The sequence below is a fragment of the Chanodichthys erythropterus genome, chromosome 3 (genome assembly GCF_024489055.1).
Source record: "Chanodichthys erythropterus isolate Z2021 chromosome 3, ASM2448905v1, whole genome shotgun sequence".
Lineage (NCBI taxonomy): Eukaryota > Metazoa > Chordata > Actinopteri > Cypriniformes > Xenocyprididae > Chanodichthys > Chanodichthys erythropterus.
In genome coordinates, this window is record NC_090223.1 from 66496391 (window position 1) to 66557338 (window position 60948).

At 39.8% G+C, this 60948-nt stretch overlaps 1 protein-coding gene and 1 pseudogene across 4 annotated transcripts; both read right to left on the reverse strand.

Moving 5' to 3' along the window:
* Positions 1–12884: 12884 nt before the first annotated feature.
* LOC137006116 (NACHT, LRR and PYD domains-containing protein 3-like) lies at positions 12885–56050 on the reverse strand. Of its 4 annotated transcripts, none has more exons than XR_010892474.1 (12): positions 55959–56050; positions 33793–33890; positions 33589–33717; positions 32907–32945; positions 30383–32162; positions 30047–30220; positions 28869–29042; positions 28614–28784; positions 20338–20499; positions 16603–16649; positions 16057–16186; positions 15806–15941 (listed from the first exon to the last, which is right to left on the reverse strand). XR_010892474.1 is itself a non-coding variant. In XM_067366589.1 (11 exons), exons 2-11 carry the CDS (start codon positions 33821–33823, stop codon positions 15364–15366), a joined length of 3285 nt encoding a protein of 1094 aa, XP_067222690.1. In that variant the 5' UTR covers positions 33824–33890; positions 55959–56050; the 3' UTR covers positions 12885–15363. The 4 variants fall into 4 exon arrangements, 2 of the variants coding, with proteins under 2 accessions (XP_067222690.1, XP_067222700.1); XR_010892475.1 differs by having other exon boundaries at positions 15822–15941; positions 16051–16186; XM_067366589.1 differs by lacking the exon at positions 16057–16186 and having other exon boundaries at positions 12885–15941.
* A 1232-nt stretch (positions 56051–57282) lies between these two features.
* LOC137005372 (toll-like receptor 13) lies at positions 57283–59750 on the reverse strand (annotated as a pseudogene).
* Between the last annotated feature and the right edge of the window lie 1198 nt (positions 59751–60948).

The following is a 60948-nucleotide window of genomic DNA, read 5'->3' on the forward strand; positions in this document are numbered from 1 at the left end:
CACTGCAGCAGCAGTATCAAATTAGGTGGAGCACTGCAGCAGCAGTATAAAATTGGGCGGAGCACTGCAGCAGCAGTATCAAATTAGGTGGAGCACTGCAGCAGCAGTATCAAATAAAGCAAGATTTGGCAGGCATAGGTTGGATTTAGTTTCATGGGTCAGCTATCTTAAAGAGAAGCAAGAGTTAGATGGGCTTGTTTGAAGAGGCTGAGGTCGGAGCGAATGTAAGACTGAAAGGCGTCTGAGGACCACCGACCCAGTAGTTTGATTTGATGATCTGGCATGCCTTTTTGGGCTGCGGTGGTGGCTGCTCCAATGCGGAAGGAGTGAAATGAATACAAGTGAGCTTGGATACCAGAGTGGGTGAGGATGTGTTTAAGCTTTTTATGGAACCAATGCCTAGTGACTGGAAGGTTGTTTTCATCAATGAAAAGCGGGTCGAGTGGAGAGGAGATCTGCATTTTAAAAAGCGCTATAGAAATAAAGGTGACTTGACTACTATAAATCTATATTAATATTATGGGATCTCATTCAATGCTTTACTTTTTAGAGTAAGTTTGTTTCTGTATTTTCAAAATATATTTTTATATTAACATTATTAACACTATTTTAATAACAGTATATTTATTGAACACAAATGAATTATTCTGTTTTTTAAAATAAACAGAAAATAGTACAAACTTTGCTAAAGTGATTCTTTTGAACAAGTATTTACTTTCACATTACTAAAAACATTATTTTAGCTAAAGTATCTGTATGATCACTGTGTGCCTTTTACCCCATGTGTGTCCTCACCACCTCATACATTTGTAAGATTTTTAAACAAAATTAACCACTTTTATGATTTATTTTCACACAAAATCTGCTGCTCCATCAATGTCCAATACAAACATATATATTTTTCCTGTAATCATCTACTTTGAGAGTAGTGAAAAACACATTTTTTCTTAAGGCGTGCCTTTAGCTCAGGGGTCTCAAACTCAAATTGGCGGGGGCCGTTTCTGTGATTGACACCTCATAGGAGGGCCATATTAACATTCAAGCACAAGAAAGTGCAACATTTCAGAAAATTTACTTTCCTTTGCATTATTTCTCATTTACTTCAAATTTCATTAGGCCTACTAAAATATTTTTATACCTATAATATAAATATCTTATTTACCATACTAAATGTAAACAGCAGTGTCTCTCTCATTGTTACAGAGTGTAATATAATTATATAATACTATTACTAATATAATACTAATATACAAATATAATACTATTTCACGAGTTCGTGTGCCCATATAATCTTAGCGTAAGTGGTAAACAAGTTTGGCTTGCTGTCTGCTATAGAGGGGCTCGGAAAGAATATCCTACTCGAGCTCCGATTGCCCCCCTATAACAGGCAAAATTAGTACAAAAGGAGGAGAAGGGGAGGAGGAGGGATGCAAAAAGAACTAACAACAGGAAGAGGTAAGATGCTGGTTTTATACCTTGGTATTAATTGGAAGATTAGATGGGCGTACTCCTCCCGAAATTACGTTTATTAACTTCACTTCACGAGTTCGTGTGCCCATATAATCTTAGCGTAAGTGGTAAACAGGTTTGGCTTGCTGTCTGCTATAGAGGGGCTCGGAAAGAATATCCTACTCGAGCTCCGATTGCCCCCCAAAAACATGAGTGCAGAATTTAGACAGCGAGCAAGAATTATAAGATTTGAACAGATCATAATTATTGAAGGAATCGGCATGTGAAATTATTTCAATAATCCAGAAGACCCCCCAAAATTGGAGAAGAGGAGGAAAGGAAGACGGCACTGCAGAGGTAGTATTGAGGTAGGCAGGTCACTGTTGCAGCAGTTTTAAGTTAGGTGAGGCACTGTGGCGGCAACATGGGATCAAGTGGAGCACTGCAGCAGCCGCATCATGTGAAGCACTGCAGCAGCAGTATCAAATTGGGCGGAGCACTGCAGCGGCAGTATCAAATTGGGTAGAGCAATGCAGCGGCAGTATCGTGTGAAGCACTGCAGCGGCAGTATCAAATTGGGCGGAGCACTGCAGCAGCAGTATCAAATTGGGCGGAGCACTGCAGCAGCAGTATCAAATTGGGCGGAGCACTGCAGCAGCAGTATCAAATTGGGTAGAGCAATGCAGCGGCAGTATCGTGTGAAGCACTGCAGCGGCAGTATCAAATTGGGCGGAGCACTGCAGCAGCAGTATCAAATTGGGTAGAGCAATGCAGCGGCAGTATCGTGTGAAGCACTGCAGCGGCAGTATCAAATTGGGCGGAGCACTGCAGCAGCAGTATCAAATTGGGCGGAGCACTGCAGCAGCAGTATCAAATTGGGTAGAGCAATGCAGCGGCAGTATCAAATTGGGCGGAGCACTGCAGCAGCAGTATCAAATTGGGCGGAGCACTGCAGCAGCAGTATCAAATTGGGCGGAGCACTGCAGCAGCAGTATCAAATTGGGTAGAGCAATGCAGCGGCAGTATCGTGTGAAGCACTGCAGCGGCAGTATCAAATTGGGCGGAGCACTGCAGCAGCAGTATCAAATTGGGTAGAGCAATGCAGCGGCAGTATCGTGTGAAGCACTGCAGCGGCAGTATCAAATTGGGCGGAGCACTGCAGCGGCAGTATCAAATTGGGCGGAGCACTGCAGCAGCAGTATCAAATTGGGCGGAGCACTGCAGCAGCAGTATCAAATTGGGCGGAGCACTGCAGCAGCAGTATCAAATTGGGTAGAGCACTGCAGCAGCAGTATCAAATTAGCTGGAGCACTGCATCAAATTTGGGCGGAGCACTGCAGCGGCAGTATCATGTGAAGCACTGCAGCGGCAGTATCAAATTGGGCGGAGCACTTCAGCAGCAGTATCAAATTAGGTGGAGCACTGCAGCGGCAGTATCAAATTGGGCGGAGCACTGCAGCAGCAGTATCAAATTAGGTGGAGCACTGCAGCAGCAGTATAAAATTGGGCGGAGCACTGCAGCAGCAGTATCAAATTAGGTGGAGCACTGCAGCAGCAGTATCAAATAAAGCAAGATTTGGCAGGCATAGGTTGGATTTAGTTTCATGGGTCAGCTATCTTAAAGAGAAGCAAGAGTTAGATGGGCTTGTTTGAAGAGGCTGAGGTCGGAGCGAATGTAAGACTGAAAGGCGTCTGAGGACCACCGACCCAGTAGTTTGATTTGATGATCTGGCATGCCTTTTTGGGCTGCGGTGGTGGCTGCTCCAATGCGGAAGGAGTGAAATGAATACAAGTGAGCTTGGATACCAGAGTGGGTGAGGATGTGTTTAAGCTTTTTATGGAACCAATGCCTAGTGACTGGAAGGTTGTTTTCATCAATGAAAAGCGGGTCGAGTGGAGAGGAGATCTGAACCTTCCTGTGTGCAAGGAAGTAGGAAAGAGACTGATATGGCTGGATGGGTGTCGGAAGATTGAAGATATGGATGAAATGGCCGTTTTTTAATTGATCAGTTTTGCTACATTTGAGGAGGAAATGGATGGTGTCTGTGTCTAAAACTTGGAGATCAGAGAAGGTTGGGTGAATGGCTGGATTGAATTTAGAATTGGTCGTAAATTCAGAAACTCTGAGGAATCCAAAAAAGGCCAGGGTAAACATAGCATCCAGAGTTCTTGCTGTATCGGGGGGCATATGACCAGAACGGAGGAAGGTCAGGCATTTAGCTAAAAGATCAATGGTTAGAGGTTGCCTAGAATCGGGATGAGTGGGGTTGGTTTTTTGAATTCCTTTGATAAGGAGTGTGATCTGAGGGTTTGTTATAGCAGGGCATGGATGGCCATAGATTAGTTTAAAGAAAAATTGGATGCCGCTAAGATAAACTTTGATGGTACTGGGTTGGATGGACTTAATCTGGTTGAGATATGAAATGAATGAAGACACTGAAAGGAGGGAAAAATTGGGAAAAGGCTGGTTGTAGGAGGAATGGAATTGTTTGAAAGCTCAGCAAGCTGTCCAGTAGAATTGTAATGTTCTGGGTGAGATGGCGTGGAATATTAAATCCAGAGATGAGGTGTGGAGATGTTTGAGTGGGTGAGTTAAAGGAATATCAAGTCTAAATAGGGAGGAACTGGGGTTGAGTCTGGGTCCGCCTCCGGGGCTAATGCTCTGAATTTCTGAAACAGAAAACGAGAGAGTGCGTCAGCAATTTGGTTTTGGTGGCCTGGAATATGAACGGCTTTGAAGATGAACTGTTTACAGGCAGATAACCAGGTGAGGCGTCTCAAGAGGGGCATGATTTCAGGGGAATTTGAACGGCCTTTATTAATGCAGTGAACAGTGGCCAGATTATCACAGTGGAATTCTATGCTTTTAGAAGACCATTCGTGACCCCATAAAAAAGCAGCTACGACTATCAGATATAACTCAAAAAGAGCTGAGGATGTGGCACGTTGATTTGACATGGAGAGCTCAGGAGGCCAGGTTGAAGCGAACCAATGACTCTTGTAAAAACCTCCAAAGCCTACTGAGGGAGCGGCGTCTGTAAACAGAGGGCGATCAATAGAATGAGATTGAATGTCCTCGTAAAAGAAAGTAAGGCCATTCCATTGTTTTAGAAACACGATCCATAGATTCAGATCGGCGAGGCAAGATGTGGTTAGAGATATGGTATTATCCAATTCCTGAATGGAAGATGCAAGAGACAGCAAGTGGGAGATGAAAGGGCATCCTTGAGGCACTATACGCATGGCATAGTTTAAGTGGCCTAGCAGGGATAGCAAATCTCGTTTGCTGCACTGAGGTGCTTCCAGCAGATTGGAGGAGATGGCAATTATCCTTTCTATTTTGTCTTTGGGAAGGGAAGCTTGGAATTTAACAGAGTCAAGGTTAATTCCAAGGAATTCTAGGGATGTGGTAGGGCCTGATGTTTTCTCTGGGGACAGTGGAACTCCCAATTTAGAAAAAACTTCCTGAACGGTGGAAAGGTGAGCAGCTGGAGGAAAGAAGCTTGGGGAAATGGTGAGAAAGTCATCCAGAAGATGCACCAGGTAAGGGACTGCATGGTTGTTTTGCAGGATCCAGCAAAGTGCTTCTGACAGCATGTCAAAAAGTTTTGGACTACTTTTGCAGCCAAAAGTACTGCAAACGCACTGCAAAATAGAATTTGTAATGTTCAAGTCCCTGTTCGGGCGCCACTCTGTAACGGTGGCGGCCCATCCAAAATTAATCTTTTACATTTTTTTTGGTTTTAACCAAATAAAGTTCGGGCGCCAGGTATAAAATACCAGTTACATGAAAATAAAAAAAACTTTACAAACAAGTATGCAGTTCAAGTGAATATATATATTTTTAGTCAAACAATAAAGAGATTGCAATGCAATTATACCACAGATATCACATTCAACCAAAATAATAACAGCAAGAAAAAAAAACAATTCCATATATTCACGTCCTGGGTAGTAGTAACGGCAGTTTCACAGTTTCAGGTGTCCAGTTTTCTCCACATTATAACTCCAAAATGAGTCACACAAAAAATAAAAAAAAACTAAGAAAACTAAGCGAAGCAAATAATGGATTAAATAAACGACAGTTCCCAAGGTCAGAAAAACACAATATGCCAACAGGCGATAACGAAAGTAAAGATGTGAATGCGTGACTTTGTATATTATGTGTGTGTGCGTATTGTTGTGGTGAGTGTGTGTGTGCGGGTTCTTTGTGGTGAGGCCTTCGAGAGAGTCTGGAGAGTTTTCAGAGGACGTGCATGGAGATGGAATACCTGGACTCGCTGGTATGGATTTTCCTGCCTTCTGCAGGACAACGGCACAGGTCTGCAGCTACTGTTAGGAGTAAGGCTTTGCTTTGTTTATTCGACTCGTTCGCCACGGCAGATGCGAGTCGCGTCGTCTCAGAAGAGCTGGTACGAATTATTCTGCACTCTTCTGCAGGGAAACGGCACGATCTTGCTCCGTAGCCAGTATTAGCAATAAACCTCTCGGTCTCACTCCAGTTTAGCCATGGCTGATGCTGCGATGCGTGTCACGGAAGAGCTGGAGCTGCTTCACCAGGTAAGTGGTAAGTGCATTCTGTTTCCTCTCTCGAATACTTCACACCCTGTTTACAAATTGATGTCCTTTTTATAAGTTTTCACTTAATTTTTTTTTTCCAAATATGGGCACGGATGCTGGAAGGCTCGTGGACTTCCGCACCGTCACAAATGTCTCTCCTCTTTACAGAGCCTAAATCCTGACCCAACCACTGCTGAGGGATTGATATCATTATTGACACACACGTCGCCATATTTGATTTGTCTTCTGTAGACATGAACTGATCACAGATCTGATTAGAGAGGTAATGTAACCGTCTGTGACACAACCCTTAAAATCTGCAAACTGTGAGAAATAACATGGAAATTTACGGTGACCGGGAGCAACCTGGAATTAAGAATGATAAAATAACTGCGGAATTAAGAAATTATTGTTTGAATGCTGTCTATATAGTCAACATCGCGCGCAATGTAATAAGCTATAAATAGCCTATTGCGCGTGATGTTGCCACTATAGCATTCAAATGAAGTTTGTTATTATCAATTTGATAACAAACTTCATTTAATGATAATGAACATTTATCCATCCCATCTCACAGCCTTTTAATCTGATCGTGTCTTAATAATAATAATAATAATAATAATAATAATTATTATGCCTATTAAACCTGAATAAAATGATGAACAAAATTAAGTTTTTGTCTAGGCTATATCAGTGAATGGATTAGCTTTTTTTTTTTTTTAGCTTAAATATTCTTTTAACAACCAATTAATAATAATTAATTATTCGAACTTCATTCAAATGCTGTCACGGGCACGAGGAGCTACAAATGATAACAGGCGCTCATTTATCCTATATTCACGGCTACAATACAGTCATAAAGTCACATTTTATTGGCATGATCTGGCATTTAAAGTATTTACAAAATATAGCTAACAACATAATATAGGCCTACAGAAAGGATACACGAAAAGGGGAAAATAAAGAAAATAGGGCTACATAACAATAAATAAAAAACATTTAACCGATAATGATAGCCTAATAATAATAATAAATGATGTAAAAATATGAAATAAAAAAATAACAATAAGTGAATGGATTTAAAAGACTGTTGGATGTGATAAAAATATACACGGCATATTCTAATATTTATTGATAAACTTCATTCGAATGCAGCTGTAGGCATCGCACACAACACAATTGGCAACATGTTACTAGAATCACTTCTTAATTCCGTGCTTTTTCTTAATTAAAAATAAATATTATTATAATCTTATCCATTTCTGATAGTTCCAGGTTGCTATGGTAGCGCAGATTGTTTACACATGTAACTCATGGTGGCCATGAGAAATAGATATTGTTCCCTCAACATGACTTTACATCGCGTGGCCACGAGATCGTTTTGTTGAGGTCACAACATCCTTATGTCGTGTCCACGAGATCCACGACTTATCACGTTCCCACGAGTTTATATGTCGTGGCCACGACAATAAGTGAACCGAACATGTCCCCTCCCGGTCACCGTAGAAATTAAAGAGAATAATATTTTTAATCTCAGACCTCCTTGTTAGTCTTTTTCAAAGAGACACCGAGTATGACACATTTATTGATCAGTCAATCATTGATTAGCCTATATTATAATTCTACTGTTTATTATGAACACTAATGTGAAAACACGGAAGCCACAGTTTAGTTCTAATTAAATATGTTTTAAATACTGATATCTTAACTTCTTAAAACACATTGTTATGAGATATTCGTTCAGCTCTGGTATCAGTAGAATCAACAGTATGTAAATGTGTGATTTTAACAGTAAATATGTGCTTCAGTCGACTCATGTTAGTGCTGTTAGAAGTGACCAGAGTTTGACGAGTCCATCTCTTCTCTCCTTCAGTTCACCAGGATCAACCGGTTTAGCCTGTTTTACTTTTCCCCTCTTACAATTGCCATGTGATTTCTCAAAATGTAAAGATTTAAAAAGTTGTCATGTTTTTAAAAATCTTTCCAATTTTTCCAACATTAAAGGCAATAATGGCTGGAAAGATATATATGCATTCTGAGCTCTTTCTTTGTGAAATTATGTTTATATTGTGCATCAAAAGTGTACTTTCACTTTAATTGCGTGAGAAGTGAAGCAAAAATAGACTCGGCGCCGAAAACCCTCACTTTGCTGCTCATGTGACGCACCTGCTCCCGGTGTGAATGCATCCATTGGCTAACATGCATGCTGAAAAAACACGCTGCTCATGCTTGCAGTATGAAACTGGCGTAATACCAAAGCCACTGGAAGGCAAGCCTGCAACCTTTAGCCAAAAAAGTGTAACAGCTAACGCTAACGCTCCGCCCCCCGTGGTACACAGGGAATGAGACCAGAGGCTGTTTTTTTGAATGGAAGTCAATGGATGAGAGGCTTCACTATACTGATTAAACAGCTTTTGTGGGGAAATAGCTAATCATTTAGTTAATGGACAGCCTGTTTGCTAATCTTCATCATGTTTTACACTAAACAATACTTTCGTTGGGAACTATATGTAGATTTTAGCTTGATAAAAATGTATTTTTTTAAGAGAAGGCAGAATACACAATACACGACAGGCTGAGAGGTGAGCATGTGATTAAGTTAGTCGTTACACTTTCTCCAATGGTAAGAGATACAGACCCTCTCATCTCCCCATTATATACAATCTTTGGTAATACTTGGAGCATGTGCATAAACCTTGCGCACTGTATACATACTTTAGTAGAGCTTATAGACTCGGTAGCTACTGTGGCACGAACACAAGCATGTAGTGTTCAGATTTATCCATTCTGGGACCCGGTTTAAAAAAAATAGTGTCTCCAGGCTCCCAAAACACTGGATCTGTCTGGACGAAATACCGATACAATACAAAATCTTTACGGATACATCTATACGCATCTCTGTGTGGATGGGCTCTCAGAGAGAAAGCTGTTTTCTCACACAGCGCACCGCTGCTGCTCGTCAGAGACACAGAGAGGCGTGTGTCTGTGCAGGAAAACTGAAGTGTGTTCAGAAAAATCAATTCTTCAGTTTCACTTTTATTTTTTAAATATATTTCATTTTAACATTAACCTGTTACCTTGCTTGTGTTTCTTCTCCAACTGATCAGCCAGATGGTTTTGGTTAATCTTCCTCAGGATGTCCACCGTGATCTTCACAACTCTTTCTGGTCCAAAACACCTCATGATCAGGTCCACTGTGTCAAGAGCGTCTGCCTTCTCCAGATCAGTCTTTTTAATACAGTAATGTTTCTCTTAGTGCCATTTAAACCTCTTCAGTTTATCTTTTTCTAGATCATCCAGAGCATCCAGAAGATTTTCACATAAAACAGACTCCATCTTTCTTCACTGATTCACGTCTGCAGGACAAGAAGACACAGAAAGTCATCTGATTTGTGTTAGACAGCTATAATTACTTGAAAAGATCAAATAATTGCCTTATTTGACGTTTGTCACTTACTGATGCTGAAGGTCTGGAATCATTTCATTTAAATCTCCATAGGTCAGTATTTTATGAAGCAGTTTTTACAGGTAAGTAGAGGTTAGCAGAGTCCTTGAGGTGAGCATAACAGGTAGGTACGTGTTAACGAGACCGGGCAGTGCCTGAATGCTCTGAAGTGTCTTATATGCTGAGGTGGTGATGAGTGCTAATGAGTGTCAGGTGTGGCTTGTTAATACACAGGAGAGGGAGTGCGTTGTGATTGGGAGAGTGTAGAGCCTGGCGTGTCTGTGACAAATATTGGCATATATTTGGAAATAACCCTTAAAAAGTAAAAATAAATAAATGGATAGAGGTCACATGGAGACATCATCACAGTTGTTTTGTTCCTTTTAAAATCACTATAATAACTGAAAACCCCCAAATGGCCCAGGGGGGTATTCCAGAAAGCAAGGTTATCTTAACGTCACATATACCCTGAATTCTCGGTTGATTAACCCAAACCTTGCTTACTCGAGGTATGCTGGTTCCAAAAACTCGTCCAGGAGTAAGTTCAGCCAACCCAGAGTGTGTTCCCGGTTAACACACAAGACATTCTCAATTCTCAATCGATGATTCACCATGGAAACAGACCCTAAGAAAACAGCGGTTGCAACCTAGTCTCATAGGAAAGACGTACCTGTTGGAACATTTTAGCGAGTCGTCAAAATACGTGCCAATACGTACATATCACTGCAGTTTCCAACAGAAATGAACTTTTAATCGTTTTTATACACGGTTATGATCACGGGGTCAGATTATGCATTAATAAAGACTCGTTTTCACGTCTCCTTGCACAATATTATGTTATGACTTCAAAACGCTTTTTTACCAAAGTGCACGATTTGTAAACGAATATATTTTGGACTTTGCATCGCTTAACCAGCTCCATATGTTTCGCTTTTTTGATGTAACAGAGCTTGCTCGGTAACTCACCTGATCGACTCACTTAAATAGCACATGTGAAGGATGTATTGTTGGAACGCAAGTAAAGTACAAAGCCTATAATTTACATAATAAATAATAGTTTAGCATTCAAATACTTCACGAATATGGAAACATTTGGATTTGTGCCGAAATGGAGAGGTAGGCGACATGTTCTTTTATTTTTCGTTATAGTTCTGTTCTGAATAGGCTACCGTTTATAGGATTTGTTGTCTATAGCTATATGTTCTGTTTAAACCGTCTAACCGATAGTATTAATTGGTCCAACTTCTTGGTTAACAGTTAAAGGCTCTCTAAGCGATCCTGGGTGGAGTAACTTCCTGTGGACGTTCAAAGTGTTGTCAAACAAAACAGAGGCTAGCTAGACCCTCCCTCCTCCTCCTCCTCCTGGCCCTCCCCTCCGTGCTTCCTGAAACAGTCATGAACGTGCATTTAAAATGTAAGTAGCTTGCGTATTGACGCTGCTTTTCGGTTATTGGCTGGAGCATGTTTATTATGTTAAGTGGTCCAGGCTGCACCCGTTTGTTTTTATTGCCGTTTTCGGAGCTTGTGGCGACTACAGAGACCGCGTTTTTTTACAGTGTGTTCAGGGGACAGGCAGCTAGCGGATAGTGAGGAGATGTTTGCTGTATGTGACAAAAAATGTTTTGGCCTTAAAAACGCGTGACTTCGCTTAGAGCACCTTTAACTAGTCAATTACGAGCATTCCTAAATAAAACTTTCTAATGCGAATGCCGTGCTTTTTCTCTCACGATTCTCTTTCTCTATGAGAGTGTTCTTCTGGCTGTAGCATGTTGTCTCGCTTCTCATGAAGTATTTGCCAGTGTTGTTTTTGTTTTCCGCACGCTGTTTCGAGCAGCAGAGCAGCCTGCCTCAGCTTGTAAAAAAGTAGCTTTTTACTGTGGTAGTGCTAATAAATGTTTAAACTAACATTGTGATATGTTTATATTAGTGTTTTATATCTATGGCTTTTATTGAACAAGTGTTGATTTGAGAGTCTAAACTGATCAAACGTGCTCAACTCACTGTCGGCTGCTGCGGTCGTCATTATAAGAAACAAACTTCAATTTAATAAACAAAGAAGTCCTCCAAACATTTTTCTAAATTAACTTAATAAAGAAATGAAAAGGATTACAACTACTTTGCAAATAAAAACAAAACTGAACATTTTAATGGCTGCAACAAAGGCTGCGTTATGGAGAGGATTTATAAAAAAAAAAAAAAAAAAAAAAACGAGCTCCAGTCGGGCTCGGGCCAAAAATTCTGACAAGCTGACGGACACGGGCTGGGCTAGGGCCTGAGCGTCTCGGACCAGGGCCGGGCTAGGGCCAAGATTTGTGGCCCGTGCAGGGCTCTAATACAGTATTGACACAAATACTTCAGCTACAGTCATATTTGCATTATATCTCAGTTAATACCTGTTCAAATAACTTCAGAAAAGTCTGCACATTTTCACACATGTTTTAGTGAATAAAATAACTGATTTATGATCCATAATAATTAAACAGTAGTTACAGTAAATATATTTAATGAAGTGAGATGATGAATGTCATATTTGATGATGATCATATACAGAATGATCATATTTCACACGCAGCAGATGATTCATACAGCATTCAGACATTTCACACATTCATCATCAATTCATATCTGACTTATGATTGGAGCAAAAACACTAGAGGAACATCACATGACTGATGACAGTCACATGTTCTTCATCAATTTAATGTGTCATGATATTTCAGTATTAATGTAATGAAGAGACTCTATAACATTGACTCTATAACATTGATTCATCTTCAGCTCAAAGCATTATGGGTATAGTCTCTGTTCTGATTCATCAACAGCTCAAAGCATTATGGGTAGAGTCTCTGTTCTGATTCATCATCAGCTCAAAGCATTATGGGTAGAGTCTCTCTGTTCTGATTCATCATCAGCAAAAAGCATTATGGGTATAGTCTCTGTTCTGATTCATCAACAGCTCAAAGCATTATGGGTAGAGTCTCTGTTCTGATTCATCATCAGCTCAAAGCATTATGGGTAGAGTCTCTCTGTTCTGATTCATCAACAGCTCAAAGCATTATGGGTAGAGTCTCTGTTCTGATTCATCATCAGCTCAAAGCATTATGGGTAGAGTCTCTCTGTTCTGATTCATCATCAGCTCAAAGCATTATGGGTAGAGTCTCTGTTCTGATTCATCATCAGCTCAAAGCATTATGGGTAGAGTCTCTCTGTTCTGATTCATCTTCAGCTCAAAGCATTATGGGTAGAGTCTCTGTTCTGATTCATCATCAGCTCAAAGCATTATGGGTAGAGTCTCACTGTCACTGATTCATCATCAGCTCAAAGCATTATGGGTAGAGTCTGTTCTGATTCATCAACAGCTCAAAGCATTATGGGTAGAGTCATCTTAGAGTCTCTGTTCTGATTCATCATCAGCTCAAAGCATTATGGGTAGAGTCTCTGTTCTGATTCATCATCAGCTCAAAGCATTATGGGTAGAGTCTCTGTTCTGATTCATCATCAGCTCAAAGCATTATGGGTAGAGTCTCTCTGTTCTGATTCATCTTCAGCTCAAAGCATTATGGGTAGAGTCTCTGTTCTGATTCATCATCAGCTCAAAGCATTATGGGTAGAGTCTCTCTGTTCTGATTCATCATCAGCTCAAAGCATTATGGGTAGAGTCTCTCTGTTCTGATTCATCTTCAGCTCAAAGCATTATGGGTAGAGTCTCTGTTCTGATTCATCATCAGCTCAAAGCATTATGGGTAGAGTCTCTCTTCTGATTCATCATCAGCTCAAAGCATTATGGGTAGAGTCTCTCTGTTCTGATTCATCATCAGCTCAAAGCATTATGGGTAGAGTCTCTGTTCTGATTCATCATCAGCTCAAAGCATTATGGGTAGAGTCTCTGTTCTGATTCATCATCAGCTCAAAGCATTATGGGTAGAGTCTCTGTTCTGATTCATCATCAGCTCAAATCATTATGGGTAGAGTCTCTCTTCTGATTCATCATCAGCTCAAAGCATTATGGGTAGAGTCTCTCTGTTCTGATTCATCAACAGCTCAAAGCATTATGGGTAGAGTCTCTGTTCTGATTCATCATCAGCTCAAAGCATTATGGGTAGAGTCTCTCTGTTCTGATTCATCTTCAGCTCAAAGCATTATGGGTAGAGTCTCTGTTCTGATTCATCATCAGCTCAAAGCATTATGGGTAGAGTCTCTCTGTTCTGATTCATCATCAGCTCAAAGCATTATGGGTAGAGTCTCTCTGTTCTGATTCATCTTCAGCTCAAAGCATTATGGGTAGAGTCTCTGTTCTGATTCATCATCAGCTCAAAGCATTATGGGTAGAGTCTCTCTTCTGATTCATCATCAGCTCAAAGCATTATGGGTAGAGTCTCTCTGTTCTGATTCATCATCAGCTCAAAGCATTATGGGTAGAGTCTCTGTTCTGATTCATCATCAGCTCAAAGCATTATGGGTAGAGTCTCTGTTCTGATTCATCTTCAGCTCAAATCATTATGGGTAGAGTCTCTGTTCTGATTCATCATCAGCTCAAAGCATTATGGGTAGAGTCTCTCTGTTCTGATTCATCAACAGCTCAAAGCATTATGGGTAGAGTCTCTCTTCTGATTCATCATCAGCTCAAAGCATTATGGGTAGAGTCTCTCTGTTCTGATTCATCATCAGCTCAAAGCATTATGGGTAGAGTCTCTGTTCTGATTCATCATCAGCTCAAAGCATTATGGGTAGAGTCTCTGTTCTGATTCATCATCAGCTCAAAGCATTATGGGTAGAGTCTCTGTTCTGATTCATCATCAGCTCAAAGCATTATGGGTAGAGTCTCTGTTCTGATTCATCTTCAGCTCAAATCATTATGGGTAGAGTCTCTGTTCTGATTCATCATCAGCTCAAAGCATTATGGGTAGAGTCTCTCTGTTCTGATTCATCATCAGCTCAAAGCATTATGGGTAGAGTCTCTGTTCTGATTCATCATCAGCTCAAATCATTATGGGTAGAGTCTCTCTGTTCTGATTCATCTTCAGCTCAAAGCATTATGGGTAGAGTCTCTCTTCTGATTCATCATCAGCTCAAATCATTATGGGTAGAGTCTCTGTTCTGATTCATCATCAGCTCAAAGCATTATGGGTAGAGTCTCTGTTCTGATTCATCATCAGCTCAAAGCATTATGGGTAGAGTCTCTCTGTTCTGATTCATCAACAGCTCAAAGCATTATGGGTAGAGTCTCTCTTCTGATTCATCATCAGCTCAAAGCATTTTGGGTAGAGTCTCTCTGTTCTGATTCATCATCAGCTCAAAGCATTATGGGTAGAGTCTCTGTTCTGATTCATCATCAGCTCAAAGCATTATGGGTAGAGTCTCTGTTCTGATTCATCATCAGCTCAAAGCATTATGGGTAGAGTCTCTGTTCTGATTCATCATCAGCTCAAAGCATTATGGGTAGAGTCTCTGTTCTGATTCATCATCAGCTCAAAGCATTATGGGTAGAGTCTCTGTTCTGATTCATCATCAGCTCAAAGCATTATGGGTAGAGTCTCTCTGTTCTGATTCATCAACAGCTCAAAGCATTATGGGTAGAGTCTCTCTTCTGATTCATCATCAGCTCAAAGCATTATGGGTAGAGTCTCTCTGTTCTGATTCATCATCAGCTCAAAGCATTATGGGTAGAGTCTCTGTTCTGATTCATCTTCAGCTCAAAGCATTATGGGTAGAGTCTCTCTGTTCTGATTCATCATCAGCTCAAAGCATTATGGGTAGAGTCTCTGTTCTGATTCATCATCAGCTCAAAGCATTATGGGTAGAGTCTCTCTGTTCTGATTCATCATCAGCTCAAAGCATTATGGGTAGAGTCTCTGTTCTGATTCATCATCAGCTCAAATCATTATGGGTAGAGTCTCTGTTCTGATTCATCAACACAGTTTCACTGATGATGAATCAGTAATCCTAAACCCAGGATAGAGCGGTTGAGTGAATGTGGTCTGGACTGTGTGGATGAGGATCATTGTGTCTCCAGAGACGCTGTAGAAGGACAGAGTTCCTGCACTGTGATCCACATACACTCCTGTTCTATAGTAATTCACATTCACTGTTCTACTGATGATGATGGGCTCTACAGGGAGTTCAGTCCGTATCTTATTGTGTATGAATGAGTAACCAAAGACAGTAGAGCAGTTTAAACTCCAGGACTGATCATTCCATCCAAACATCAACTCATGACCATCTCCCTTCCTGCTGATGCTCTTATATGACACTGATATATTCACACCATCTGTTATTAACATACTCCCACTCCACTCAATCTCCCAGTAACAGCGTCGATCACTCACACTCTCTCTACACAACACCTGAGGATTCAACAGACCATCAAATCTGTCTGGATGATCAGGATACGGCTGTGGTGTGTCAGTGACAGTAATCACTGTGTTCCTCTCAGACAGACGGAAGCATTTTTTCACTGTGTTCAGATCCAGAGTGAGCCGATGGGAATCTGATGGAGATAAAACACATCACAATCAGGAATCATCTTTTAATCTACACTGTAAACATGATTTCTGCTGCTTGTTAAATGAACTTCATTAAAATGAGTTAAAGCACACAATTACTGCACATTCTGTCCTGATTTAATGGAGTAAATCCACTTAAACACGTCAAACTGAAGTTGACTTCATCATTATTGGTGTTGAACGAACTGAAACTGGGCAGTTCCCAGCATGCTTTGCTCTGGTCTGGAGACTTTAAAAATAAAAATTATAATGTTACTTGATTTGTGACACCATTAGTATTGTGATACTTTATTTTATCAAGTATTTACTTTCACATTACTAAAAACATTATTTTAGCTAAAGTATTTGCATGAATACTGTGTGCCTTTTACCCCATGTGTGTCCTCACCACTTCATACATTTATAAGATTTTAAACAAAATTAACCACTTTTATGATTTATTTTCGCACAAAATCTGCTGCTCCATCAATGTTCAATACAAACATATATATTTTTCCTGTAATCATCTACTTTGAGAGTAGTGAAAAACACATTTTTTCTTACGGCGTGCCTTTAGCCCATTGTACCCTATATGTGTGTGTGTGTGTGTGTGTAGTCCATGAATGTGTAGTGAGTGTGTGTGTGTGTGTGTGTGTGTAGACATACATTTGTGCAGTCCTGCTCTAATCCTGAACTCTCCTCCATGATCCACACTGCAACAGAATCATAGTGTCAGTAAAAACACATTTAATCAGTAAATGCACACAAACACAAAGCATTGTACATTATTATCAGTTTAAAATTATATTTGTGTATGACTAACCCCAACACACAGCAGAGAAAACACTTTGCAGGTCCTATTCTGAGACAGAGCCTACTAACCTACCACTTCAGTGAGCTCAATTATAGTAACGCGGCATTTGTTTTGTGTCAGTAACGGTAACGCCGCTGTAACAGGAGAAAAAGTAATTTGTTTGATTACTCGTTACTAAAAAAGTAAAAATTTATTTAAAACGCCATTATTCCCATCACTGACCATTATAAAGCTTAGAAGAGCCAGGTTATTTTTTAAATATAACTCCGATTGTGTTTGTCTGAAAGAAGATAGTCATATACACCTAGGATGGTTTGAAGGATGAGTAAATCATGGGATAATTTTCATGTTTGAGTGAACTATCCCTTTAGTTGACAATAATGACCCTGGAATGAGTTCTTGTAATTTTATAATTAATGAGTAACATTAAACAGTCTGTGTAAATAAACATTTAAATGCTACTTCAAATGCAGCTTCTGTTCCACCTTTGCAGTGTAAAGATGTATTTTGTCAATGATGAATTTATATTGCCAACAGTCTAAGTAATTGGTTAAATTTAAGTATTTAACATAAAACACAACACAGGTAATCATAAAAATTGGCCCTTATGAAGGTAAGAAAGCCCCTGGAAATCAATTGCAAGCAGCCCCTTAATGGAAAAGTTAATGTATGACCCTGGCATGGGGTAACGTCAGGCAGTAGTAGTTTGTACTCCCACCAGGTTCACACATACTCCGTCTGCAGTGTGTATGCGGCACATATTTGTTTGGTGCCCATATTAACAGGTTAGAGCGCTTGGATGCGGTCCAGCAATGCATTTATTTTTGCTGTACTACACGCGCTGAATTAAAGTGACAGTGCATTGTTTGTGGTCAAAATGAAGACGGATTGACATGAAAATGTAGTAACCTCATCATAAATGCATTTAATTCAATTAATTATACTACCGTTTTTCACAGTCATCTTTTTACTTTAAGCCTGGGGTAAAGCAAAAAAAAGAAAAACACTTGCCATGAGTAGCAAAAATAACTAATGTGGTCAAAATTATATTAAAAGTTTTTTTAATGTGAAATGCACTGCACAGTTTGTTATATTATGTCAAGGCGAGGGCCTTACATCTCTCCAAAAAGTGATAATCATGTGACAGGCTGGTGTCTGAGAACTACATGAAACAAGGCTGTACAATAAATGTCACTCAGTTGATTACTGAAGTATAGAAACACAAAATTCTGCATGACCGGTGGGACATTTTATATAGCCTAAGATTTAAATGCTAAAGAAAAGGCATGGGAGGCGTGTCATCAGCCATTGGTGTGGATGGCAAGTTATTTTGGGGCGGTTTCCCGGACAGAGATTAAGCCTAGTCCAGGAATAAAATGGCTTTTTAAGACAGAATAACAGAAATCTGCTTTCTCTGTCATGGTTTAAAATAGTCCTAGACTTAGTCTAGTCCAGAGTTTAATAAGCTGATTTCCTGGAGGAAGACTAGAGCTACTCCAGGACTAAACTGAGGCTTAAATTAAACCTACCAGGAGGAGGTTTAACTTCAGATTAATGTTGTGCTTCAAAGAAGACTCATGTATTTCTTATATATATATATCTAAATATATATATATTTTTTTTTTGGGTGCTGTTCACTTTATTTAAACAATTTATTTTGATTTAACACCATTGTTTCTGGTTCAGATGTGATTGCTTCCTGTTAAATTGATTTGAAATGGTTACTAGATCTCACTTGATGTTTTCATTTTGAAATAACATGTTTCAGTCACTAACCCAATCAAACAGGACTTTCACTTCCCATCATGCTTTGCACTAAGCTGAAGTGGGATTAATTAAATTAATTAATCAATTAAATATTATGTTGTTTATATTTTTGTGTTTAAATATGAATAAGTCCATGACAGAAGCTGCAGATCAGTAGCACACTGTAAATGCGTAATATGTGAAAGCACAATGGTGCGTGCTGCTTCTGAGACACATACGTACTACAACACATACACACTGCAGAACGGAGTACGTGTGAACCTGGCATTAGGTGTAAATTGCAGAAAGGAAAAAATAAACTCAAATGTTTGTTGATTGGGGGTTAAGGCCCCGATATACTTCAAACAAAGTTCTTTTTCGTTCTACAGTTAGGGGTAAAACAAAGTTTGAAATGCGTAAACAGCGATATACTGTAAACTAACATCTGACGCCGCCCACACTGCTGAAAGCGATGGTTAGATTAATATGTAAATATGTGCTGTGCACTTTCTTCTCAGTAACAAAATTAACTCAACAAAAATGAGAAAACAGCAAGCATTTTTTATATAGAGCATAAGAAACGCGTCTGATCATAACATGGGTATGTTAGCACGAGCTCTGCAGATTAGCACTCCAGTCACGTCATGTTTATATAGCACTTTATTCAGTAGATTGCTTAAAATCAAACAGCTTTACAGTATCAAACATGTAAAAAAAAATAAAAAACTAACAATTGTTTTCAAGCACAACTTAATTTTGTACTATAAAGTGGCTTTCCAGTTTGTTAATGTTTTCACCCACGGAGCTCTTACCTCGATGAACTCAAACACACGAAATGAGTCAAAGACACGTCCCACGCGAGTGAAGGTGGAGCCTCAGCGCACACCTCCTATTACGTTATCATCACTGACCAATGGTAGTACGAAGGTGTTTTACAGCTGGAGCGAACTTTTCCTGAATGTTCGCTTTGGCAAGCCGTTTCAAACTTCCGAAAAGTACACAAAAAGAACTTCATTTTGGCCTGATTTTGTTCGAAATGACGTCACATCAGTTTGTTCTTTGATTTCATTTGAAGTATATTGGGGCCTTTAGGTGCCTAGGGTGCCTCAAGGGTACCTAATTTCCTGCTAGTATTGAGAATCAAACCCTAAAACTTCGGGGTTACCAGTCATGGCCTAATGGTGGAAAAGCTGGTGAACAATAGCAGAGACGCCTCAATAATCAAGTGAGTAGCCGACTGGAATTAGCAATGTTACTTTAGAGTTTTAGAGTTTTAATGTTTTATATTTTAACCACTTAATACTTTCCTGCTTCAAATGTTTGTAATTTATTGTCCTATTTGAAAGTTTTAGTTATTTAAATTTACAAATTTAACATAAACACTATACAACTATATCCAACAGTTAGATGTGGTCCTGGGATCCGATTGGCAGAGGGTCTTGGATACTGGATTCAACTGGGTAAAAATCAGATTTGGTCTGACAGTGTGAACGTAACCTTTGATGAGCAAAAAGATGTTGGATCAATGTTGGTCGGAGATTGAAAGAGATTTTACTTTGAATCTACAGTGAACAGCAGGAGTTCATCACTAATTCTCAATCCTCACTCAATCATTTAATTATCTTATTAGCTTCAACAATGTTTTAGTGTTACTCTTTTACTCTCTGTAGACTGGACTCATATAGACTCAGAGCAAGTGATAATTTAACACTGAGGATTTTACTGTGCTCCTTTACTGCCATGCAATTCTCTAATTTATTTTTATGTATTATTATTATTATTATTATTATTATTATTATATTACATATATGTTATTTATTCACTCTTCATGCTTAACATACTTGAGTTTGTTCAGTCTGTAGTTTGGATGGTTGAGCAGCTTCACTCCTGAGTCTCCTGGGTGATTGTAGCTCAGATCCAGCTCTCTCAGGTGTGAGGGGTTTGAACTCAGAGCTGAAGACACATAACCACAGCCTTCCTCTGTCACCATACACCCAGACAACCTACAAACACACAACAACAATCCACATCCCATTAGATTATAAGTCAGATGTCACTAACACAGTCATTTGGGTGGTAGCTGTTATTTTCTGTAGTTTCAGTCACAAAAGTAACAAAAGTGAAGTCAATAGAAACATTTATACTCCAGTAAAGTAGAAATATACTTAAGAACAGTAATAAAGTATTTCAAAATAGTCACTGGACACCAGTGGTCTTATTTAAATGATCTCGCTGTCATTTCATAAAAAATAATTTTGTGTTCAATTAGCTCAATTATCAGGAAGAAAGAAATATTCCCCCAAACATTGGACATTATATCTTGCATTTAAATGGAAAGTAATAGTGAAAGAAAGAATAATAAAAAAAAAAAAAAAAATTAAAACAACATTTCTAACTTTGTTACTAAAAATATGAAGGCGCTTGCAGATTCTCATACACACACTTTAAAACATTACAATGAGATGTTCACTTACAGGTCAAAAACTCACTGTCAATCAAAAACTTGCTGTCAACCCTGCCCACATGAGGGATTTGTACCAGTATGGCACAGTTAATTATTTTTTCCAATTTCAAAGAGTTTTTTCATTAATATTTAATTTATATTTTTATAAGTTTATTGAAAAGTTACAGTCAAAATATTTGGCACAAATCTAATTCCATATTTGTCAAGTAACTGAGTGCAGCTGAGACACCAAGACACCAACTTTAGAGGCAGTGTAGGGATGCAGAACATCAACACAGAGCAGAGTATTTGCAGAAAAGGAAACAGGACTTTGCCAGAGATATTGAGACAAAAAAAGAAAACGAAAATGAAAGACAGAAGAGAGCTCAATTCAAGGCACAGAGAGACTGTCAGCAAAGATGCAAAGACTCAGAACAGAAATAATAATAATCAGGGGCCATATTCACAAAACATTTTATCTTACCACTAATAGTTCTCCTAAATAACAGTAAAAGTTCTTAGCTAAGAGTTTTCTCTTAAAACCTATTCACAAAGCTGCTGAGACAAACTTTTACTAAGGAATAGACTGAAGTCTTAAGCTAAGAGTAAGGGCGGGGCTAACCTCGTTGCTATGGAGTATACACACAGTGATTGGCTGATGGGGGAGGAGTCAGTGATTTAATCATAGAAATATTGTAGAATGAGGTGTCATGATTACATATTAAAATAAAGGTTTTAAAATACAAATGTTGCCATATTCAAACAAATATTTTTAATAAAAATGTTGCCATATTCAAAATAAAATGTTGCCATATTTTTGCCATAAAGTTTTTAAAATGTAGGCTAAGTGTCACTAATTAAACTATACACAGACGAGAGCCGACTCGCCTTTAGTTACTTCAACAGTTTTCTGCATCCCTCCACCACCCTGCTCCTCACTCTTGGCTGGGGATATGGGGAGAACTTTGGGTTTGGGCTAAATTCCAAGCTCGGAGCCTTCGATCCCCTTGGACAGTACACCAAATATGCTTATTATATATATATATATATATATATATATATATATATATATATATATATATTTTTAACTCTATTCAATCATTTGTAAGTGTGAACTCATGAAAACCATTGCCACAGGTAATCAGACAATACTTATTTGTTAAAGATTTATTTTTGGCGTCTCATTGTAGATTCAAATCTATAAATCAAAATGTATTGCATTTAAGAAGAAAAAGTTCAGCACCCAAGGCTCTATTGCTATTGCCTCAATGGTGTACAGTGTCTTTGGGTGGATCAGCTGAGGCTTTTAAAGTGGCACTGATAGTAGAAAGTAGAAATGATATAAACAGTTTCTTTCATTACATCTATAAACCCCATTTGATATTTGTGCTGGCTACTGTATACAGGCCACCAGGGCACAATACAGAATTTGCTGATTGTCTATCAGAAGTAGTACTGGCTGCGGATAAAGTATAAATTGATGGTGATTTTAATATCTATGTAGATAATGAAAATAATGCAATGGGATTTACATTTACAGACTGTGGCGAGGGGGGCGTGGTTCAGCGAGGTCTGCAACTGGAGAGAGTGTCGGGAGACGCGTGGTAAGCGAGTGGGTTAAATGTAAATTACGAACACCTGTTTCTCATTCCAGTAACTGGCGCGGAGACAGGATAAAATGCCAGGAGAAGCAGGAGTGTGCGAGAGAGAGAGGGACTGCTGACTGAGACACTGAGCACGACAACAGCACTGGAGAGAAGCCCTATTGTGGATTGTTTATACCGTTCTGGAGTGAAGCCCTGTTGTGGATTGTTTATTTTCGTTGTTGTGCGGTGCACAGACTTTTGTTGGACATTTTTCATATACACTAAATAAAGCTCAGTCAGCAGTCAAAAGCCGACCCTTGTCCTCTTCCTTCCCCACGAACTTTGAACATTACTACACTGGTGCCGAAACCCGGGAAGGAAGAAGGGAGCCGCCGCCATGCAAACGCCCTCCGCCGTGCCGTTTGCGGACATCATATCATCCCTCGCGGTCTTACACCAAGACCAACATCAAGCCCTGCTGGACCTCCGTTCGGATCAGGAGCGGCGTTTCCAGGCCATCCTTCAGGTCCAGCAGGAAGACCGCGAGAGGTTCCGGAGCTGGATCGACCGGGAGGTTCGTACGGAGACCACCGGACAGCTGGCTGCGCCCACCCATCTCCCCCTCAACAAGATGGGCCCGCTGGATGACCCGGAGGCCTTCCTGGACCTTTTCGAGAAGTCCGCGGAGGTTTCAGGTTGGCCCCGGGATCAGTGGCCCATGCGACTCATCCCACTACTCTCGGGTGAGTCGCAGGTGGCAGCGCAGCAGCTGCCTGTACAGAACCTCCTGGTCTTCGACGACCTGAAGAGGGCCATACTTCAGCGGGTCGGCCGGACCCCAAAACAGCATCGCCAACGGTTCCGCTCACTGGAGTTAGGCGAGTCCGGCCGGCCCTTCGTGATGGCCCAACAGCTCCGGGACTCCTGCCGCAAATGGCTCCTGGCCGAGGGAGGCGACGTGGAGCAAGTCATCGATCTGGTGGTGCTGGAGCAGATCATAACTCGGCTGCCCCGAAGAACAGCCGAGTGGGTCCAGTGCCACCGTCCCACGTCGCTGGACTCGGCCATCCACCTCGCGGAGGACCACATGGTGGCGTGCCCAGGGGTCGGCGAACCCCTTCCATCTGCCTCTCTCTCTCCTTCTCTTCCCACATCCTCCTCTCTCTCTAAGCCTGTCCCTCTCCCCAGGTCTCGTCCGCCCGGCCCTCCTCGTGTCCCGCCCCGGGGGCGGGGCAGGACTGAACAGGGATTCTTTTCCGGACCTCGGGTCCCGCCCAGGGGGGCGGGACCATCTGCTGCCGGGCTGGACCCCACTCCTGCTTCTCCCCTCTCTCCGCACCAACCATTTAGCCCCCTCCCTGCCACGAGAGCGGCGGGCAGGTCTGGGCCGGCCTGTTGGCGTTGCGGGGACCCGGAGCATTTCGTGGACAGGTGTCCGATTATGGAGGTCGGGACGTTGATCTGGGTCCCGGACGATCCGCAGGCCGCCCCTGGTCAAGCTGGCGGGTACCAAATTCCTGTGAGTATCAAGGGGGGTACCTATCAGGTTTTGGTGGACTCAGGATGTAACCAAACCTCGGTGCATCAAAGCCTGATTTCATCCGGGGCATTGGATACAAGCCGCATGGTTAGGGTTCGGTGTGTGCACGGGGATGTGGTGAAATATCCTATAATGCCAGTCATTATACAATTTAGGGGACAAAAGCATAATGTTGAGGTGGCAGTTAATCCGCACCTCCGGCATCCGATAATTTTGGGGACGAATTGGCCTGCGTTTCATAATTTATTGGGTTGTTTGTGCTCGGATGCCTCTTGGAATAAAAATTCGCCGGGTAAGGATGTGCGCGTGCAGGTGGGGGAGACTGACCAGGGACCAATGAGTACTGCCTCAGGGGAACAGAGCGGAATCGGGAGACTAATTCTTTCGGACCGCGATGACTTCCCCCTCGAGCAGTCTCAGGATGAAACATTAAAACACGCTTTTGAAAGGGTCAGCACTATCGATGGTCAGCCTCTCCAGCCTGGACGCCCACTGAATTATCCGTATTTTGCGATCATAAAGGATAGGTTGTATCGAGTGACCCAAGACACTCAGACGAAGGAGGATACAACCCAGTTATTAGTTCCAAAGAGCCGCAGGGAAATGCTTTTCCACGTGGCTCATTCTAATCCAATGGCTGGTCACTTGGGACAAACGGCAACACTAAATCGCCTCATGACCCGATTTTTTTGGCCGGGCATTCACGAGGACGTGCGCAGGTGGTGTGCGTCTTGTCGTGAATGTCAGTTGGTGAATCCACCGGCCGCTCCAAAAGCGCCTTTGCGCCCCCTCCCATTAATGCAGGTCCCCTTCGAAAGAATTGGTATGGACCTCATCGGGCCATTAGAGCGATCAGCAAGGGGGCATCGCTTTGCATTAATCATTGTGGATTATGCAACGCGATACCCTGAAGCAGTGGCTCTCCGCAACATTTCCGCTAAGAGTGTTGCGGACGCACTGTTTAGTTTAATCTCCCGAGTGGGGATTCCAAAAGAAATCCTCACTGATCAGGGCACGGCGTTTATGTCACGCACGTTACGCGAACTTTACGAATTGTTGGGCGTTAAATCGATTCGTACCAGCGTCTTTCACCCACAAACGGACGGGCTGGTCGAACGTTTTAACCGCACGCTTAAATCCATGGTTCGTAAGTTCGTTAGGGAAGACGCCAAAAATTGGGATAAGTGGCTAGAACCCCTGTTATTCGCAGTACGAGAAGTCCCGCAAGCCTCCACGGGGTTTTCCCCTTTTGAGCTTCTCTTCGGACGCCAGCCCCGCGGGGTGCTGGATGTCCTAAGAGAGACTTGGGAGGACGGACCGTCTCAGGCTAAAAACGAAATTCAGTATGTGATGGACTTGAGAGCAAAACTCCACACTTTGGGGCGGCTATCCATGGAGAATTTGTTACAAGCCCAGCACAAACAGAGCCAACTGTATGACAGGGGAACTAACTTATGCAAATTTTCACCGGGAGATAAAGTGCTTGTATTGCTCCCTACTTCAAGTTCAAAATTACTGGCAAAGTGGCTAGGACCGTTTGAGGTTACACGGCCAGTTGGGGATCTCGATTATGAGGTAATACGGTCGGATAGGAGAGAAGCACGTCAAATTTACCACCTCAACCTCCTTAAAAAATGGAATGAGGCAGAATCAGTGATGCTGGCGACGGTGATTAGCGGGGAGGATGATCTCGGGCCAGAGGCGAATGTCAAAAAACAATCCCTCGCTCTGGCTCCAGGGGGAGATCACCTCTCGCCCTCCCAGCTCACTGATTTAACTAAGTTACAAGCAGAGTTTGCTGACGTGTTTTCTCCCCTACCGGGTCGTACTGACCTCATTCAGCACCACATCGAGACAGAGCCGGGCGTGGTGGTTCGCAGCCGGCCGTATAGGTTGCCTGAACACAAAAAAAAGGTAGTTCAGGCAGAATTAGGGGCAATGCTTGAAATGGGAGTAATAGAAGAGTCCAGCAGTAACTGGGCGACCCCGATAGTTTTGGTTCCCAAAACGGACGGCTCAGTTCGGTTCTGTGTGGACTATCGCAAGGTGAACGCAGTGCCGAAATTCGACGTGTATCCAATGCCACGGGTGGACGAACTGCTTGACCGGCTCGGTACGGCTCGATTTTATTCGACACTGGACTTAACAAAGGGATATTGGCAGATCCCCTTGTCGCCATTATCCAAAGAAAAGACAGCTTTCACGACGCCGTTCGGATTGCACCATTTTGTTATACTTCCCTTCGTGCTTTTTCTGGGCACCGGCTACCTTTCAGCGGCTCATGGATAAAATTTTGTGGCCCCATGGTGCATATGCTGCTGCCTATCTGGATGATATTATTATCTTCAGTAATGACTGGCAGCGGCATATGCAGCATTTGAGGGCCGTCCTGAGATCGCTGAGGGGGGCCGGGCTCACGGCCAACCCAAAGAAGTGTGCAATTGGGCGCGTGGAAGTAAGGTATCTGGGCTTCCACTTAGGACATGGACAGGTGCGTCCCCAAATTGATAAGACAGCAGCGATTGCGACCTGTCCGCGCCCCAAGACCAAAAAGGAGGTTAGACAGTTCCTCGGGCTGGCAGGATATTATAGAAGGTTTGTACCTAATTATTCGGACCTCACCAGCTCGTTGACTGATCTAACTAAAAAGGATGCACCAGATACGGTCCAGTGGACGGAGCTGTGCCAGCAGGCCTTTACCCAAGTGAAGGCTGCTCTATGTGGCGGGCCACTGCTTCATTCTCCTGATTTTTCTCTCCCCTTTTTGTTGCAGACTGACGTGTCGGACAGAGGGCTGGGTGCTGTCCTGTCCCAGGAGATAGAGGGGGAGGAACGGCCGGTGCTGTACATTAGCCGTAAGCTCTCCAAGAGAGAAGCTAAGTACAGCACCGTAGAAAAAGAATGTCTTGCCATTAGGTGGGCCGTCCTCACCCTCCGCTATTAGCTCCCCGGCCTGAGTTGGGCGGTGGGGGTATGTGGCGAGGGGGGCGTGGTTCAGCGAGGTCTGCAACTGGAGAGAGTGTCGGGAGACGCGTGGTAAGCGAGTGGGTTAAATGTAAATTATGAACACCTGTTTCTCATTCCAGTAATTGGCGCGGAGACAGGATAAAACGCCAGGAGAAGCAGGAGTGTGCGAGAGAGAGAGGGACTGCTGACTGAGACACTGAGCACGACAACAGCACTGGAGAGAAGCCCTATTGTGGATTGTTTATACCGTTCTGGAGTGAAGCCCTGTTGTGGATTGTTTATTTTCGTTGTTGTGCGGTGCACAGACTTTTGTTGGACATTTTTCATATACACTAAATAAAGCTCAGTCAGCAGTCAAAAGCCGACCCTTGTCCTCTTCCTTCCCCACGAACTTTGAACATTACTACACAGACATTCTAAACTCTATTGGAGTTAGACAACATGTGTCAGGACCCACTCATTGTCATAATCATACTTTACATCTAATATTGTCACATGGAATTGATGTTGATGCCACTGAAATTCTTCAGCAGAGCAATGACATATCAGATCATTTTCTAGTCTTGTGTATACTACATTTAACCAAGGCTGCAAAACCGGCTCCCCATTACAAATATGTTAGAGAATTAGTCAATTGCAGGCTGATCTCAAATCTAACCTTTCTCTCAAAAATACTAAAAAAGGGAGTATCCTCACAACAATGTTCCTTTTTAAAAAAGAAATGGTATCTGTTAGGATTTCCAGTCAGGATTTAGTCCGTACCATAGTACTGAGACTGCTCTCATTAGAGTTACTAATGATTTGCTCTTATCATCAGATCGTGGTTGTATCTCTCTATTAGTGTTACTGGATCTTAGTGCTGCATTTCACACTACTGATCACAATATTCTTCTAAATAGACTCGAAAAATATGTTGCATTAGTGGAATTGCATTGTCATGGTTTAAATACTACTTATCTGACCGTTATCAGTTTGTAGTAGTAAACGAAGTGATGTCATATCAATCACAAGTTCAGTAGAGAGTACCACAAGGTTCATTACTAGGAGCGTTGCTTTTCACCCTGTACATGCTATCCTTGGGATATGTCATTATGAAGTATGGTGTTAGTTTTCACTGTTACGCTGATAATGTATAATTATCAAAAATGGTAATATAATAAAGTCCTTTTACATCACCATTTTGCATGTTCTTCACATAATAGGCCTGTAAGTGGCACCTGGGCTTCATTGAAACAACTATGATAGTTGGATCAAAATAAATAAAAATAAACCGGAATTTAGCCTAGTTTAGTTTTGTGCACATTGCCGTGTTAATTATAATAAAAAGAATTTTGATTTATTTACCACAAAATTAACATAGATATTTGTTTGAGAGAGGCCTCATGGATTCAATTGCAGAGGACAAATTTGAAGTATGGTTATCAAATAGGCCTTCACATTTCACTCATTACAAAGTGTTCAGATCACCATGTTAACTGTTTGAAGAACAGTGACCTGAGCTTAAACAAATATGTCAAATCGACTGAGAAAATCCGTATTATGGTAGCATTTTGTTAATTTTTTTTAAGGAAAACCATTTACCTCAAAATCTCCAGCTTACAGTTTCTCTTCAGTCCATCAGAAAGAAGCTTCACTCCAGAATCCTGCAGGTCATTGTTACTCAGGTCCAGTTCTCTCAGGACACAGTTTGAGGATTGTAGAACTGATGAAAAACTCTCACAAGACTGAACAGTGAGTCTACAGTGAGTAAGGCTGAAAGAGAGCAGATTTAGTCAGATCATCAACAAACACTACGACCAGCTTACTGTAAATTATCTCTTATATGTTCTTAAATACCTCAGTATCTGCAGCTGACAGTTTGAACTCTTCAGTCCATCAGAAAGAAGCTTCACTCCAGAATCCTGCAGGTCATTGTTACTCAGGTCCAGCTCTTTTAGGACAGACTTTGATGACTGTAGAGCTGAAGACAAACTTTCACAGGACTGACCAGTCAGATTGCACCCACATAGCCTGTGTAGAGAACAAAACAAACAGTGATATCAGTGTGATTATCAGGAAGGGTTTATAATCTGAATTACATGTTTATGCTAAATTCAGTGTAATGAGATGTTAGCCATTAAAATGTAAGGGTTGATGGTTAAGTTTGTAACTCATCTGTGCATTTGTGCTCAACACTGCAGCAAATTGTACATGAATGCAACTGATATGGTTCAGTTCAATTAAATCTCAATGATCCAGTCACAGTGGTTCTCAAGTTATCAACACACTGAAACTGTCCTACTAAAATAAGGCAATAACTGGAAGTAATATGATCCTCGGAGCATGGTGTTCAGAGGATTTGACTGATGAAACGAAAATAAAGCTACTGTAATAATCAAATGCACAAGGAAAGGGAATGGGAAAATTCAAATGACAAACAGTAGAACAAATAAAATATAAGAAACATGAAATTGACAATGAAATTGTGCTTCACTTTTATATTTCACATCTATTTAAGAAATATTACAGAAATTAAAGGGATAGTTCACCCAAAAATGAAAATTCTGTCATCATTTACTCACCCTCAGGTTGTTCCAAACCTGTATAAATTTGTTTGTAACCAGGCTGCTTTGGGCCACCACTGACTTCCATAGTACAAAAAAAAAATACTATGGAAGCCAATGGTGGCCCAAAGCGTATTAAGTGTATTCAGTGAATTAATTATAAATAAACTGATTGTTATTAAAGCTGAAAAAAGTAACTTAAGTCACTTAAGACATAACCGACTATGTTTACATGAATATTCCTCAAGAGTGAAATATAACACTAAAGAGAACTGAATTTCAGATTGCATTCTGTCTGAGACAGGAGCCTTTTTCTGAAAACCAAAATCAGGTTTTCTGCCTTGTGTGCTTGGAGAAAACTCCACTGATACTTTCATACAACAATATAGACAGGAGAAAATATGTACTTATCATAGTTATGAAAACTATTTGTCCACATTTTTGAACATAGAAAATGAGTGAATGTCAAACCTCAGTATGTTCAGTTTACATTCTGCACTCTTTAGTCCATCAGAAAGCAACTTCACTCCTGAATCCTTCAGGTGATTGCTGCTCAGGTTCAACTCTCTCAGATGGGATTTTGGTGATTGTAGAACTGAAGATACTGTTTCACAGCATGTTTCATCAAGACCACAGCCATCAAATCTGACAAAACAGAACGTTTAACCAGATTAATTTCTGATGTTCAGTGTTTTCCAATTACATAATCAGGACAGACAGATATTTCATTATTCAGGATTTTTACATTTAGTTATTTATTGATAGAACAAAACCTTTAATTAAACAGCGATCAGTGAAATTACTCACAAGGCTTTTCTGCAGCATTTCACAGCTGGAACAAGTCTCTTGTAGTCTGTCTGTGATGAGGTGAACCTCTTTGGGTTGAACTCATCCAGCACCTCCTCTGACATCAGCAGTATGTAGGTCAGCACTGTGCACATTGAAGAAGAGAGTTCTCTTCCTGGATGTTCTTCTGAGCTGATGTATCTCTGGATTTCCTCATATAATGAATGATCCTTGAGCTCAAGTAAGCAGTAAAACAGGTTTACTGAAGCTTCATCTGAGATCTTCTTGTCTTGTACTTGTTTAATGTATTCAGTTGTTTGTTTGATACTCTCAGTGGTGTCTTCAGTGTATGGGATCAGGCCTTTGAGCAGGTTTTGACTGGATTCCAGTGAAATTCCCAGCAGAAACCGCAGGAACAGGTCCAGATGTCCTCTCTCACTCTTAATGGCTTCATCAACAGCCTTCTCTAGTAGCTCCTGCAGTGTGATGTTTTCTTTTGGCTTCTCAAAGAAAAACTGAAGCTCCTGCATGTTCTTGTTCAGGTAGCAGAGGAACACATGCACTGCAGCAAGAAACTCTTGAACACTCAGATGCACAAAGCAGAAGACCTTTTTTTCACGAAATCCATCTTCCTTCTTAAAGATCTCGGCGATCATTCCTGTGAACTCAGTGTCTTTACTCATGTTAATACCACATTCTTCCAGATCTTCCTCATAGAACACAATGTTATCCTTCTTCAGCTGTTCAAACGCTAGCTTGGCTAACTTCAAAATCATTTCTTTATTTGAATGTAAGAGCTTTGCACATTCTCTTTCTTCTTGTTCATCATACTTCTGGCTCTTCATGTCTGTCTGTATCAGTAGGAAGTGACTGTACATTTCAGTGAGTGTTGTGCTGATGTTCTCAGTGTTGTTCTTGAGAATATCCTGAAGTACTGTGGCCGTGATCCAGCAGAACACAGGAATGTGACACATGATGTAGAGACTACGAGACATCTTAATGTGTGAAATGATTCTAGAGGCCTGAGTCCCATCTGTGATTCTCTTTCTGAAGTACTCCTCCTTCTGTTGGTCAGTGAATCCTTGCACCTCTGTGAACAAACCCACATACCGAGGAGGGATCCGATTGGCTGCTGCTGGTCGTGAGGTCACCCAGACAAGAGCTGATGGAAGCAGAATCCCTTTGACCAGACTTGTGAACAGCACGTCTACAGATGATCTTTTCTCAGTGGAATTCAATGATCTACTGTTAAAATTCAAAGGCAGGCGACTCTCATCAAGTCCATCAAATATAAATGCTATCTTGCATTCCTTATATAATTTTGATTTCTCCAGGTCCTTCAGTTCAGGATAAAATTCCAGCAGAAGCTCATGGAGACTGAAATCTTCATTTGTCATCAAGTTAATGTCTCGGAATGGAAGCAGGAATACACAGTCAATAAAATCATTGGCTTTTCCTTCTGCCCAGTCCAGGATGAACTTGTGCACAGAGACAGTTTTTCCGATGCCAGCAACTCCCTTGGTCAGAACAATCTTTTTCTCATTTTTTCCTCTTAGTAATGTAAATATATCATTGCATTTGATTGGTTTGTCCTGTGTTTTTTTGTACTTGAAAGCATCATCAATCTTCAGAATCTCATGTTCCTGATTGACATCTTTCATATCTCCCTCTGTGATGAAGAGTTCTGTGTAAACATCCTTAAGATGTGCTTCATTTTCTTTCTTGCCCTCAAATACACGCTCTGCTTCCTCCTTCATGTTGGTTTTGTGAGATCCCAAGAATTTTTTCAGATTCAAATCCACTGTTATAAAAGATTTGTGTAAATAAATAAAAACATATTTAATTTAAAAAAAGCTTTCACATCAGCAGGATCTGATCAGAATTCATTCAACATATAGTAATTAAATTAAATTGAAAGTATTACAGCTCAAAGGGCTCAGATCTTCAATGGTCATTGCCAGTCACATCTGGTGGTTGACTGGAGTATTTGGTTATTGAAAAGGGTCAGTGGTGCTATCTGGTGATACAGTACATCACCTCTCACAGTTAATCTTTGTTTCAATATTAATAATGATCCCAGCCTGACTTGTCCAACCAATGCATGACAGCGTTTAGATTTAAAAAGTCATAAATAATCTTACACTAACTCTGATTTATCAAGTGAAAATTGTGAAAAACATAGTTTTATAAGTTTTGTGTGTTCACAGACATTTAGGATAAAACACAGAGATTTTCTATACATTAGGCCCCTGGGCTAGTGTCCTAATTCAAAATACATCTGACATGTTTAAATCACTTCTGAAACACTTTAAAAAGGCTAGTTCACACTGAACACTGACACTGCTCAATCATCAGATCACATTCCTGCTTAAACAATCCACAACCTGACAAACTGTAAATGAACATGTTTAGTTGGTGAAAACAAACAAACCCACACTAACAGGGATAACACTCTCAAAACCTGGCATTCATGTCTATTTGTGTTGGTCTATCAGTTGATGCAGTGTGATCTAGCCTTAAGAGAAAATGACTGTTAAGACTGTACCTTGCTCTTCTGTGTGTTTCTCTGTGATATTCTGTGGTCCTGTGAGGAGAAAAGGAGGAAAATAAAAAATATATTTTTACACACAAAAGAACATGCCTGTGAACAATATGACTAAATTGAACTGTGAGATTTAGAGGCCTCTTAGAGCCCTTTTATTCTCTTCCTGAGTGTAATATAAGTCACCATTCACTTCTTTTATGTTCAGTCACCATAGAGAATATGCATGAGTGAAGAAATGTAACATAGCCTCTTTTGAATTTTTCCATAACTGAAAAACAACTCCTTATGTTTATTTTCTTCTTATTTCTAGTCACCTTGTTTTTCTTTTTGCAAGGTTATATTCTATATTTGTTATTTCCAACTATGAAATAATTGCGTTAATGGTTTTATCTTTGGGTGTCACTTTTGTTTCTTTGGAAAGTATACATTGTGTAAACTTCTCAATAAAGATTGAAGATTTGGGGCATGACTGTGTGATGATTCTTCCCACGGCCGCTGACCATCGATGACTGAGAGGGACTGAAAAGCAATCATACTTGGCTGAAGAGTAAGAGATTGAATTTTTACATGAACTTTAATAGAAAAAGGGTTCACAGCCACTGAGCATTATTTCACTTATCAAGCTATTAACTGACAGCTACTAAGCAGTGTGTCTCAGTAATCACAGCTATAGTGATAGTACCTGCAGTGTTGTAGATGTTCACTGGTCCTGTGATGGTGTTTCCAGCGAGTACAGGAGCATTTACAGTTGCTCCCGTCTGAGCATTCAGATCAACACTGACTCCAGTGTGAGTGCTGCTGCTCATCTTGACTGGAACAGAGACAGAGATTAATGACATTTCCTAAATGACAACTTTAACATTACTGATATTGTTTTCTTCATTACCTTCCTTGTGTTTCAGCTTGTCTTCTTCCATCTCATCTAGTGTGTCACAATGCGGATGCACAAACAGATGCAAAACGGATGCAATCTTCCTTCACTGACTGTTGGACATGAAGAAAAAGGTTTAGAATTGCTCCACTGTTACCAGACACTTTCCAAAAACAAGGCACTAAATTCTATGTACTATATAAAAAGATGCAAATAATTTTGGTTCTCATCTACTCTCATGCACAACCTTTCCTTTTATCACTCTCTACAGACAGGCTCTCACCTGAGATTCTTAAGCAATGCCAAGTGTGTCATTCTCAAAACCAGTTAAAACACAATAAACACCATTAATACACACCCAGATTACAGACCTCTGATTAGCCATCTGTACATACACATGTCTGGAATGTTTAATGGTGAACATGTTGAAGATTAGCAGACAGGCTGTCAGTTCATAGAGTTCACTTCCCTTCACGCCAGAATGTGTTTGCTTTTGCATTAAATTCAACTTGGCAAATTTTAGAAATGCCTGTTGCTGCAAGTCAACAAAGACTGCGAAGATGTTCATGCATTCAATGATCTTCTCACATATCACCTATTGTTTGACAACCTGGTCACAAGCAAGTAACACTTCTCTCAAACCAATACCATCCCTATATAAAAAACAAACTATAAAATAGGAAATCCATCCAATCTATCATCACTGTCATATTAAAAAAAAATACAGGGCTGTAAGTAGGGTGTCACAGATCCCTTGTTCCCCTGGACTCCATTTCCCATGATCCTCCTGTTCTCCACACCTGCACTCACTTCCCTCGTCATCTCCCCATCATCACGGATCACCTGCACCTGGACTCTATTGTCAGCACTCCCTTTATATTGAACTCACTCCATTCACTCCTTGTCCGTTCTCTGTTGTGTTAAGTGTATGTTTGGTTTCTCCTCGCCTGAGTTTATTAAAGTGTTGTCTTTATTGTGGAAATCCGTATCTGCCTCGTCTCTCTACCAGCTACACGTAACAGAAGAACGGACCTTTAAACGCTGGATTTCCACAGAATTATGGAGAATTTCCCTAGCTCCCTGGCTCCTGCTCCTCCAACGCCTCTCTTCCTTTCTGGCAACCGGCGATCGCCTCATCGGGCTCCTGCAGGTCGGTCGTTTGCTGGAGAGGTATGTGGAGGAGTTCGTTGAGCTTGCTTTCTTGTCTGACTGGCCTGAAGCATGTTTGATCTCCCCGTTTCTGGATGGACTAGATGACGACACTGTCCGTTTTGATGAACCTGATTATCGTTTCTCCTTAAGTGAAACTATCAATTTAATTTTGTGGTTAAATGGCTCCAAATTCTTTGTGGATGAGGTTCAGGATCAGTGTATGTCTCCAGTCCATCCAGAAACACGGTTGGCCGGGCCAGTCAGTCAACCTCCGTCTTCCTCTGCATACCTCTCCGGTGAACTCCCTGCCTGTCCCACACGGAACCCACACTCCTCCACTGGGTCCCGAAAGCGGGGGAGGAAGAAGCAAGCCGCTCCAGTCTCCATGGAGCCCGCTCCAGCCAGGGAATCAACCCCAGAGCCCGCTCTAGCCCTCTCCGAGCCTGCCGCTCCATCCCTGTGTGAGCCGCCCGATGATGCTTCTTCTTCTCATTGACTTCTGGACCGAGCCAGTATCTCCAGTTTCAGCCATCGAGCCAAGTTCTCCAGTCTCCGCCGAGCAAGCAGCGCCAGTCTCCGCCGATCCAGTATCTCCACGCTCAGCCGCCGAGCCAGTATCTTCAGTCGCCGCCACCGAGCCCTCAGCTCCAGCCGCCGCCGAGCCCTCAGCTCCAGCCGCCGCCGAGCCCTCAGCTCCAGCCGCCGCCGAGCCCTCAGCTCCAGCCGCCGCCGAGCCCTCAGCTCCAGCCGCCGCCGAGCCCTCAGCTCCAGCCGCCGCCGAGCCAGCCGCTCCAGCCTGTGTTCCCTCCCTGCCTCCCTCTCCCGCCTCCTCCCACTTGTGTCCACACTGCACCTCCACCTCAAGCCCCCTCGCCCAGATCTCCACCTCGGACCTCTGGGCGATTACCGTCACCCCGGCTCCAACCTCCCTCTCCTCCACCGTTGCCCATCAGTCCACCAGTATCACCAGTCTCCATCCTGCCTCCACTCACACCTTGGTCACTCGTCAGCCTGCCCTTCCCTCTGGACTGCACTCCTCCGTCTCCACTCCGTCACTCCGTCCCTCGGTTTCAGTTGGCCTCCTCTCTCCTCCCGGTGTTCGTTTTGTTGTCTGTCGCCTGTCTCCTACTGCGGCCTTCTGGAGCCCCGGCTGCGCTTCGGTCGGCGACGCCTCTAGTTCCGCCATCTCCCGCCGGTCCTTCGGGGTTTCCTGGGCTCGACGGCATCAAGGCCTCGGTAACGGCTCCTGACCCGCCATGGCTTTTGAGCCCGCCCTGGAGACCTCCACTCCAGTCTGCTCCTCCCCCTGCTCCGGCTTGAGGTCTCCAGGGCGCCCACCCCCTACTGTCACGGATCCCTTGTTCCCCTGGACTCCATTTCCCATGATCCTCCTGTTCTCCACACCTGCACTCACTTCCCTCGTCATCTCCCCATCATCACGGATCACCTGCACCTGGACTCTATTGTCAGCACTCCCTTTATATTGCACTCACTCCATTCACTCCTTGTCCGTTCTCTGTTGTGTTAAGTGTATGTTTGGTTTCTCCTCGCCTGAGTTTATTAAAGTGTTGTCTTTATTGTGGAAATCCGTATCTGCCTCGTCTCTCTACCAGCTACACGTAACATAGGGCTGCAACAAACGATTATTTTGATATTAATTAATCTAGCGATCGTTGGAATGATTAATCGACTAATCATCGATTATTACACTGATTAATCAGTATGCTTTGTTTGATTATTCAACTACAAATTAGTTAAAATATTGGATTATACTTTAACTAATAAATAAAACAAGGAAATCTCTTCAGCTTTTGAACGTGTATTTTTTAATAAATTTGTGAAAAAAAATCTGTTAAAATGACTGGTACTGTTTTATTAAGTCTGGGAACTTTTTAATAAAGTAAAAAATATGCAATATTGTGCATGAAAATATTGTGTGAAAATGTTCCCTTTTTTTTTTTTTTTTACAACTATCGAGTTTATGATCATTGAATGGCTTTCCTGAGGTAAATTGTGATATATTTGTTTTAATTTGTTTTAATTTTTTTTCTATTTAATTTTTAAATTTTTTAAATTCTTTATATACATTAGAGAAGCATTCATTTCAGTAAGTTTTACTGTATCTTTCAGCATACTTTTGATGTTCATTCATGTTTATTTCGTGCTGTAATAGCAGAAAAGAAGAAGAGATAATGACGTGACCTGAGGCGCTACAGTGATCTGTCAAAAACGCAAAAACCACATGTATTGTTTGAATCACGTAGTAAAATTGACATTTTAAAAGCTGAGACTTTGTTTTATCAAATGTAACCTGATCGGTCTCATCTGTCAGTGCGTTTGTCTGTGTCCTCTTTGCTCTGCTATGTATCTTTCATTGCTTGAGAGAATGAATGTGTGGCTTGAAAACAGTGAGTCTGAATGAGAATTGGTGGCCCTGCATGACAGTATTTTTTGTAGTTATATTAAATGTTATATTTGTTATGTTTTATATTATGTTAAACGCCCACATTCTACGGGTTCGACTTTGTTTGCACTATGCACTCTGAAGCACCGTGTCTTCTATTGTATTCAATCCGGGAGAGCTGTATTACAGGTCAAACCGTGTTATTGCAGGCCCTTAAATAGGTCATACGAGATCAAAAGACTATTCAACAACAAAAATATTTGTTGACAATTTTTTATTGTCGACATTGTCGATAATGTTGACTAAACGTTTCAGCCCTACTTTTTATTATCTTTTTGGCTGCGATTAAGCCTACCATTAGAGCGTGCTGATGAGTATGCGGGATAGTATCGATAACATCAGAATAGCCAAAAATAGCCAGATTGTGATCAGGTTGAATGTTAATTCTGTATGCGCTTGAAAACAATTAAAAAATGTTAGACCAAAAATCATACAGAATAGGGCAAAACCAAAATAAATGAGCTAATGTCCCCTCCGCCATCTTGCACCTATCACACTGAGAAGAAATGGAGGGAAATATTTTGTTCAATCTAGTTTTGGAGTAATGAATGTGATGCATAACTTTGAACTGGATTAATTTATATCTTGAATTTACAGAACAGCTCTTTATTCTCAACAGGCCTTCTTTCCAGATCTCATCAGACACGTCGTCGTTCACGTCAGTAGACCAGGCTGTTTTAAGGTGTTTGGTGCATATAGGTGTTGTAAAAGCATGAATAAAATGAGATACCAAATGTCTAGTTTCAGGATTAGAAGATAAAAGTTCATGAATAATGTGGTTTTCAGATTTATTTATAAAATGTGGAATTTTTTTCTTAAAATAATTTCTAATTTGCAAATAATGGAAGTAGTGAGACTGTGGGAGTACAAATGTATTTTTAAGTTGCAAAAAGGATGCAAATAAATTTTCTATATAGAGATCTCCTTTAACAGCATAAACCTTTTTTTCTCCATCCTGAAAAAGCTCCATCAATCCAAGAAGGCTCAAACGAACAAGGATTGCATAATATTGGTGTATTGATTGAGACTTTTGGTTGTTTATTTTTTGATCTGATTCAAAATCTTCAAAGACTTTCTCAACACAAAATTACTGCTGCCTAATTTACAGATAGATTTACGCTCTGTAAAAAGTAAAGTTGGGAGACAAGACTCTGGCACTGACATAGCCTCTGCACAAACCCATAGAGGAGAAGTCTCAGGTAGCATGTCATCCAGAATACCCCTTTGCCAGAAAGTGAGAGCCCTGGCATTTGCTGCCCAGTAATAATGCTTAAAATTGGGAAGCCCAAGGCCTCCACAATCAGTAGGTTTTTGCAAGTGGGCTTTTGCTATGTGAGGTGTTTTACAGTTCCATACAAATGAAAGAATAACTGAATCAAGTTGCTTAAAGGATTAGTTCACTTTTAAATAAACTTTTGCTGATAATTTACTCACCCCCATGTCATCCAAGATGTCCATGTCCTTCTTTCTTCAGTCAAAAAGAAATTAAGGTTTTTGATGAAAATGTTCCAGGATTTTTCTCCATATAATGGGCTTCAATGGGCACCAGACTGTCCAAATGACAGTTTCAGTGCAGCTTCAAAGGGCTTTAAATGATACCAGACGATGTCTCAATCAGCTCCCTAGTTCAGTAGTCAGGGCACTGATAAGGGAATCAGCCACATTCACTTTCATGATATACTGATTCACGACCTAGGGAACTAGGGAGCTGATTGAGACACAGGGTTAGTATTTGCATGTTCAACTCGTAAACACCGACTTTGTACTTCCGCCTATGTCAAGCGTGACCTTTTCAACGTAACTGCGTATTATGTGACGTCACGGACGCGCATCCAAGAACAGAGCTAGGCCAACATTTGTGCTTCTAAAACTTAAACCTTTTTTATTTTTTTTAAAATGACTGATCATTTCACTAGATAAGACCCTTAGTCATTGTCTGGTATCATTTAAAGCCCTTTGAAGCTGCACTGAAACTGTCGTTTGGACCTTGAACCATCTGGTGCCCATTGAAGCCCATTATATGGAGAAAAATCCTAGAACATTTTCATCAAAAACCTTTCTTCAGTCGAAAAGAAATTAAGAAGGACATGGACATCTTGGATGACATGGGGGTGAGTAAATTATCAGCAAAAATTTAAGTGAACTAATCCTTTAAACTAGAACGTTCTTTCACAAGATGTAATATAAGTCTAAGGTTTCTCCTGAATGTGTCTGTGAAGTTTCAGCTCAAAATACCCCATAGATTTTTTTTAATTCATTTTTTTAACTGCCTATTTTGGGGCATCATTAACTATGCACCGATTCAGGCTGCGGCCCCTTTAAATCTCGCGCTCCCTGCCCCCTCTGAGCTCTCAACTATAATACAGTGCATAAAGTTCACACAACTAATATAACCCTCAAATGGATCTTTACAAGATATTTGTCATGCATGCTGCATGCATGCTTCGGATCATGTAAGTATAGTATTTATTTGGATGTTTACATTTGATTCTGAATGAGTTTGATAGTGCTCTGTTGCTAAAGCTAACATTACACACTGTTGGAGAGATTTATAAAGAATGAAGTTGTGTTTATGAATTATACAGACTGCAAGTGTTTAAAAATGAAAGCCAGTTTATAAATATCACTAAAAATATCATGATATCATGGATCATGTCAGTTATTATTGCTCCATCTGCCATTTTTCACTGTTGTTCTTGCTTGCTTACCTAGTCTGATGATTCAGCTGTGCACAGATCCAGACGTTAATACTGGCTGCCCTTGTGTAATGCCTTGAACATGGGCTGGCATATGCAAATATTGGGGGCGTACATATTAATGATCCCGACTGTTAAGTAACAGTTGGTGTTATGTTGAGATTCGCCTGTTTTCCGGAGGTCTTTTAAACAAATGAGATTTACATAAGAAGGAGGAAGCAATGGAGTTTGAAACTCAATGCATGTCTTTTCCATGTACTGAACTCTTGTTATTCAACTATGCCAAGATAAATTCAATTTTTGATTCTAGGGCACCTTTAAAAAAAGGTTGCAGGCAAATAAATAGGGAGATTTTGAAAAAGATATAGAAACTTAGGAAGAGTAACCATCTTTATCACATTCACACGGCCAATTAGTGATAAAGGGAGCAGTTTCCAGCTTTCAATGCTTAGTTTAAGTTTATTAATCATGTCTAAAAAATTGAATTTAAACAACTGGGTTTAGGGTTCTTTGGAATTTATCGAGATAATCATCCACTATTTTAAATGGTATACTGCTCAAAAAGGTATCACTTGAGTTATTCGTTAGGGGCATAAATTCACTTTTACTCCAATTTATTGAGTATCCTGAAAGTTTACTGAAAGTGTAAATGTAACCTAACATTTTCGGGACAGAAACCACAGGATCTGTGAGACACAGTAAAAGATCATCTGCATATAAACTTATCAGACTTTCAGCATTGCCCAAAGAAATACCATGGATATGTGAATGGGTTCTAATTCCTACAGCTAATGGCTCGAGTGCAATGTTAAAAATTAGAGGTGATAGAGGATCACCTTGTCGTACACCCCAGTTCAGTTCAAAAGAACTGGATCTAATATCATTGGACAAAACAGATGAGGACGGATGGAAGTAAATAATTTTGATCCAGTTGATAAATTCATTGCCAAATCCAAACTTCAAAACCTCAAAAATATATATGGCCACTCAATCTGATCGAAGGCGTTTTGGGCGTCTAGTGAAATAATGGCTGCAGAATTGTTGGCTAACTGACGATCTGCATATAAAATATTAAGAAGTAGGCATACATTACAGAATGAAAACTTTCCTGGAATAAACCCAGTTTGGTCAGGATGGATGTTGTGCTAATCTGGAAGCCAATATTTTAGTCAAAACTTTTTGATCAAAATTTAAGAGGGCAATGGGTCTATAATTGGCTGGATCTGTCTCAGGTTTTCCTTTTTTCAGAACTACACAAATATTTGTATTTGTAAATATTTCATACAAAGAATCAGGAAGTTTTTTTTCCTTTGAATTGAATCCTGTAGCATTCTCAGCATATAAGGGGTCAGCCTCCTACTAAAAGCTTTAAAAAATGTGCAGCCAAACCCATCCGGGCCAGCAGCTTTCCCAGATTAATAAATCTTCAATTGAGAGTTCAGATTCTAGGTCAGACCTAGAGGATTCACTAAGTTTTGGAAGACTTAATTTAGAAAAAAAAAAACTCATCATAAAATCATAATTATGGTCAGAATCTGGAATTTTAGAAGTATGTAATTCTGAATAAAATTCCTTGAAACATTAATTTATCTCAATAGGACTAGTTATTAAAATGCCTGTTTTTGATTTAATCATGTGAATTGCTTGTTCTCCCCTCAGTTGCCTTGCAAGCAACCTTCCAGGTTTATCCCCTAACTCGAAATTCTTCTGCTTGAGTTTAAGGAGAAGGTTACTTATTTGGCCATTTAGTATAGAATCATACTCATACTTTAATTTTAAGATTTTTTTATTATAATCGGATTTTGAGAGTGACACTCTATATGCTTGTTCGAGTATTGGCAATGTTTCCTCTATTTAGCTTGTTTTTTAGACGACTCAAATGATATGGCCTCGCATTACGAATTTAACAGTATCCCACAAAATTGAATCTGAAACCTCTCTAATGTCGTTAGTTGCAAAAAACTCATCCATTTTTCCAGTTAAATATGAAATAAAAGTTGAATCTTTGATTAGAATTGGGTTGAAACGCCACAAGTAATTTCATTTTAGCAAAACACTTTCAATTTGGAACGTAACTGGGCTATGATCAGATATTAATATATTATGATATTTAGTATTTACTAATATTGGAAACCAATTCAGATGTAACCAAAAAGTAGTCAATTCTAGTGTATGATTTGTGAACATGAGAGTAAAAGGAATAATTCCTATCTGTCCGATGCTGAAGCCTCCAAATGTCTGTTTGAGCGTGCTTTATAGTTTCCTGGTCCTGATGTCACCCACTTCTGACATCGTCACACCATTGGACAGATTTTACATGTGCTTCATGACAACATCATACAGAGCGTTTCCACAGAGTCATTCTCGACGCAACTCTTCACGGAAGAGGAAACAGACTAAATATATTATTTTCTTACATAGAAAATCCATCTTGATTTAAGAATGTTTAGATATTTGTACTGGAAATAAGACAAAAAAATAATCAGTAAGAAAAGCATTTTTGCAGCATGAATAAATGAGGTACTTAAACATCAATTGTGCTTTAAAAAGGGGGAGGAGACTGAAAGAAACTCTAGGTTTACTGAAGTTAGCTCTCTTTCAGAAACAGCCTTGACTTACCCTGCTTTCTCAGGTTTGACATGCCTCCCATTCTGAAACGGGCCCTTGGACTTAAATCATGTTTATCAGGCATTTTGGGAGACACAAGTGAATAGCGAAAGAAATTATATATCAACATTCCTATTAATTATTAGATATTATTATGAAAATGTTGCCAATTATTACACCCATTATTACACTTCTTTTTTTGATGGACAGCAGTGGTCCTAGAGGCAAAGTTGCTCAGAGTGAGAAGTTCTACCATGTGGTAGGAATGTTGTGGGTGTACGCGAAAAATCGTGTGAGACACGATGCTTTACGCACGTGAAAAACATGATGGCGCCCCCGGTGGCTAATTTCTTTAGAATTTCCCACAGGCCTCTAGGGCTGCGAGTCAAACAGGCCCAGCGAGTTTCGTTCTGATCGGCCTCCGTTAACCTTGTCTGATTGATGCTCAAACTTCAGTGGCCGATGGCATGTTTTTTGAGATGCATCAATGTCCTCGTAGACAGTTGTGGCCCCTCGGACGAAGACACTGCACAACAATTTTCAAGTCACTTCGACTAATGGTGAAGTAGTCATAGCTGCTTTCATGTTTTTTTTCCCAAGTGGCCAGTTGCCACATCCTTTTTCATGCGACCACAGAACGACTTAGACGTCTTACATAGGTGTGCTGAGTTTGGTAAAAAATATCTCATTCCATTCATGAGTTATAGCCATTTTAGTAAAAGTGGCCCCACCCACTTCAAACGTTTTTCCGCCCCTTAGGGACCGTGAATCAGAATTTCAACTTTTTTCTGATAACTAATAACAATCAGACTCCAGAGAATCTCGCTGCACTGGTTTAGGTCAAAAACCTAGGACTAGTTCGCAGAAGTCGTTTTTTCAAAAAATCCAAAAAATACCCGAAAACTTTGAGCCAAGGATTCCAATGATATAACACACTTGAGCCTAGGCCTAACGGCTCAGGAGTTATGAGCCATTTCATACTTTTGACCGCTGTAGCGCCCCCGTCAGGCCGATCGAGCGAGCCTTGTTGACATTGTAGACAGTGTGAGTACTACCATCCCTCAAAGATTCAAGTCTCTATGACTTATGGTTTGGTCTGCCTGATCCCTTTTAGGGGAGAATGCTGAAAATTTAACAATTACAATAGGGTTTCAGTGCTATGCACTTGAACCCCTAAAAATGCACAATACACAATCTTCCAGCCAGTGGTAAAGTCAGAATGTACATATAATTGTCCTAAATCATTGTACTTTAATGGTAAACTATGTGAGTGACGCTGTGGCACAGCATGATTTTGAACAGCTGGAGTCATATTTGGGTGCTGTGGATGGTGTACCTACAGCCATTCAAATCAGTGTGTTGAACTGTAAAGACATGGTACTGCGCAGCGCTTCTCTCAGTATGTGACCCTCTTTACACTTTGTTTTGCTAATGTTTGAGGCACATTTTAGGGAAAGTAGTGATTGCATGCAAAGTGACAGAATATAATGTATGAATCATAAATGGTAGATTTTCACATGTTAATATCTGTAAAATAAGTAGATTTGCCAAGTTTGTTTAAATTAACAGTTGCAGAAATGAGTAGACCCTTGATTAAATTCAACAAATGTGCAATATTCTACAACCTGAATTCTGGAAATGTTGGGATGTTTTTTTTTTTTTTTTGTATGATTATTTTTATTCACAATAGAACATAGATAACTGTTTAAACTGAGAAATTTTACACTTTTATCCACTAAATGAGCTCATTTCAAATTTGATGCCTGCTACAGGTAGATGCTAACTAAAGCTTTATCATGCAAAAAGGAAGCCATATGAGAACATGGTTTTGAAAAGAAGAGGAGATGCTACACCATGGTAAACATGCCCCCGTTCCAACAATTTTGAGACCTGTAGCAGGTGTCAAATTTGAAATGAGCTCATTTAGTGGATAAAAGTGTAAAATTTCTCAGTTTAAACATTTGTTATTTTATCTATATTCTATTGTAAATAAAATATTTGCTTGTGTGATTTGAAAGTGTTTTAGTTTATTTGATTCAAATTTAAAAATCATCCCAACTTTTCCGGAATTTGGGTTGTAGTACTTAAAGGGTTAGTTCACCCAAAAATTAAAATTCTGTAATTAATTACTCAACCTCATGTCATTGCAAACCCGTAAGACGTTCATCTTCAGAATACAAATTAAGATGTTTTTGATGAAATCTGAGAGGCTTATTATCTCCCATAGAAAGCAACGTAATTACTGTCATTCAAGGTCCAGAGTAGTAAAAACATCATTAAAATAGTCAATGTGACTACAGTTGTTCAACTTTAATGTTATGAAGCCACAAGCAGGGGCGGATCTATAATATTATTTATAGGGTGGCAAAGGGGTGGCATGAGGTCTATGAGGGGTGGCAACACCAAAGCAAGTGCCCATGCTTAGTTTTTGGAGATTTAAGGCCTGACATACACAATTGTGTTCACAAACATTGCATTACCAGAAAGTAGTCCTCTATATACTGTTTAAAATGTAAAAATAAATAACAAGATTTCAATATCCATCATGACACCAAGTCAAGACACTATATGAAAAACTTCAACAGATTCTAAATGAGTCTGAGCTTGGATCACTAAAGGAGATGAGCAGTTTTATTAATATTACTCAGACTACTTTGATGGTTTAACTCACATGTTTTAGTGCAAGTTAAAGAGTAACAAAACAATTTTTGAGTTTTTGTTATTAACAGAGGTGGGAATGTCTGTGTGTAGTAAATTCAGCATCCTCTGCACATTTGGACAAATTTCATTACAGTATACTATAGCAGGGTATTGGTCTTCTGACACAAGACTAAACCCCTGTAAATTATTCATTCAGCTCTCTCTCAGATTTTGACTGGTGTGTCATCAGTTTTGCTACCAAATGTTGTCATTGTTAAACATTTTGAGAAATGTCTTTGTTTTGAGAACTGGACGAATGGTTTGAGAAACTGGGTTTACAATCATTTATAAGTGATTAACTTATAAGTCACGTTAGCAATCGAGAAAAGCTAAAATACATTTAGATTCTTACCTAACTCTGCTATTAGTTTCTGTGATCGGGATATTCTTATTGATTTCATGTTACTGTTTCGTGGGATGACAAAAAGAATGTATCCATGATGAAAGTGGAGCGGGCGGTCGCTGAATCAGCTCGCCAAAAATTACGAAAATGAATCTCAGACATATTCGGATGGGATTACATTTCTCACGGGACTTCTGAGTTAACCGGGAAGCAGTCATTTTCCGATTCGCAAACAAATATGGGAAAAAAATCGTCAGTGAACTTGGCTGCGTTGTGTTTTTGACTGTCAAAGAACCGGTTCATAAGAGTCATTTGTTAATGAAGCGGACTACACTGGGCGCGCTGCGTGCGTGTGCAACCATGCACAGTTTATTGAAAGATGTGTTTTCTTGAAATTATTTTTCGTTATGCTGACTTTTTTTTAGCTCATCACATTAAAGCGCCGCTGCTGAACAGTAGTACTTGAAACATTGCTTACATTTATATTTTATTCTGTAGTAATTTTGGGATGGCAAAGCTTTTTCTTAGGGTGGCAGATGCCATCCCGTGCCACCCCGGTAGATCCGCCCCTGGCCACAAGAATACTTTTGTGTGCAAAAACAAAACAAAAATAACTTTATTCAACAATTTCTTCTCATCCCTGTTAATCTCCTACAATGTTTACGTTGTAGAGTATTGGCCAAAGCTGATCATGTGATCAGGATGATGCAAGCATGTGATGCTAACGCAGGAGTCGGCCAATAATAAGCCGGCGTTCTGACGTAGAGCCTGGAAGCTCTGGACGTAAACAACGTATGAGAATGACAGAGAAGAGAAGATATTGTTGAATGAAGCCGTTTTATTTTTGCTTTGTTTTTGCCAGGGGCAGATCTAGACCTAGCGGATCCTAGAATTATCACAGAATTAAATATAAATGTAAGCAGTGTTTCAAGTACTGCTTTTCAGCAGTTGCACTTCAATGTGATGACATAAAAAGACGGCATAATGCAAAATGGCAAGAAAACACGTCAATCAATAAACTGCATGATGGTTGCATGCGCACAGCACGCTCAGTCCGCTTCATTAACAAATGACTCTTATGAACCGGTTCTTTGTGAGTCAAAAACACACAGCGCAGCCAAGTTCACTTACGAATAGTTTTTCCATTTGTACGTGAATCGGAAAATTACTGCTTCTCAGCTAACTCAGTAGTCCTCTGAGAAATGTAATCCCATCTGAATATGTCTGAGATTCATTTCATAATTTTTTTTGATGAGCCGATTCTTTGACCGGACGCTCCACTTTCATTGTCAACATAGTGAAACATAATGAAATGGAAAGAATGAGAAGAAATGATCCATGAATATGTTCTTCCTGCTTCTGATATTTCTATTTACTTTATTTATGAGGGAAGATAAATGATTCACTGTGTTAGTTAAAGGCTCTCTAAGCGATTCAGACCGGAGTAACTTCCTGTTGACGTTCGAAGTGTTGTCAAACAAAACAGAGGATAGCTAGACCCTCCTCCTACTCCTCCTACTCCTCCTCCCCTCCGTGCTTCCTGAAACAGTCATGAACGCGCATTTAAAATGTAAGTAGCTTGCGTATTGACGCTGCTTTTCGGTTACTGGCTGGAGCATGTTTATTATGTTAAAAAGCCACTCTGTGTAGCTGTTTTTATTCTGAAATCTGTTTGGATGAAGTTTGTTTCAAGTTTGTTCAGTTTTTACAGTTGCTAACATCCTTTTGTCTGATCTGTAGTCACATTTTCAACACTCTAAACTCAATTCGCACCTCATCCGTCTGTTGTGATCACACCATTAACACAATTCATGTTGTTTTCACACAGTAGGTTGTTTGCAATCACGTGGTTCTGGTGACATGCGAAATTAATGTGGAGGGCAAGCAGTGAAAATTAGAATGGAAGAGATGGAGAAAAGCCCTTTCTGTGCTGGTTTAGAAAGGTTTAAACAGAAAATCACAACATGTGTTGGACGTGATCCTTGTGTTATGAAGATGAGCGACTTTTCCACTTTACTGAAAGACTTGACTGCCATAGAGGAGGTAGATATAGAGGATGTGAAGCTGCCGTCACGCCGCGTTCAGCTCTAGTCTGGGTTTGTTTATATCTGCTAGTGACGTCAGGGGCAGTATTTTGATTTTCTGTCGTGATTGTGAAAAATGTCGCCATTGTAGGTAATTTATGCTGCATCAAGAACTGCAACAGGAGCTCAGAGAAAAACTGGACACTGTGATACAATTTTCACCTTTTTTACATGTAAAAACACTAAGAGAATCAGATGAGAAGGTGACAGGAAGGCGTCGGATAGAAAATCTAGTAATTTCACTGACTGAACCCACTGAATATCACTCAATAAAATAATCACATAGTGTTTTTGAAAGTTTTGTATTTGGTTTGGTTTATAATTCACATTAGGCTACATTTGCAAGCCAGCTTGTGAATGAGTTTAACTCGCAGGCAGCCACTTCACAACCGTTCACAAGCTTCATGGGTTTGAATTTGGTTGTCATTTTTGAAATAAATACAATAAAAAAGTGTGTCGGTGTCTGTCATAGACTGTAAAGAAAGGTGTCTGTCCACTAAATGCCCCTCCGATTCTCCTCCATGGTCATATGGGAAAGTGAATATGTACAAAGATAACATTAAAACTACAGCAGATGCAAAATGCTATTAAAGGTGAGGTAAAGTTAAAAAAAAAAAAAATAAAAGTTACTTGAACTATGAAACCTCCTTGTGGTTTAAACAACGCTAAACATATGATTTTTGAGTTTGTGATAGTGATTCCTATGTACAAAAATCACTTCATGCCCTCCAGCCTCATTTCATGCCACAGCAATGACGTCATTCACAAACAACCTATAGACAGTCAATTAACATGTTTCTAAAATGCTTAAAGGGTTTGTTCACCCCAGAATTAAATTTCTGTCATTAATTACTCACCCTCATGTCGTTCCACACCCGTAAGACCTTCGTTCATCTTCAGAACACAAATTAAAGGTGCTAAAGAGGATGTTTTGTTTTATACATTTTTGCAATATTACTTGAAACTGTCTTTACTAACTGATAAAAGACTATTTATTAGGTGCACTGAAAGGAATAATATTAATATACTTCATCTGTGCACGAGGTAGGGCCTTAAAAAATGGGATGAAACTCAACATTTACGTGAGATGCGGCTGTAGCGATATGTGGGAAAACAGTTTGAACAACAAACTAGATTGCAACAAAAGCTCAACGTTTATTAACGGAGGGAATAGACAATAGTAGAGCTGCACGATTCTGAATAAAAAGAGAATCACGATTTTTTGGTTTCAAATAGAGATCACGATTCTCCCACGATTCTGAATATACAACCAAACAAAATAACATCTTACTAGAGGTTCTGACAAAATATAAATTGCTGGAAAATGTTTGAATTAATTATTTAAAAAATGGTTCTGAATGAATTCAATGACTCATTAATGAATACTTGTTTCATTGCTGGATGAATATCAGTGTTTTTGAATCTTTTGAATTAATGATTCAATGACAAATACATTTTTTAACAGTCAGTTGTCGCCACCTAGTGGAATTAGATGTAATTGATACTGGCTCTCTCTGGCTCTGGCAGCATGAACACAGATTTGAACATTACGGTGTGATTTTGTCAAAGGTTTAATAGACGAATCGAGATCGCGATCTCTTTACGATTAATCGTGCAGCTCTAGACAATACAATAAAGACTTAAGAACAAAAGACATTTGAACATTAGGAAACAATAAAACAGAAGAGAAACAATAACTGTCGACCCAACCCCTAAACTAACTACCAAAAGAAAAACGTAAAAACAAAACCGTAATCTTGGACTTATGCGACACCTTAACTAAACTACACTACATGAAGAACAGAAACACAATAGTGGCGAACACCCTTCCATTAACTGACAGTCAAAAGAACCGCCTGCCGTATTCAAACCACCGTCAATAGAGTAGTTACGCTGGAATTTATAAGGTTAATTAACGGTTAAATCGAAGTTAACACTCGGTAGTGTCAGGCGACCGCAGAAGACTCAGAGGCGAAGAAAGAGTTCATAATATTTATTCAGTCTGGGTGTGCCTCATACGTCCTGAAAAGTGAAGCTGCGGGCTCTTTGATCGCCCCCTGGAGGCTGGATGCAGTACAGGTCATAAACCCCGCCCACTCAATGCAGACGAATGAGACTTAAGTTAAAACATAAAAATAAATTATGCTTCAAATAAAATTTTCCTGATTTATATTCAATTGTTCGTTTTTGTGATAAGTTTGATTTTAGCTAGCAATTTGGTGCTATAAAAACGAGGCGTGTCATCGTGATTCGCAGTTGATTGACAGTCTGAGGACTGTCGGAGCTTTGAGGGGAGATTGAAGATATATAAATAACTATTAATTCTCGATTTCTGTGTTATTTCACACCGACAAATTGAGTTGTTCAGCAGTAAACTGTATTAACTGACCTACAGGATCTGACGGATATCTGAGCTTTTCTCGGTAACGTTAAATGTGGACTCCATAAGCTAATTAATAAACATTATTAGTTAAGATAACACGCCTAACGTTAGCCATGACGGAATAAAAAGCAGGTGATTGTTATCTGGCAGTTACTTTATTATTTTTATGGGTATAAAATAATAATTAGCAGGATAAAACTAATGATAGCCTACTCTAATTAATTATAGAGCACTGTCTACAGCAATCGATCTCCTGTAACGTTAGTTTAAACATTTTATTTAAAATGGCAGGACTGTTTCTGATGATTTAGAGTTGTTTCTAGTGGCATATTATATTGAGTTCATCTACTGAAAAACATTATTGCTCTAGAAACAGAATAGCCTATTATATTATAGGTAGAATTTTAAATTACGTATAATTTATATAGCCTATTTAAAATACATGAATGATGACGCAGTCGTCTGGGCGGAAGTTTGATACCGCGACTCCGCCTCCGGCTCCACTGACGATTCCTTCTGCGCATGCCCAGGCTCCAAACTTTGCGTAACATGTCAGTGCCCATCGGCGTCCGTTTTGGCTTCAGTTCAATACAATGGAAGGAAGCGGCGTCGCGTCATCCATCTTTTTTTTACAGTCTGTGATTCAGTCCCACAAACAAACAGAAACAGTCTGCCAGGCGTGGAATTGTAGCACGCTGCAGCTGGTGAACAAACGCGGACGCGAGCGGCAACCAGGACCAGCTGACACAAATGAAAGAAGAGCAGAGAAGGAAAAAAACCCAAAAACACAAACACTCAAACCTGGCTCATGACAGGCTGGTTCGTACAAGAAGAAATATTCACATTTTAATATAGGTCAAACTAAATCAAGTGGTTGGTACAACACACCTCAAGTCACTGACAGCGGGAACACAAAAGAGTCTGCAGACAACGTCGTCTAAGCTTACACAGCCTGATCAACAAACAAACTCACAGATCTGCTGTCTCAAACCACACAATAAACAGCTCAACATCATGATAACTGGACTTTCAGCATGTCTAAAGGCACAGAAGACGAGTGAGGGCCGAAGACAAAACGTTCACTGCAACACCGTCATGACATCACCGAGATCATGTGACAGAATAACCCAAGAATAACTCAAAAGAGAGAGAAAAAACAACAAAATACAACACACGTGGGACATAACAATACTTATATTGTAATAAATAAGGTTGTTATTTTAGATATCGGTGAAATTTAACAATTCTCGATTCCATTTGAGACCTAAAACTACTAATATAAATGTCACAGATTATTAAAGACAAGTAAACAGTCATTAATAAAAAAAGAACAAATAATTAAACTACAAGCAATAGCACAAATAAATAAACTCAACAGAACAAAGAAACAAATGAAATAATCAGTGTGTTTTTCAGGAAGGTCTAACAGTAGAAATTGAACAATCAAATGTAAAATACTGCATATAATCTTCACGGTACAAAATGAATAAAGGTTCATCCGTATTAAAGCTACAAAAGCGTTATTCAGTGAAGATCAGGAGTGATTTTCTCTTTGTCTTTTGTGGTTTGATCAACATTAAAGGGTCAAAGACGAAAAAAAATGTGTTGTCCGAAGGCCATTAATTTAACATAAAAAGATAAATATGTGTAAATATAATATTAAATCACTTAACTCTTACCCTTCTTTAGAGCCAGAACTATTTGTGTTGCAAACTAATAAATTAAGGGAGTAATTGAGCTCTAAAGTGTCAAAATGTCATTCAGTGTAAAGGCTCCGGTATACTTCAAACGAACTTCTTTTTCGTTCTTCGTTTAGGTGTAAAACGAAGTTCGAAATGCGTGACCAGCGATATACTGTAAACGAACATCTGACGCCGCCCACACTTCTAAGAGCGATGTTTAGATGAATATGTAAATATGTGCTGTGCACTTTCTGCTCAGTAACAAAATAAACAAAAATGAGAAAACAGTAAGCATTTATTATAGAAAGCATAAGAAAAGCGTCTGATCATAACAGCATGGGTATGTTAGCACGAGCTCTGCAAATTAGCACTCCAGTCACGTCACATCTTCATTTATTCAATGGATTGCTTAAAATCAATTTACAGTATCAAACATGAAAAACAGTGTCAGTGCCTCATTTTTTTACAAGCACAACTTCATTTTGTACTATAAAGCAGCTATCCAGTGTGTTCATGTTTTCACCCGCGGAGATCTTACCTCGACAAACTCTACAGATCAAATGAGTCAGAGACGCGGTCCACGCGAGTGAAGGCGGAGCCTCGGCGCACACCTCCTATTACGTTATCATCACTGACCAATGGTAGTACGAAGGTGTTTTTGGTGCTGGAACGAACTTTTCCTGAGAGTTCGCTTTGGCAAGCCGTTTCAAACTTCCAAAAAGAACACAAAACGAACTTCGTTTTGGCCTGATTTTGTTCGAAATGACGTCACATCAGTTCTTTCTTCGATTTCGTTTGAAGTACCGGGGCCTTTAAGGTGAACTGATGGACTATTTTAGTTAATATAATATTACATTAAACTTGATTATGAATTATATTAGCTAATATCCGCTTCATATTTGGGGCACTTGAGTCTGTACAAGTTTGGGAGTGTTGGTTTACCTTTTAAACTTTGATTAAGTGTTATAACCTACTACTGATGGATTATTAATAACATTAATGGATGAAATCATATTCTGTTCCAGTGTCATAACTATCAGATTTTCATTTTTTAGTTATTATCAGAGAAGAAAGAAGGATGTCAATCCTGATCATCCTCCAATCCATACAAGCACACAATCTGATGCTGAAAACACCTGGGGCCCGTTTCAGTAAGGAGGTTCAACAAACTCTGAGTTGAAACTTGAACTCTGAGTTGACTTACTCTGAGACGGGAAACTCTGAGTTTTCAGTTTCAGAACAGCTGAATTGAGTTAGTTCAGTCGACTCTGAGTAGGTTGACTCTGAGTTAAGCGCGTTCACCACGACTATGAAAATCCATCATCAATGGAGCTCCGATATTACGATTCACCATGGCAACAGCACTTGACAAAAGGACATCCGCATACTTCTGAGTCAATGCAAGTTTAATTCTTATCACTGTTATAATATCAAAGGTGAAAACTGGTAGAATGGTAAGTTATTGAACTAATATTTATTTTCATGGTATCCCACATGCAAAAAAAGAAGAAAAAAATAATGCAGGATGCAATAATAAGAGTGTAAATGATTTTATCGTTATTAAACACTCGTTAGGCAATTTACTTCCACTTTTAGAAAAGTTTCTTCATTTTTATTAAAAAATAAATGCCTTTCTGATGTGATATGTGATGGGAAAAGGAAGAATAGCGAGCTCAGCAAAAGGCGGATTCGAACCCATTCAATCACATCACAAGTTAATTCTCTGCACCCAACACACTACTGCCTGCACCACTGCAGCCACTGGAACAAGGGTCAGTTTTAACCTGGTGTGACACTGGTGGGAGGAGCTACTGTAAATTTGCACTTAGTAATACCCAGGAGAAAAAAAAAGTATACTTGAGTGCATTAAAAAATACTTAAATACAAGCAAGTACATTTGTAGTACATTCTTTATTTTGGTGCTAAATAAAAGTGTCAAAGTTATACACTATATAAATACACTAATTCAATGTATATTTGTACTTCAGTAGTACTTCACTGCACTTGGAAAAGTATACTAAATACCACTACTACTTAAATTGATTTTTAGTGCAATGAAATAAAAATATACAGAGGAGTTTTTAGTTTATTAGTGTATTTGTTAAAAGTGTGCTTTCAATGCTTTAAAATTTGTTCAATCTTAGTAGACTTTTATATAATAATCCTAAGTTTAAATGACATTGATTTTCTTACAAATATATTACTAATGTACTAGTTATAAGTACATTTTCCCCCAGGTGAAAAAAGTGCAGTAAAATACACTTTATTTTAGTACACAGTACACAGTACACTTCCATAATGTATTTAAAGTGCTCTATTTTCGTGCGCTTATTTTGTACTTAATATACTAAAAGCTGTACTTTAGTACTTCTTAATATAATCTTAAGAACATCTAAGTGTACTCAACTGTGCTATTTTGAGACACCATGAAATATGAACTAAAATGTGCTTTTAACATAAATGTATAACACAAATGTATTTAGTTACCACTTGTAGTACACTTGAACCCATCTTTCACACACCTTTAAATGTACTCATCACACATAGGAAATACACTTATGAATTATTTAAAATATAAGAATAATATATGATAAATATATACAAAATGTATTCGTAATGTTGTAGGCAATAAATTATAAATACATTTTGTATATATTCATTATATATTAATCTTATATTTGAAATACATCATAAGTCTATTTTAAAAGTGTATGAAAGATGGGTTCAAGTGTACTACAAGTGGTAACTAAACATATTTCTTTATTAAAAAAAAAATGTATTAAAAGCACATTTTAGTTCAAATTCATGGTGTCTCAAAATAGCACAGAGTACACTTAGATGTTCTTAAGATTACCTTAAGAAGTACTAAAGTACAGCTTTTAGTATATTAAGTACAAAAAAAGTGCATGGAAATAGAGCACTTTAAGATTATTTTTATTACCACACTGGCAGATATTGATAATTTTACTTAAGTAAAATGCACTTAATTTAGATCCCCCAGGAAACAAGACTAAATATCTTATATCATTTTCTTATATAGAAAATCCATCTTGATTTAAGAATTTTTAGATATTTGTACTTGAAATAGGATGAAAAATACTCATTTTTGCAGTGTGAATGAATGAGTTAACTATTTAAACATCACTTGCACTTTAAAAAGGGGGAAGAGACCGAAGGAAACTCTGGGTTTACCGAAGAAAACCTGCTCCCGACCAGGTTAGGTTCACAGAGTAAGTTACCATGGTAACTGACTCTGAGTAAGAGTTACCTCCCTTTCAGAAATGGGCTTGACTTAACCTGCTTTCTCGGGTTTGACATACCTCCCATTCTGAAACAGAAAACCCAGAGTTTCCCTCATTTCAGGGTTAACATACTCAGAGTTTTCACTTAACCTCCTTTCTGAAACGGGCCCCTGATGTGAAAGGACCTGTTGTGATGTTACTTCGAGAAAGATATCAATGTTTTGTGATGATTTCAAGGAGGTTTTTTGGCACAATGTTTCTGAATGTTTTGTAATAGCTTTGTTTGAAATGTTCAATGCTGGTTTAATCCTACATACATGAATGAAATTGAACCTCTTGCATCAGATAGAAAATCCATGTTCTTTATGTGTGTGGATCCTGCATGGATCATCTCTCACATTTCTTCTCCAGTTTTTACACAGTTTTATAACTTCAATAGCTAAAGAAAAACACTATTGCTGATACTAATAACAGTTCATATGATCAGTGCTGTTATTGCTGAAGGACTCACATTTACAGTAATCAGTATTTTTAGGATTATCGTTATCTTTTTATCGCCCACACAACATTATTTATCGTCTCTTCAGAGGTCAAGTTACATCACCTAAATATAGCTTCAGAAAATATCTTTACGGTTTTGATATAATCTGGATAAAGATTAGAAAAGTGAAGAAGCAGATGTTCCTTCATTTCCGGCGTCATCCATTCACGAGCGTCAGTGTTTGTTGTTGTCAGTGAACAAGAGTGTGTCACGATCATATAAACACACAGAACAGCATCATATAACAACATGACACGATATTAAATTAAGCTGATAACTGAACTTACCGTCAAACTCACTGATGTTCGTTCAGCACCGACACTAATTCAAGCTCCTCGAATCAAAACAGAAACAGAAACAAACATCTCACAGTGAAGACCTGAACCGGAGCTTGATACGTTTAGACATGACCACGTGATCTGTGATGTCAGAAGCAGTGTTGCCAAGTCCCCGGTTTTCCCGCGGAATTGGGCTGCTTATCACTGTTGCTGCGGGTTGAAACGAACCCAAAAAACATGATATTTAGCCCCTGGAATTTTACCAGGGGAACCCCGCTAAAAACGGGATTTTAACTCCTGAATGCGATTTACCGGGGGACCTCCCTAAAACGCCATTGGGCTGGTTTTGTTGTGAAAACCTGGCAACCCTAGTCCGAAGTTTCGTTTTTGCACACAACCATATACCTGCTTCATATTCTGTTTCAATAGGCTTGTTTGAGATGCTCCTATGTTGCTGAAAATAAACATAATGAACAAGACACCCAAAGTACTTGTCATTTATTTCCATTCAAAAGATGTGTGTATCACTCATTTCAACTTTAATTACAGACATGTTTTATATATATATTTTTTATAAATGACAACAATCACATAACCCACAGAGAGATCACACTGTCAGAGAGATTGGGAATATTCGCACATTATGTTTACACATAAAAACATGGTTTTAGAGTTTTAAAATCAAACATTTAAAAAAAAAAAAGAGATCAATACATCACGGTTACAGTAGAGGCTATGGGCCAGGACAGTATCATGTTATTAACTTAATTCAGACTCACTTTATGTGATTAATTAGTGTAATGGATCCTTCGGGCAGTTGTGGCCTAATGGTTGGTGAGGTTAGAATGGTAACCTGAAGGTTGTGGGTTTGATTCTCAATACCAGCAGGAAATGACTGAGGTGCTCTTGAGCAAGACACAGAACTCAAGTGTGTGTGTGTGTGTGTTCACTACTCTCTGATCCTAATGTGTGTGCACTAACTTGTATGGGTTACCATCCCTTCACGTCACTTTCACTATAATATGGTGAAATATAAAACATTCATCACATGTATCTCATAACATCAGTGTATGTCATAGTTTCATGGAGTGTCTTGTCTTAGAAATGGTAATAAGAAAGACTAAATCTGTGTTTAGTTTATATATGCATCTCTGAGTGATTCATTAACATCTCTGCGTGTTAATGAAAAAAGATATAAACTCAGTTATCCCTGATTTAAAGAGAAATAAATGTGTAAAAGAGGAAATCATTATAATCAATCGTAGTCTAGGAAGGTGGGAAAAGCCTATACATAAAAATAAAGTCACAGACTATTTTCTTCAGTAAGGTTCAGTTAGATGATCCCTAAATCCCAGCCAATGGATGCTCCATTTCTGAGGAGACTTTGTTTTCCAGAGCGACTCTGAGCTTCTGCCAGAAGACCCTGGTGTCCTCTCCGGGATCAGGCCAGCTGAGATAGGTCTTCTTCTGGATTAGTCTCTTCATCCTGTAGTACGGAGACAGCTGATGACTCGGAATATGCTCCAGGAACACCAGGATAAGAACGTCTTTTTTCTCATCAAAGAGACGGAAACTAGCAACCTGGATCTCTCGGGAACACCACTCACTCTCCAGGTAGTGATGGCTAATCACACAGATGGTTTTGCAACTACTATAAATGCCATTAACAATATTCTTTCTCTGCTGTTTGTTATCATGGAGGAAAGCAAGGAGAAGGTAGTAGGCATAAACAACCTGCCATCTGAGGAAGTGAAAGAGAAAAGAGCCGAGAAGGGTCATTGACACTAGTGTGGCTGTGGAGATGAAGCAGAAGAACCCCACATCTACGTTACATGAATCCACATCCAGATCCAGGAGTTTGTGTCCTTTGACTTTGTCTGGGTAATTGCACGTGAGTTCATAAGCACTCTCGACTTCAGTGTCATTGCTGCTGATGGTCCAGTTGACGAACCAGGCGTTGGTACAGTCACACGAGAGATAATTTCCTCGCAGATCAAGGTAAATCCGAGTCGGCAGAGACCGGATCAAGGTCTCGTTAATGACTGATAAGGCGTTCGTGCTTACATGCAACAGATGCAGTTTACTGAGATTTGCATTAATGAGAAAGTCCAAAGATTGCAAGCCAACTTTGGACAGGTGGAGTGTCTTGAGGACCCGGAGGGGCAGAAATATTCTCGTAGTGAGTGAAAGGAGTTCATTCCTGCTGAGATCCAGCTCCCACAGATAAAGAGTGTAAGTGAATGTGTCTGGATCTAAAGAGTTTATATTGAGATTCTCTGCTTGAAGTTCTTCCAAAGACCTCAGTCCCTTGAAAAGGTTTGAAGATAACACATTCCTTTATGACCTTGGCTAAAAATGTTCAGAGTCTTTAGCTTTCTCAGATTTTGAAAGGGTGGATGATCAAGAGGCTTCTGGTTGTCATATGAGATATAGTTATTGTTCAACAGAAGGGTTTTCAGGTTTGGGAGTCTGGAGAACACAGAGTCTTTTATTGAACCCCGAGAGAGCTTGTTTGATTGCAAATTCAGGAAAATTAAATTTGTCAATCCATTGAAGGACCCCGCTTCAATAAATGAGATTTGATTGTCTGGAAGAGACAAATTCTTCAGGGATTTTAAGGACTCAAAACCTCCCCTATGGACCGTGTCCAGCTTGTTATTCGCTAGATCCAAAATCGTAAGTTTTTGAAGATCTTTTTTAAAATATCCATTGTGAACGAGTCTGTTAGATCCAATCATTAGAGTTTCTAAGCCTTTCAGATCTTTAAAAGCAAAGTCGTCAATAAAAGATATATAATTACTGTACATCTGAAGGGTCCGTAATTGGGTTAATTTGGCAAAATCAACACGACTTATGCTCTTTATATGGTTGAAGGTGAGGTCCAAAAACTGTAGACCTGGCAGGCTGCTGATGACAGCAGGAACGCTGTTTAGTCCGTTGTTGGACAGATCCAGCTCGGTTAACTGTGTGCAGAACTGCATCTCGTCTTTGGATATGGATGTAATGTTGTTCCCCTGCAAGCCCAGAAATCTCAGAGAAGAAATCAGACAGACGTTCCTCATCAAAGCTTTCACCTTTACATCCCCCAGAGAGTGTAGCCTCAGGCTGCAGTGACACTGAACACTTCTGAAATAAATCCAGGACTTTCAGTCTCAGAGATATGTTGGACACCTCCGAGGTCTGAAAAGAGCTGAAGTTATTGCTCCCAATGTGCACTTCCTGTAATTGAGGTCATGAAAAGAGCGGCTGAACTTTGCTTATTTGCTTCAGATGATTTCTGGACAGATTTACTTTTCTTAAACTGATCAGGGGTGAAAATGCAGAGATGTTGATATTTGCGATCAAGTTGTCATTTAGATGCAACACAGTGAGATTTCTCAGATCCTGAAACATTCCTCCAGAGATGTCTATCAGTTTGTTGAAGGCCAGATTCAACTCCTGCAAAGCCACCAAACTGCTGAACGCTCCGTCCTCCACTTCCCGGATCCTGTTGTGTAGTGCAATAAAACTTTTAAGATTAGACAGATGAGAGAAATACTCCTGGTGTATCTGCTGTATGACATTGTCAGAAACGTCCAGATATGTGGCTTTGTCCGGTATATTCCTTGCTATAAACTGCAGGTTCCTCTTATTACAGAACACATTTATGTTTTGTGCATATTTCAAAGACCCTCTGACGGTACAGTTCTTTACTGAGTATCCATTGACCAGATTCATGAAAACACAGCAGTGAAGCAGCCATGAAGTCAAGCGAATGAAGCACATGATTTACTAATTTGTTCCCGCTTCTCTCTTCCACATTTTGAGATTTATCCTGTTATTAATCACTTAAATGAGTAAATCATGCAGGTGGAATTCTTGACTTTTCTTCTCTTCAGTGTTCCTAAGAAAGAGAAGACCAGAGTAAGTGCAGTGATGACGGTGTTACGCACAGTGTCAGTGACGCATGGGTAACCCATTTAATCCCACCGATCACAACAGTGACTGTAAAGAAAGATTTCATTTATGAAGCTAAAACTGGTGTTTTAGTGCATTTACTGCAAATATGGAAAAAATTAAGGGTCTCAATGAAATATGTGCAGTTTCTCATGGTTAGTGCAAATGATCACATGACCAGAGCAGTTTAATTCATGTTTGCACCATCAGTAGATGATGGCTGCATCAAAGCTTCAAAACAAAAGGTTAATAAAGTCTGGTAACTACAGAGCCCTGCACATGATATGCAAGGAAATAAAGTCAATCGTGCAGACAATTAACTAATTAATTCCCCCGATTTGCTGAATTGTCATCACAATACGTCACAACACTGGAGAAAACTTCCGGTTCACAGGGACTGTAACTATTTATTTCAATCAATTTCTAAATTGTGTGCATGATTAACTATTTTGTCTTGCGCATGATTTAGCCTACTATTTTTTTCCTGCATGTGATATAAAGGGGCTCCATATTTAACATAAAGATATGACAAAGACGCGGTGACATCATGGTCAGAACAACAGGTTAGAGACGAGGCTCCGTCAGAAAAAAGGTAGAAAACAGTGACAACTGCAGATACATAAAGCTTTCAGGATAAAAAATAGCCAGTGAACAAGATGAATACCACATCGAAAACGAGAAGACAAGGAAAACCAGGACATTTGAAAGAAACTGACAATAAATCACCGAGCACGAACAGCGCTAGCCGCGAGGAGCAGGTAGCACGTGAGGGTGAAATGTCTTTGATACAAGAAATGAGAAAACTTTGTGAAGAAAACAGTTAGGGACCCTTGAACGCTTGGAAAAGACTGTGAGAGATATTAAGGAGCAGCTCAGTGACCACCAGCAGAGGATTGGTGAGCTGGAGTGAGCGATGTGGAAGATGTGGGGGCAGAGCAGCACCGTGTGATACGGCACCTGTTTCAACATGAAAAACAACTCACAGCTGTTTGTGATGATTTACAAAACAGGCTGAGGAGAAACAACCTTCGATTATTTCAAATACCAGAGGAGAGTGAACATG

Excerpts from the sequence above, each read along its gene's own strand:
- LOC137006116 (XM_067366589.1), bottom strand. The coding sequence starts at position 33,823 with ATGGAAGAAGACAAGCTGAAACACAAGGAAG. Across the intron at positions 32,163-32,906 it reads GAAACACACAGAAGAGCAAG|TGGATTTGAATCTGAAAAAA; the intron begins GTACAGTCTTAA and ends CTTTTATAACAG. Across the intron at positions 15,942-16,602 it reads TAGAGCAGGACTGCACAAAT|ATTCCCATCGGCTCACTCTG; the intron begins GTATGTCTACAC and ends TATCTCCATCAG.